Consider the following 71,907-nt stretch of genomic DNA (forward strand, 5'->3'; position numbering starts at 1 on the left):
TCCAGGAACCAGCATTTCAGTTATTTTTAAAACTGCCACTTTTCACTTCATACCTTTTTCAGGATTATTTACATTGAATTTGACTCTTATACTCACAAGCGTTTACTAGGGAATTCCTAATAAATCAGTGTGTTTCACAGAAGTTAGGCCTGTCTGTGTAGCCATCAGAATCACAGTGTGTCTGTCTGTATTTCCCTCCCCTTCTCTCTCTCCCAAAAGCAGCAAATCTGACACTGTCTTTTTTTCACAGGGAATTCTTCAGCTACATCATGCGAGAATAGTTCCACCCCCGAATTACAACTCTAATTACCAAGAATCTACAGAGGAACCTATTGGTTTCTCTGTAGATTCTTGTAGAGATTAAGATTTTTTTTTAAGAACCCAAACATTTACTTATGCGATCAATTCATAAAATTCGCTGTGATGTGACTGATTTATGTATTCGTACAATAACCTGCTCACTTGCAAGCTCACTGTAGATGTGCAGTAACCATGCTGTTGCTGTGACAACATTCCTCTAGCTCTGACTTTTTTCTCTCCTTCAGGGGAAATGGAACTCGTTTTAAGAGCTTCATTCAAAAGTTTCAATGTGAACGTGAAGAAATTCAAAAGAGATTAACCCAAATCCCATGCTGAAAAAGATCTCAAAATTCACCCAAATCACTGCAGAGCACAGCATATATTCTTTGAGAAATCCCCATCTTTCAAATTCAGTGAAAATCTCTTCAAAACACTCCCACAACACTTATTTACTTAAGAAAAGAACAATGTTTTAATCTCAAAATAAGGACTCAATTGTCTCCTTAAGCACCTCCTCAGATGTGCACAACTACAATCTGGCTTGTTTTTAAAAAGTATCCAGCTATTCTGAGCCTCTGAAACCCACTCTCCCAAACGGGATAAATAACTTCTTTCTAAGTGAATTTTAAGTTCAAACTCTCACTGTAGTCAGGTTACCAAATGCCCCTTTCATGACCACAACCTTCAAATCACAGAGATTTTATTTTTTAAAAGAGATACTTTCGGGATCGATTTTGCCAAAGTTCACCTAGAGCTCCCAAAATTTGTAGCATGCTTCTTTGACCTCCCTCCACCTAAACTGTCAAGATTTAGGATTTTTAAAGGGTTTACTTTACATTTTATTACACGTTTAAGTTTGGTCATGTGATCTGGCTGATCCGGGGACTTGCTGATGTCACCAATGACCTCAGCAGCCCAGCCTGCACCTCTTCACAACACAGCGGAGTGGGAGGGGAGGGGGGCTCTCTTCTAGCCTACTGATGCCTTCCAGAGGAGAGGGAGATTGGGAGCATCAGCCTCAGCTGAATCAGCTGATTGCTCAGGTCTCTCTCAAAAAATACAAACCCCCCCCCGAAAAAAACCTGTGGCCATGCTTCCAGGCTCTCCAGGACAACAGAGAAAAGAAAAAAAACTTGAGCCAGACACTGCAGACCTCCGGAGATCAATTCATATTCCCCTGCTTTCCAGTATCAGGGCACAGGAACTCCTCTCAAGCAGGTAAACAAACCACTTTCTTTTATTATAACAAAACTCGAGCTAATTCTCTCAAGATTTCAATCTCCAGCACAGCAGCATAGCTTTAAAATAGCACCAAGGTCAGGCAAACCACATATTTTCTACCCTATTTACTCTAGTATCACATTTTGGTTTCCTTTTTTTTAAGTGTGTGAGACACTTAAAATTGAGAGTAACAGAGATTTTGGCACACGTATAAGTGAATCGATGTCTAAGGCATTCATCATTCAGTAAGTCCTAAACATGCTTTTCTTCCATTGTCTCTAGCCTGCTAGGAGTGGGTGGTGGAACCCAATTTATTAGCTGTGTCACTTGGAAATTAATGACCTGAAATCAGGTGTTATCCCTTATAGAGATACTTGCATTTTGCTTCATGTTTGTCAGATGGGTGCTGACACCTCCACTTGTACTACATTTTGGGATTCAAATAATTAAAATCATTTTTGCTGTAGATCAGCAATGCGCTATCATTTAGAAAAATTAGGCGCATCAAGTTTTCACATGGTGTGGCTTCTATATCATAAGCCATTTGACATGAGACTCAAGGATCTAAAAGTTTATACCCTGGGGGAGGGGCATATAATACAGACTTTTACATACCTGAAAGGCAGGCCTTTGTCAATGGAATGTAAGTTTTAGAACAGGCAAAGCAGGACCAAAGTCAGAAAACATCTTTTCATGTAAAGGATGGAGGGTATACGGAATACAGTATCAGTGGAGGTAATAAAAAAAAAAAATGCCACCGGAATTCAAAAAAGCATAAGATAAAACACAAAGAATCCCTGGGATGATAATGAAACTCTGAATTAACAGGCACGGAGTGGCAGTTACAATGCTGAAAAATCTTGCTGGACTGGGTGGGCCATTTTGGGCTGTCTCTGCTGTTATTAACTGTGTTAAGCAGTTATCCCAAAATGGTCATCATTCTTTATACTGTATGTGAAATAAACACAGAAATAGAACAGTATTAATGTAGTCTGGGTTGTTAATTCATACAGAGGTTGAATAGGGCTCTTCAAAATAGTTTATTTTCAATCAAAATCTCTTTATTTAAAAGAACAAACCAAAAGGAGTAATGCATGGCCATATGGGTTATAGGGAAGCTGCAAAGTAAAATCCTTCTACCGTGGGAGTTTTTTAAAAAAATAGTGGGGTAGATTTTTTTAAAAAGCGCGATCGCGTACTTTTGTTTGCGCAGCAGGCGCAAACAAAAGTACGCTGGATTTTATAAGATACGCGCATAGCTGCGCATATCCTCTAAAATCCTGGATCGGCGCGCGCAAGGCTGCCGAGCCGCGCAGCCTGCCTCTGTTCCCTCCGAGGCCGCTCCGAAATCGGAGCGGCCTCGGAGGGAACTTCCTTTCGCCTTCCCCTCCCTTCCTCTACCTAACTCACCCCCCCGGCCCTATCTAAACCCCCCCTTACCTTTGTCCCTAGATTTACGCCTGCGAGAAGCAGACTTAAATCTACGCGCGCCAGCGGACTGCTGGTGTGCCGTCTTCCGACCCAGGGGCTGGTCCGGAGGCCTGGACCACGCCCCCGGGCCGCCGCCACGCCCCCGGTCCCGCCCCGAAACGTAGCGTCATCCGGTCCCGCCCACGACACGCCCCCTTCGAAAAACCCTGGGACCTACGCGCGTCCCGGGGCTCTGCGCGTGCCGGCGGCCTATAGAAAATAGGCGCGCCGGCGCGCAAGGCCCTGCTTGCGTAAATCCAGGCGGATTTACGAGAGCGGGGCTTTTAAAATCCGCCCGAGTATTTGTTATGTAGTCTGCATTTTACTGGTGTGGTTTCCTTGTTTTTTGCCTGCTTAAACATACACGTGTCACCAAACAGTTTATATTCTTTGCTGTACAGCATCAGATTAAAATTATTTCAGCACATGAAAATATTTAATACATAGAACTCTTCCCCTATAATCCTTCATTTTATATCTCCTCTGCTGCTTTTTGTGGTTTACATTTTGACATGTAGAATACTTCCCTGCAAGCAGAGCAAATGTTTGTCTGTGCTCTGAACATAAGAACATGGCATGCTGGGTCAAACCAAGGGTCCATCAAGCCCAGCATTCTGTTTCCAACAGTGGCCAATCCAGGCCATATAAACCTGGCCAGTACCCAAAAACTAAGTCTATTCCATGTTACTGTTGCTAGTAACAGCAGTGGCTATTTTCTAAGTCAACTTAATTAATAGTAGGTAATGGACTTCTCCTCCAAGAACTTATCCAATCCTTTTTTAAACACAGCTATACTAACTGCACTAATCACATCCTCTGGCAACAAATTCCAGAGTTTAATTGTGTGTTGAGTAAAAAGGAACTTTCTCTGATTAGTTTTAAATGTGCCACATGCTAACTTCATGGAGTGCCCCCTAGCTTTTCTATTATCCGAAAGAGTAAATAATCGATTCACATCTACCCATTCTAGACCTCTCATTATTTACAGTGTTAAATTAAAGCAATATTTTACTGAGGCAAAAAGTATCTTCTAATAACTTAAATAAGCCAAACTGAGGTTTTTGTATAAGGTTCTCATAGGGGATTGAATGTTTAGCACATCTGGCCCAGTGAATCTTTTCAAGGTTTCACAGTTTAATTTTACATTTGAAAAACCCATAACAGATGAAACCAGGACTTCAAGTCACTCTCAGCCACCCTTTTTCAAATCACTTTCGCAAATAAACACAATACACCTTGATATGGGAATCAACAGGCCGCAGCTTTATTTAAACAATTATTAAAAACCAGCCTGAGCCCCGATTACACCACAAGATGGTTATCCACCACAATCCAGCAAGACAACATATCCACAGGCCACCTGGCCTACATCTTTCCAGGCAGCACTATGCCACCTAACCAGACGGGTATTGTCCCTACCAGTTCAATGGTCAAACTGGCTACCCGGTCCGGCCCACAACACATTAATGAGGCTCGGGCAACCGGGATAGGAAAACCTATCCCATACCCCCCCAAAGATGTGGCTGAAGAACCCTGCAAGAACACACATTCCAAGGCCTCCTGAATGGCACTGAGAAACAAGTCCCTGCCAATAAATGACAAGTGAACATCAGGTTGAAAAAGACCCGCCTCAGCATCCCAGGATCGATCGTGTTTACTATGACAACCCCCCATTACTCTCAGCCAAGAGCCAATCTGTTAATTAGCTCTGGCTCGACAACGCCCCCAAATGCGCTGTTCCATTTCTGCAGGCTTACATTTGGAATAATGTCTGACCAAAAGATAATCATGCCTGGCAACCATATCATCAAATGGCAAGGTCCTTCCGTACCCTACTAACGAACTGGCAGCCGGACATTTTCCCCTATTTATTTCCCCCTAAGTGCACCATGACAATGTCAGGATGTCTTCTGCAGCTCAGCCAAAACTGAACATGTGGCAACAATTCACTCCAGCGCATTCCTAGTCATCCCAACCAATGCATTGTAACGCCATAAACTGCCAAACCAAGATGTGGACCATAAGGCCACTGACAAGCATGTCTGAAGGCCCATACCACAAAAGAGTGCCCTATGATCCATACCTGATGATCACTGGTAGTCTGATTTAAGGAGAAAAGAAAATATAATTAGTGCTTCTCCCCCACATCAGGTAGGATGTACATCTGGAAAGCTGCATGCTTCCATCTCCCGTTCCATTGAATCACATCACCTGCTAGACTTGACCCTGCAGCTGACATAGCAGCCCCGATCCAAAAGGAATGTGTCCCAAAATAGGAGCGCTCCAAACCCACTTGAGTGAGAACCGCTTTGAGCATCATTTCAAACTGATACTTAGTTAAAGGCCGAAGGTCATTATGCACCAGAAATGGACGTCCCCCAGCAGGACATTTGGAAAGATAAATGTTCCACATTGGCTACTGGACAAGCGCGCAGACCCCTAACAGCTCTCAAAATGAGCTCCACTCCTTTGCCTGCCTGATCCATCTTGGATCTGGATATAATCACTCTAACGGCATCCCTCAAAATCTGCACCTGATTAAACTGTAAGCCAGTATGTTCAGTCCCTTTTTCAGCCCTAGTGACCAATTCATCTATCCGAAAGGCCCCAATGAATGCTAAAACAAATGCCACCCGAAATGGCTTACCTCAAAAGAAGAGGAACAAACAGCAGCAGCAGTTGTGTCCCACAATTCTAGCAATATAGCATGGGTAATAGAGTGCCTGCTGTCTTGCAGGGATTCCCATGGAGCTAGACCAACCTGCCAATAACCTCCATTCCAAAAAGCGCCCCATAGGATATCCCCAGTCATGAGCTCTCATGAAAAAAGAGAACCCAGCTAACTGGCACATCCCTGCAACTTTAGATCCCCCCGCTTTACGAGCCTCCTCAATGTATTGTAATAGCAATACGTCCAATACAGTTCCCCAAGACCAGCCCCAGAAAAAGGAAGTCCACCCCTTCACCGCTCCACTCAAATACCCTGCCCAAGTCGAAGGAGCTAAGGATGCTCGCAACAATTGCCATGCTTCAGGGAACCAAACCTCCAAAGGGAACTTGGAATGGGGGCCCCACATGAATCCACCGTCGAGGCAAGCTTCCGGAATATTGCCCACTTGAAACGAGAAAGAGAATCAGCAATATTGTTACATACACCTGGAACATGTTTTGCCCAAGCAGTGACATTCAACAACATACAGCGTAGAACAAATTCTCACATCAGTTCCGACACTAGTATGCACTTAGCTGACCTTTTGTTAATAACCTCTACCACCCCCATATTATCACACCAAAATACCACCCTACGGTTCCTCAGCCAGGTTCCCCATAGGTGCAATGCAACCACAATCGGAAAAAATTCCAGAAAAGCAATATTCCTAGTAACCCCTGTATGTATCCATTCCTCCTGCCATGTGGACACACACCAAGCCTCCTGGAAATAAACCCCAAATCCTTTGCCTCCCGAAGCATCTGAAAACAATTCTACGAGGGAAGTCAGTAAGTAAGTCACAAACATACATGGGATTAATATTCATGAAATTTATTTAAATGCAAACGATGAATTATTCACTGTGAAATATACAGAATATAGTCGCAAACAGTTTTTCTGGAAAAACCAACTACTTTTCAACGTAATCGCCGCAAACATTTATACATTTGTCCCAGCGTTTGAAAAGTCCGTCAAAACCTTCTGCGTAAAAGTCTTTTGGCTGGCATCGTAACCAGCGCTTCACCTCTTGTTCCACTTCTTCATCGCTGGTGAAATGTTTACCACCGAGATGGTTTTTCAGTTTGCCAAACAAGTGAAAATCGCTGGGTGCCAAATCCAGACTGTATGGTGGATGTTCAAGAACTTCCCAGTGCAGGTTCGCAATTGTCTGACGAGTTTCATTCGAAGTGTGTGGTCTGGCATTATCGTGAAAAATCAGCACTCCTCTTTTTTCGAGATCTGGGCATTTTCTACGAATAGCTCCTTTAAGCTTTAATAGAGTAGCACAGTAGGAAGCCGAATTAACAGATTCACCACGCTTCTGAAAACTGGTTAAGAGTATCCCATCTCGGTCCCAAAACACAGTCAACATCACCTTTCCTGCAGAAGGCACAAGCTTGAACTTTCTCGTTGCTGGTGATAGTGGATGCTTTCACTGCATGGAATCGCGTTTCGCTTCTGGTTGATAGTGGTGCACCCATGACTCGTCACCAGTAACAATACGTGCCATCATTGATTTCACCTTCGTTTACATAACGGCAGAGGTTTTCCAAACAGACACCCATCCGGTTGTTCTTATTGTCTTCGGTCAGCTGTTTGGGAAGCCATCTTGCACAGTCTTTGCGAAAGTTCAATGCATCGTGCACTAAGGAATATGCTAATCCGTGAGAACACCCAATTTCTTTGGCAACTTCGTCAATTGTTACCCTCCGGTTAGCGCGAACCATCTCTTCAACCTGCTTCACAGTTCCCTCTGTCGCAATCTCTACAGGTCGACCAGGTCTGGTTTCATCATTCACGTTGGCACGTCCTTGTGCAAATTTATCGGTCCAGTTATAAATTGCTTTATGCGAGAGACATTTCTCTCCATATACTGGATACATTTCTTTATGAATGTCTTTTTCCACTAAGCTCTTAGCCCATAAAAATCGGACAACAGCACGTTGTTCTTCGACCATACAATCTGTCAACATGGCAGCCATTTTCCTTGTGTATACAGCCTCTGTGCATGCACAGTTTAAATAACTATTTATGTACATAAGCACTTCTAAGGTGCTGCCATCCATGGAATATGACAACATTACAGATATATGTTTTATTACCTTAGTAGAGAGATTTGTGACTTACTTACTGACTTACCCTCGTATATCCTGATGACACCAATTCCTTCTGCCACACATAAACACCATTAAACTGTTCCAAAATACCTGCCATATATCCAAGTCTTCTCGCAATCGTTTAGTCATTCTAATATGGTGATTAGCCTTTTGCACACCCGCCATAGCGATGGACAGTCTCCTCCAAACACTTTTCCCATTGGTATAACCTTGTATGCAAAGTTTAGACTGCCCACCAAGGACTGCATTTGTTGCAGGGTCAACTTTTTGCTAAAGCGAGCACCCACCACCAATTCTCTCAATTTGTCCACTTTATTTTAGGGCAAACGAGACACCATGCCTATTGAGTCCAATTCAATCCCCAAGAAAATCAAGCAACTACATGGCCCCTCAGACTTTCCCTCCGTGATGGGTATCCCAAAATCTTCAGCCACTCTCAGAAAACATCTCATAATATCTAGACACGTACTGGAATCCTTAGTCCCAACAAATAAAAAAATCATCCAAATAATGAATAATGTTAGGTTCCCCTGACATTTGCTCAGACACCCAATGCACAAAGGAACTAAACATTTCAAAATAGGCACAAGAAATGGAACAACCCATGGGCAAATATTTATTTATCAAAATAGAACTTACCTTGAAAACGAAATCCCAGTAAAGGAAACTGTCTGCTTTCAGACTCGATATCATGTGGAGAGGCCCCCTCTCCACATTTAACCACTAGCCGAACAGCTGAATCAAAAGAGGTATAGGACACTGCACACAATTCGTTAACTCCCAACCAGAAAAGACAAATCATGAATAAGCCTAAACTTACCCGGCTCTTTCTTGGGAACCACTGCTTTCGGTGACAAAAACATTTTTTCAAAAAGAGGCTCTTCAAAGGATCCCACAACTCTCCTCTTTTTCAGTTCAGTGTCCAATTTATTTTTCATGATACCCCGCAACCAGACAACCAACCTACTGTTTTTGAAAAAAGACTGCTCCACAGTGCCTGCAAACAGAATTCTAAAACCAAACAAAAACCCCTCCCACAAAAACCTGGCCTCCTCCATTTTAGGATAAACCTGCAACCATGGCTCCATTGCACCCAGAATTATGTGAGAATTCCGCATTGCATCATTTCCCTGAATTTCTGGTCGCTACCCTACCCCCACTCCCAGCTATGTTCCGCTTTCTACATTTACTGGCCGGATGACCAGCTCCACAATTGGAGCATAAATGCTTGAATTTACAATCCAGGAAGTTGCATGTGGATCGGTTGAAATGCCAACACACATCGGCAACCCCGGATCCGGATTTGGCCGCAATGCTAGGTGCAGCTGCTGCCCGAAATGGCTGACTACTAGCTCCACCACTTGCAATCATGGCCTGCTCCACCACTCAGCACTGTTGGAGAGGCTTTGTTAGTCATTTGAGTGAGCCATAGGCCCATGTCCTGAGTTCCCCAGGACATAAATTTGTTGTCCTCCATTTTGTCCCAGAAATGCTCATCATAGTTGAGCCAGACCCAACCTTCATAATCCTTAAGGCTGCCAAAATAGCATCCACATAAGCTAACATTGGCCCATACTGTGAAGAATCATGATGTCCGAACTTGTTGCGATACCATCATTTGACTGCTCCACTGAACCTCCAGGCAGTGGCCCCAGCTGCCTCCTTCGCGCAGCGCCAACCTGTGAAGAAGAAACAGCCGACACAGACGCAGGAACAAAAGCAGCAGTACCGCTAAAAGGCATCCCCCAGGCCTGAAATCCTGTAGCACCCGGAAAACCCCTGGATGACATGCCCAGTCCCCCAAACCAATCACCACACCCCATAATTGGCATATGACCCACCAAAACTCCATATCTGTGAAGAACACCCAGGAAAACCCCAATTCACCTCCCCACGAGAGACTTGACCAGGTCCCACCCAAGGGGGAACTCCCCAGACCCAGGTGTTATGCCTGCACCAGGCATAATCCCCCCTCCGGACCAACCCATGCCTTGCCTGCTAACTGCGGATCCTCCCATGTCCCAGTCCAACCACTGTGAAACAACAATGCTTCAGAACCATGCAAGCCGTCAAACCCCACACTTGGCCACACACCTGACCCATCATCCCTCCATCACACTCCACTTGTGCTCTCCAACCCCCTGGCCCTGCTCTGATGCACAGTGCACCCCGTAGCCAACTACATCCAGCCAGCCTCAGTGTGCTGAGGCTCATCACAGCTGGGAGCAATTTCCCCACCAACAAACCTACTCCCAGCGACAGGGTCAATTATAGCCCTGCCCTCTCCCTGGCTAGACGCAGAGTGCGATAGCACACCTCCTCTGCAGCCTGTCCCGGGCCCAACGACTGATGCCATGGGGGGCTTCTATATTCAAAGCCGCACTCCCCCGAAACCACAAGGTTCCGAAACCACAAGGTTCCTCTGCCCCCTCGAAAATTAGCCAAACTCAGGGCTGGAGGAGCATTTGTGCTGCCCACACTCACCACAGCCAACAGCCCCGGACACGCACTGACATCGGGCACAACACGAGGGGGAGGCCCCGTCAGCAGCGCACTGCCACCGGCCGCCCCCCCAACCAAACATCCCTGGCACCAATCCACTGGGCCCACTTCCTCCCTCCTCTTTAAAGTCATGGTCGATAACTGCGACCTCTATTCCCGACACCATGCCCGTTTTAATAATACCGACCTGCCGCCTCCACAACAAAGATGCTGCTCGCCGCCAAGCCCCGAAGCAGGTGGATTCCACCTAGCTCCACTGGGCGATGCTATCTTGGCACTCATCTCGGTCTCTGCCCAGTGGGGTGCCAGCATTCTTCAAATTGCCACCACACCGAAACTCCCCCACAAACCCCCTCCCTGTCTTAAAGAACTTGTTTCCAGTTCAAACCCAACTCCTTCTACAACCAATCTGCTGTGATCTTCGGCTGATTCATTTCAACAACAATACTCCACTGTTGACTCAATCACAAATTGACTCAGCCTCTAGCTTGCTAATCACCCATATGTGAGGACTAGCATCCTGCTTGTCCTGGGATAAAGCAAAATTGCTTACCTTGTAACAGGTGTTATCCCAGGACAGCAGGATGTAGTCCTCACGAAACCCACCCGCCACCCCGCGGAGTTGGGTCCGATACGTTTTATTATTTTATTTTTGATAAAGCTTATTGCTACATACGAGACTGGAGTGAGACCCCTGTGGCAGAGAATATCATGGCATGCCGGGCATGCTCAGTAGCCTCAGGCAGCCAGTCAAAAGTTTATAGAAACTTTGACAGAAGTTTTTTCCGCGTTCGGGCTCCGTCAGTGACATCACCCATATGTGAGGACTAGCATCCTGCTTGTCCTGGGATAATACAGTCTCGGAAAAAGAAGCCCAAGGGGCCAGACATAGATAGACTAAAGGCAAAATGGGACAGACACCTTCAAAAAATGTAGCACTATATTTATGGTGCAAGAAGGAAACAATGTCTAAAAAGAAAATAAAACTTTCTAGATGAGGAGCAAGGAATCTAATTATTCTGCACGCTGCATCGGTTTAGTAAAAATAGAATTGCAGTATTTGAGCTGTTTCACTACTATATGTCATGAACCTTGCTGCTGGTGTAAGTGGCAACTGCAACATCAGCAAGAGGCTTACTACATGGCTGCTTTTATGGTCTCTTCTTCTTTCTTTAATGTGCTTTCATTATGGAGTTCAGTACATCATTTAAAATAGAAACCATGTTTGAGTCTGATAGTGCTGACTTTTATTTAAAATGTCTAGATACACTTGTTCTCATCCAAGTGCAAAAATGATATTTTTGACAGCCTATTATACATGTTTTTTTTTAAAGGGCTGTGGCATTTAGTCAAGTGAATTATAGCACAGCAAATTCTCTCAAAGAGACTCCATCTAGGAGCGCAAACTTTCTAGTTGCTCCATTTTGCTAAAAATATGAATGTATTTTCTTGCTAGTTTCTGACTCTGTCTCAACAGAAATAGTTTTGTCTCATGGCAGTGAAAAACCGTGCAACGTGCTGATTGCAGTTTGTACCTCTTGTGAAACTGGTTCCTATTAAAGAAAAAAAAAAAAAACCTACCAAAGGATCATTAAAACAAGAGAGACTTAGCTAATGAAGACTGCATTTTATAACCTGCGTTTACAAAAGGGTTCTTAAACAATGCGACAAATGATTGTGATTCACCTTGTCTTCTTGTTCCTTGCAGCTGCAGCCCACACACTCATCCTCCTCCGGCTGGGAGTCAAACCTTCATTTGGACTGAGGTTTTCTTGCTGAGAAAAATACTGTTCAAACTACTGGTACAGTCCTTATACTTTCTATGAGTCTTTGCAGCTTGTGTTCTAATCTGTGATTCACAGATGTTTGTACATCTGTGAATCACATTTTAAATAAATTCATTCTATACTAATTTATCGTATGCAGGGTTGTGTTGGGTTTTGTGGAAGAAGGAAAAACTTTTTTTTAAAGATTTTTTTTTTTGAGGCACAGTTCGCTACAGTGAGCATATCCATTGTCGAGGCTTTGTACAGATGGTTTTTTAAGGTACACAGGGGCGGCTGTGGCCACTGAGAGAGCTGAATGTCAGGCAGTCGGAGAGAGCAGGTTACCAATGCCTGCGCTCACCATCTTGTGACAGCTTTAAGGGGGGGAGTGGGAGGAGCAGCAGGCATTTGTACCCCCACCTTTTTTACGACCCCCCCCTCCCCCATAGGCTCTCTAAGGAGGGGTGGAAGAAGTGAGTTAAGGGGTATGTGCCGGTTAGCAGTGCATCTAGAGTGCACTTTCCCACTTGTGGTTATTTTTTGCTGATGATCTTTGGTGTCAGGTCAACATTACAATAATTCCATTCTTATGTAGGGGGGTAGCACAGCTTATAAAGAATCTATTTTTTTTCCCCCTTGGGACAGTACAGCTGCTCAAACCTTTCATTACTGTCACCAGGATCCTAGGAGCAGCAGTTATGATCAGTAAGGATGTGGCATTGTTTCTCTGCTTCTTTTCAGTTAAGATTGATTGTAAGGTCTGAGCCATGAGCTGAAGATGCACCTTTCTTATTTATTTAGTTTTTTTTCTGTATCACCTTGTCGGCCCAGTCAGGTTGTCCAAAGCGGTGTACAATAAAAAAAAAAAATTGCGGCATTAAAATCTACTACCATATCACCCCTCCCCCACCTGCACCCAAATAAAATTATTACAATAACTCATATCACAACTCTATTAGCCTTTTGCCTTTGGACAGCTTGCATAGTATGGGGGATAAATACCCTGCCATCCAGATCGCTTGCACATATGAAAACACAACCACGGACAAAGCAAGAAGATTAAAGCTCCAAGAAAAGTCAAAGATGGGGTTGTGCATCTCATTGTTGTGAATCCATGCACATTTCTTTTAATCTCTGGAGAAAAATCTCCTCTCCTGCTGTTGGACCTCCAGGATCTCCTCTTCTTCCTCCACCTCACACTCCTCAAATCCCACTTCCACTTACCTCCATCCTGGCTGGACCTTTAATGTGGTCCTCGAGTTCAAAAGTATGCCCATCCCTGGCTTAGTGGGTAGAATGAATACGCATAAGAAGCTTTTCAGCCACCTGAAAGTGCATGCGTATATTTACACCATCTCTACTTTTAGCCACATTATAAAAGGCATTCTTTGGGGCATTTCAGAAGCCCAGCAGGTAACCGCACATACATTTTTAAAAAATATTCACACATAGGTAGACTGTTAGCATATGCATGTAGAGCCGTTATTTAACACCAGGTAAATGTACACAGGAACTTTTAGCCAAGACAATCTCCAAACCCAAGCTATGTGGCTACCCTGTTCTTGAAAACCGGCTGGGTTTACGTGAGCTGAAAAGCAGCCATAGAAAATGTGCCCCTTAAGGCTGGCTTGCTCCTCATTTAGGCGAGGAGCCCACCCTGCTCTTTTCTGTTGCAGACTTTGGCATGTATATTAGCAGGAAGCACTTTCAACTTTGCAGTGTCCATATTTGCACAACACTCCTGCTCATGCTTGGGCACAGGAGTACAGCCCATGCCACCAGCTCGTAGTGATAGAGGGGAGAGGCAGGGTAACTGATGGGATTGGCCACAAGCATTCTGCTAAGGTGAACTGCAGGTCCAGTATTCCCCCAGCCCCCTCCATCCCACCCCAAACTCTAGTGGGCAACTCTAGTTCCCTGAACATACCCAGATCAGTCCAGACTCCTGGGGTTTTGCCTCCCTTCCAGCAGATGGAGACAGAGGGAGTTTTGCTGACGCTGGCATATAACCTGGTGTGCCACCTGCAGTCACTCAGTATTTCTCTGTCTCCAGCAGATGGTGGCAGTGTAAAATCTGCAGTCTGAGACTAAGAAAGAAAGAAGAAGAAGAGAAAATGGTTGAAGGAATACCTCCCAGAAGATTAGTAGGTCCTGGTGGGGCCATCCCTTCTTGTTGTGAGGTGGGTGAGTAGGGGGTTGGAAATCCTTTTTGACTCTGTCCCTTTTACCGTTGGGGAGTGGACATCTGGTGGGGCCAGTTCCCAAACCCCCCCCAGGACGACAACCGGAGCCTGCTGTTGAGTTTCAGCCAGCTGTTCAGCTTCTTCAGGGAAAGTGTTCTTTACAGTTTTAAATGTAAAAAGAAAACCCGAAAAGTTAGAGAGTTGTTTTATTTTCCTTCCCGTTGTGGTGTTCGGTTCACGCAGTGGGGTAAACTGCAGGCAGCTTGGTGAGGGAGTTGATTTTATCGTCCTCTCAGCAGTGATGCAGGTGCATGGCGGGAGCCATGCCATGAAGCAGCCGCTATTCAGCGTGCAGGAAGGTGTGCACACAGCTCTTTGTGACCAGTCTCAGCAGCAGTGCAGGCATATGACAGGAGCCATGCCACGTGGCAGCCACTGTTCAGCATGCAGGGAGGCGCGCACACGGCTGTCTGTGACAGGCCTTTGTTCCCACTGCCTCTCTGGGGGAGAGGGCAGCTCAGGAATGCCGGGCAGAGCGTTGGGGAAGCATTGGGCCACCGCAGGGTCCACGGGTAAGGCAGATGCAGCAGCCGGCCCCCTTCCTTTTGCACCTAGCAAGAGTGGCCATTTTGTCCTTTTTTGCAGCAGTAACTTAGGCTGCGATGGGAGTGGAAGCCCTTCCCCCACCACTTTTCCTTAGCTGTTAGAAGACCCACGGAGGTACGGGGGGCTTGGGAACCTCTGTCTGGGGAGGATGAGGACCTCCTGGAGGAGGATCCTGATGATCCAGCCAAATTTTCTCCTGATTTTGTGCTCCTGCTATGTAGGGCATATCTTGCCGGGAAGGCAGTGGGATGCCTCCGGTCCGTGCACGAGGGACCATAGGATCAGCATCGGCTCAAACGCCCCAGGTCAACACGGGCTAGTGGGGCTACCAGGGTTTGGTGAATCCTGAATCAGCCCAAACCTTTGGAGAATGCAAGCGAGCCTTTGGGAGAGTCGGAGGTAGGGGAGCCTCTGGGGGAGGATCTTCCAGGGCTAGATTCGTCACAGACTGTCAAGGCTTTGTTGTGACAGGAAGCTGGAGGTCCATCTCAAGCAGATACTTGGTGTCCTCTCTAGGCATTCGGGCTGCGATGTGCAGCAGTTTTATGCTTCAGGCTGGTCTATGCTGGGTTCAGCAGTTACAGTCTGATAAGACGCTATCAGCGTCAGACGCCAATGAGACCAAGTGGCTGGGAGCCATGGTGCCTACTGGGAGGATGCTTTGTATGACCTTATCAGAACCTCCTCCAGGCCTATGATGTTTGTGGTCTCAGCCCAACAGCTTCTTTGATTGAGGAACTGGCCAGCTTGACGTTGATCCAAATTGCAGTTTGGAGCATTACCTTTTTAAAGGGAAAACGTTTTTGGGCAAAGGACTTGGAGGAGCTTGTGAAGCTTTTGGCCGAGAACAAAGGATGCAGGTTGCCGGAGGAACAAGCCAAAGAGTAGCAAAGAGACCTTTTCCGTGTGTCCTTGCTTTAGGGATCATCGATGTATTCGGCAGAACTGGACTTCAGGAAGGGCCCAGAGCCAGAGTGTTTGGAGGGCAGCAATCCTGATACCAGTCCTTTCGAGGTTGAAAGCCAGCCAGGGATGGTTCTGGTCTTGGACCATCCGGATCAAAATCCACTAAATGAAGCGAGGCAGACCCAGTCCTCGGTGCCGGTTATAGGGGGGGGTCAGTTGATTATTTTCTTCGGGGAGTGGGCCAAGATCGCATTGGATCAGTGGGTCCTCCATGTGATGAAACAAGGCTACGCTTTAGAGTCGGCTCACCCGCTGAAAGATTTGTTCATGGTCTTTTCTTGCACGTACGAAAGGCAGATGGTTCGGGAGTCCATTGACCCATCTACGGATGCTGGCAGCCATCGTTCCCATCCCCATTGGGATAGAGACCCTACGTTCGGTGATTGCGGCAGTGCGTAAAGGGGAGTTTTTTGGCTTCTTTGGACTTAGCCGAAGCTTACTTGCACATAGCAGTTCAACCGGACCATCCAAAGGTTTTTGAGGTTCATGATTCTTTCGGTTTGACGATGGCCCTGCGAATCTTTACCAAGGAGATGGATCTGGTGGCAGCTGCTCTTAGGAAGAAGGGCATCTTAGTGCACCCATATCTGAATGAATGGCTTCTCCAGGCGAACTCAGAGGAGCTGTGTAGGCAGTAGCGGTGGTGTTACCACACTTATGGTCCCTGGGCTGGATTATGAATCTGGCAAAGACTCACCTAGCCGCTTCTCAGATATTGGAGTTTCTGCAGGTGCGTTTCTATACCTGGGTCTTGGGACTACTTGCTCCATGGCTTCCACGTTGAAATTGGTTCCATGTGCATCTGCTCATATGAGACCCCTACAGAGCACACTGTTTTTCCAGTGGGATCCTTTATCAGAACAGTGTCATTTGCCGTTGCCGCTTACGGAAGTAGCCAGGACTAGTCTCAAGATGTTCCCATGGAAGTTCCGAACTGGATGGTGGTCACAACCAATGCCAGCCTGTCTGGATGGGGTGGCGGTGTGTCAGACTCAATTGGCGCAGGGCTGGTGGACACTGGAGGAGGTGTCAAAGTCTATCAATTGGTTGAAGACGAGGGAGGTGCGCCTTGCGTTGAATGCCTTTATTCCTCCTTTGCATAGACAGCCGGTGAGGAATTTGTCAAACAGAGCATCCACAGTGGGTTACATCAACTGGCAGGAGGAGCCAATAGCCTGGCAATGGCTCGGGAGACCCAAGAATTGATTCACTGGGTGGAGCTGAATTTGGAGGCGTTGGCTACTTCTCACATAGCTAGGATCAACAATATTCAAGCAGATTTTCTTAGTCGTCGTCAACTAGATCCCGGGGAGTGGGAGTTGTCGGAAGAAGCAATGTGGCTTATCTGTCGCAAGTGAGGCGACCCCAGTATGGACCTGATGGCAGTTCAAGCAAAGGCCAAAGCTCCGTGGCTCTTCAGTCACAGAAGAGATCATGGAACAGAGGAGGTCGATGCATTAGTATTCCCATGGCAGACAGGATTTTTCCTGTATGTCTTTCCGCTGTGGCCCACTAGTGGGCAAGGTTCTCCGGAGAATAGAAATTCAGCCGGGGGAAGTGATTCGAGTGGCCACAACGTCCCTGGTTTGCAGATTTTGATCAATCTCGCGGTATATGGGCCACTGCGGCTCATTCATCTGCCCAACCTATTGTGCCAGGGACCCATATTTTCAGACCCTACTCGAGCGTCAATCGTGAAGGGGTTGACTTTTAATTACTTCAGAGGTCAAGTGGTGGCATTGGGATGCCCTAGGGGCAAGGTCCAGGGAGTGGCCTTAGCTGCTCATCCTGATGTGGTACATTTTTTTCCGAGGAGCAAAGCATTTGCAACATCAGGTGTGGAAGTTGTGCTTTCCCTGGAGTCAGAGGGTTGTGCTCAGCTTTGTTTGAGCCGATTTGAAGGGCAACTGTGAAGGATCTTACCTTGAAGGTCTTTTTCTTGGTGGCATTTTGTTCCGCTTGGAGAATTTTTGAACTGCAATATATCATGCTGAAATCCTACAGTCCCTTCTTTTCTTCCAAAAGTGGTATCGTCTTTTCATCAGTCAGTGGATCTCCCAGCTTTTCCGACATTGGATGCAAAGGCACCTCTTGCGAGAGAGTTGCAGCTTGTGGATGTGAAACCAATGTTGCTGCGTTTATCTGAGTGCCACAAATAGTTTTTGTCTGTCTGATCATCTCCTTGTTTTATGCAGTGGCACGAATGAAAGGACATAAGACTTTAAAGTTAGGTTCGGCATATTTATGTCAGGGTCCCTGAGGGATTGAGAGCTCACTCTAATTGGTTACAGGTGGCAACCTGGGCCGAATGTCAGCAAGTGTCACCGCAAGAGATTTGCAGGGCGACTACTTGAATGTCTTTGCACACTTTCTCCAGACATTATAAGAACATAAGAAATTGCCATGCTGGGTCAGACCAAGGGTCCATCAAGCCCAGCATCCTGTTTCCAACAGAGGCCAAACCAGGCCACAAGAACCTGGCAAGTACCCAAACACTAAGAAGATCCCATGCTACTGATGCAATTAATAGCAGTGGCTATTCCCTAAGTAAACTTGATTAATAGCAGTTAATGGACTTCTCCTCCAAGAACTTCTCCAAACCTTTTTGAACCCAGCTACACTAACTGCACTAACCACATCCTCTGGCAACAAATTCCAGAGCTTAATTGTGCGTTGAGTGAAAAAGAATTTTCTCCAATTAGTCTTAAATGTGCTACTTGCTAACTTCATGGAATGCCCCCTAGTCCATTATCCATTTGGGGTAAAAAAATTGGAAAGCCCGCTTGATCTGTTACTGTAAATAGTCTGAAGAATGGCACAGGTTTAGTTTGTTTTCTCCTATTTTAATGGTTGAAGGGGATCGTCCCTGTTATGTGGTTCCACATTCTACTGCTCTTCAGGGAGACATGTTATAGGGGATGTGTTGGTTTATATTTGGTGGCATCTTGGCTTGGGTACAGGTCAATACTGAGGGACTGCAGGTGGCACAGCAGGTTATATACCAGTGTCAGCAAAACTTTCTCTGTCTCCATCTGCTAGAAGAGAGGCAAAACCCCAGGCATCTGGACTGATCTGTGGTACTACAGGAACGAAAATTAGCAGGTAAGAACCAATTTTCCTATCCTGGTGGAAGTGGTGGCTAGCAGTGTGTGTAGGTTGCTCTACCCCTCCATCGGGGAAGGTACGACAGGATCCAAGGGGATCAGCTGCAGGAGATTGTATTGGTTTTATTTTTAATTTAATTTCAATGTAGCATCCTGAGGACGTGAGAGATTTCCCTGCTTCAGGAAGACAAGGGTTCTAGGTGGGTTTCCAAATTGTTACGCATTTTCTCCCACTATTGAGAGAGAATGTACAATTTGGGGGGGTGGGGGTGGAGAAGTGGAGCTCTTCTGTTAAGTCAATACCACCCAGCAATTTTTGAGTCTTTAGATTCCTTTTTATACTACAACAACAGCCTTGAGTCGATGTGGTCTCCCATTTCCTCTGGAGTTGTTCTGAGGTGATGCTGCTCTTCAGTAGTAATGCACCAAATAGATTAGGGCTCTTTTAACTTGGAGAAGAGACAATAGAGGGGATATGGAACAGGTAAACAGGGAATGGTTATTTACCTTTTCAAGCAACACTAGGACTAGGGGACACACTGCCATATAACTGGTAGGTGGCAGATTTAAACATCATAGTAAGTAGGGGTTTTTTTCACTCTGCATTATAAAGCTCTGAAATCTGTTGCCAGAGGATATGGAGTTCAAGATAGGGTTTGGGCAAGTTCCTGAAGGAAAAGTCCATAAACATTTATCAGCCAGGCAGATTTGGGAAGTCCATCACTTATCCCAGGGAATGAAATAGATCATTTATTTGGGATGAGCTGAGTACTTGTGACCTGGACTGGCCACTGTCGGAGGCAGGATGCTGGGCTTGATGAATCCAGCATGGCAATTACTTTCTTATGTTATATACCCCCACCCCCCCCCCCCTTGTTCTATGTGGCACTCAAGATGACATCTACTGGCGTCTCCATGCGAGCTCTGGGGACTTCAGAGCCTTTGCAGTGGGAGTAGTTTGAAAGCACCCCATGCCTCACTCCAATCCCGCCGGGCTCTTCCCCCACCTGCAGTGCGCTGCTGCTGTGAATTGCCCTCAGGACTACCACTGATTCTTCTTTTACTGTGGCAGGCTTTGACTGCAGTCATAGAAGACTGCCAGTGACAATAGTCTCTCCTCAAAGGGACGGCTGCTGCCCACCAGCGCCTGGGACGAGAACCCCAAACTTCCTCCTTCTCATTATAGCTTATTTAGGGGAAGATGCTAGGACTGGGAAGAGGGGATAGAACTGCCCTGTCATAAAAGGTGACCTTAGGGGGTCCCTGAAAGGGATGGCTGATTTACAGGAAAAAGCCAGGACAGGTGTACACCCCCCACTCACCACCTCTGCTCTTATCTCCTCAGGGAAGACCTGAGCAGGGAGAAAACAATGGCAGCAGCAGGTTTTTTCTATTGCTGAGACTTTTTGGACGAAACACAGAAAGACACGCTGGCAGGGCTGCTTTTTTTTTTTTTTCTCTTCCGCCTCCGCCCCCTTCGTACTGATCCTCGCAGGCTGGCTTCTGTCAGCACGGGGTCTCAGATGACTCTGTCAGAGCACTCGGGGAGACTGATTCCTCCTTAAGGCTGACACTTTGGGCTGTGGCTCAGGGAAAGCTAACCTGACACTCCCAGCTTAAAGTCTTTCCCCTACTCCCTTCTCCACCTCCTCAGATTTCAGAGTTTTGCGCCCATGGGCATGATTGAAGAGTGAGAGGGTGCACTTGGGAGCTCAGAACACAGTGGGAAGTCTTTTTTACCCTCCACCACTCCCGGAGTGCCCTAGCAGCACCCCTGTGACCTCTGTTGCTGGAGCAGGCTCCTCCTGGCTACAGTGGCACTCTCTTTTGGGGCTGGGTATTTGGCACTTTCAAAATTCGGCGCCTTAGATAATTGCCCATGCCTAAAAACGGGCCTGCCTCTCTCCTAGGTCCTCTGGGGATCCCCTCCCTCAGCAAGGAGGGCGCTGAGTCTTCACTGAGGCTGCCCCACTTCGTCTGAACTGAGAGCGGCAGCGTGACTCGCTCTCGGCAATTTCTCCACAGAAAAAGCATGGGCTGCTAGTACAGCCCTGACGTCATTTCCGGCCCCCTCCTCCCTCCTAAGTTGAGAGGAAGCCGGAAGCGGTTTCACAATGGTCTGACAGACCTGCCTACAAAGCAGCTCTTTCTTCTTCCCAGGGCCTGGCTCAGCGCAACAACTTTTTTTTTTTTTTTTTTTTTTCCCCCTAATGATGAATGGCCGGTAACAGGTAGCTTCCCCCTACCTCATCCTGTTTGTGCTCCTCATTCTGCCTATTCCTTCTTTTGGGTCCTCTTGCAGGCCACATCGGGATGCTGGCACCGGAGCACCCACCGCAAAAATGCAGCCAGGATCCGAGTGTGCTCTGAGGCGCTCTAGGCAGACTTCGAATCACGTAACCTGCTGCTGCTCTGGTTCTTCTTTCTGCTCCTACTTTTCCTGCTTGATTGAGCATCTGCAAGTCTCCCACAGCCCCTGCTTTCCCAATAAGGCAAGAGTTCATATCAATTCTCACTTAAATTGTGTTTTGTTTTTTTTTTTTTTTTTTTCAATGAATCATTGGGTACCTTGAACAAATTCCGTTACTCGTTTTTAATCACCCTGTCTCCAGGCATGGTCTGCTGTAAACCTTCCCAGAATGATGTTTGTCTGAGCTGCTGTTATTAATCTCTGGTGGGGGATATCCCACTGCTTCCCCAGGTACTCAGCCACTCCCTCTGCAATGGGGCTAAGTAAAATGGGCTCTGCTTTTATGGTGCTCATGTAAAAAAAGCTCTGGTATTATGTCAGTGTATCCCAAGTATCAAGCGCATTCCCAGAGGAGACCAGGGGTCTGAGTCAGCAGCAGGGTAAGGATGGAGGCTGCATCAAGCAGTGCAGCCCCCACCATGCCAGCTGCCCCAGGCAGGGTTTTCGCCCAACACAATGTTCACTCCCTGTGTGCTGAACCCGAGGGTGCAGGTTGTGGCCGGGATTTGGTATATTTCCAGAGGATATCGAGGGTGTCGGCGTGCTGATGTGTCTGGGGGAAACAGGAATGAGGGCTGTTTGGACCAGCAAAAGTGTATCAGGCAAGGGCTCTTTGTATCCAGCCTTAAATCTAAGGACACACCCAAGGCTGGTCAGTCCAACTGGAGCTACCAGGAGTGTGGACCACCTCTGCCCAGCAGACTGGTTGCTACTGAAGTGGTCTGAGATGAGGTAGTCTTGTGGCTAATCCTGAAATCCTGTGTTCTGGGGTTGCAGGTTTTTAAAGCCTTTGGTTCCTGACATCAGGTTTGAATAAACTATGACTTCAAGAGAGCAGTTTTGTATATTTGAGATGTGATTTTTAAAAACAAGATGAAGCAAAAACACTCTTTTTGGCCTTGACGTTGTTCTCATTTTTCTGCCCAGTTGCCCATAATTGTTTTTATACCTAATTTGTACCTTCCCCTGCTTATCTGAGTATGTGGCCCTTGTTCTAAGTCCTGCATAATGCTGGCCAGTTGGGCTACTAAACCATCTTTTGCTGTTGGGAATCAAAATTTGGTGAGCCCCCTGAATAAGCCAGGTGAGGAAAAAGCTTAATATGCTAGCAGAGTAAAAATCCATATAAACTGCTGTTAATTAATAAGCAATAGTAGCTTAATGTTTGGGTACTTGCCAGGTACATGTGATTTGGATTGGCCACTGTTGGAGACAGGATGCTGGGCTTGATGGACCCTTGGTCTGACCCAGTAAGGCATGTTCTTATGTTCTGCCTTCATGATCACTTCTCAGCCTTTTAGCTAAGATCCAAGAGTAGGGTTTGAGCCATGAGCTGCATGCAGTCCCTTCTTGGCTTTTTTGGCTGTAAGATGGGCGTTAACGTACTCCCCCTGACTTCCACTGGCGCTATGGTTACATTCTAACCATTGCCAAAGCAGAAGAACTAAACCTGCTTAAAAAAAAAAAAAAAATCCTAGCCTTTTGTTTTAGATTGTAAACTTCCATGGTGTAAAAAGAACCATGAGCTAAGAACTGAAGTGGTTGAATAGTAATTATCTGTGCTACAGTGATTAAATGTTACATAAACGCCTGTAAATGTATTTTATGTGTACAGAACAAAGATCAGCGAAGTCCAGTTTCCTGGGAATGCGTTCTTCCATCTTGAGGAGCCATGACGTTGGTCTTTATCCTGGCAACGGGCAGCCTGCAAGCTGGCATGGCTAAGAATGCATTGAACGGATAATGTGCTCCCGCTTCTGCCCATACCCATTTTGCTTTTTGATCCTGGTGGTGCTGGCTGTCTTGGTGCTAGTGCATAACATTCATCAAATTGAGGTGAGTTCCTGGCTTCTGAGTTTTAAGCATGCATTGGTCTCTGAAGGAAGTCTTACCAACTCACAGGCTCTCCCTCTTCTGCAACTCCCCACAGTACTATACTGAAGACTTTTGCCTAAAAGCCCCACTAGAATGATAAGCGTGTCGTGTGTGGCTGAGTGTATGGTACAATCTGTTGGTTATGGGAAGATTTTCTTTTTTCCACCTTTACTTCTAGTGCTTCATTTGATATATTTAATAAGTAAAATGTTTTTATTGTTATCATAGGCTTCTCATCAGGTGATGATGGTTGCTTTGTCTTTCTTTTAATTTCCTATTTTATTGACTATTTTATGTTTCATTTATGGATATGCAGAGCTTGAGACCCACTTAGAATTGAAGATAAGGCAGAATATATATATTTTAAATAAATAAATAAATTGCTTTCCCTGTGCGTACCCGGATCAGTCCAGATTACTGGGTTTTGCCTCCCTTCCAGCAGATGGAGACAGAGAAAAACTTGTAAGGCACCCCCTCTTAACCTGGTGTGCCACCTGCAGCTCTTCAGTATTTTTCAGGCTCCAGCAGATGGAGGTGGTGCAAAACCTGCGGTCTGCACTTTTAGTTAAGGTGTAGGCTTACCTTAAAAAAAAAAAAGCAAGTGAGGATAGTTTAACAGTGCTTTAGTGTCAGCATAAAGTTCTTTAAAAAAAAATAAGAAAGAAAAGGAATCTGCAGATCAAGAGATAGCAAACGCTCAGCTTCCCAGGGGGTTGGCAGGTCTCAGGGAGACTATCCCCCCTGGTAGCAGGCAGTTTTGGAGCTGGGGTTGGTGATCCCATGTGGCTCCCATACGGTAAGGCTTCAGGGATGATACTGGTGGTCCGATCCCTCCTCCTTCAGTCCCGGTCATCTATGAAGAAAAAGACGCATTAAAAAAATAGCCTTCTTTTGTGGACTCAGCTTTTCACCAGGGCTAAGTGCAGCGTTGCCCATGGGAGTGCTCGGCTGGCGAGGCACACGCTATCGGCGGCAGCTGCGAGGCTCGTGCTATTTTTTCTTCTTCTTGGCGTGTCAAACCCCCCCCCCCCCCCCGTGATGCCTCGTCCTTCATGTTGTATGGCCTGCGGGGAGTCCGATGCTCGGCTCTCCCGCACACGCCTATGTCTCAGGTGCCTTCCCAGCGAGGAAGGCACGTCAGTCTTGCTGCCAGTGTCTAGGAAGAGGCAGGCTGATCGGGGCAGTCAGGCTGATCCATTCCTGCTGAGCATGGGAACTGCGGCCATCTTGGAAACTTTTGCCGCGGCAGAAGTTAGAGCCTTAGGGGGAGGGGAGCTCCCTCCTGCGCTTTCTCCAACCCCCGGAAGTCCAGGGGTACCCGCAGGACCGGCCGAAGGAGGAATTGGGAGGTGACCACGATAATCTCCCGCGGGGGGGGGGGGGGGGCACGGTTGCAAAGGACTTTTCGCTAGATTTTGTCCTACTTATGCACAAGGCGTTTATGGCCACGCAAGCTCAACAAAGAAGGACGGCGGTGCAGGAACGGCCTGAGTGTCTCCCCAGTAAGGTGCCGAGGTCTCAAGACCCCCAGGGGGCTTTGCGAGTAACGAAGATTAGGAACTCCTCTCTGCATGGGACTTTTGCGTTCAGGCCTGCTCTTCGCCCTTGCTCCACCCTCTCTACCTCTATGTCGACTCTCTTCGGGCCTGATGGACGGCTTGCTGCCGCGGCGTCTCCATGCCGCTTCTCCCCTGCGTCCCCGGACTGGCTTGACGCTGCGGATCCGCCATGTTCCAAAGTATGTACCAGCAAGGGCGCAAACCACAGGGGCATGTATTTGACGTCATCCGCTTCCATCATAAAAGGTCTTCACTTGTGCTTACTATTCGAGTTAGCAAGGATTCGTCTACGCTACTCTGCCTCCTTGGACTTACTAGGGGTACTCGCTCCTCGAGGGCCTATGTTCCTGAAGACTCTGAAGATTCTTTACTGCCTGGAAGCTATTACAGATACAGACAATCGTGAGTTGCCATCGCTCTCTCAGAGCTGTCCCTGGAACCAGGTACTCGCTTCTCGAGGGCCTAACTCTTTCCAGCTACTGAGCCTCTTTAAGATTCTATGTGAGATTGTCATCTACTATTGGATATGTATACAGCATACCCTGTCTACTCACTATCTATAGTCTTCCTACAGCTCAGCAACCCTGGGATCGCAGTTCCAGTATCTGAGGGACTTCAGCCCTGCCGGGCATACCAGCTCACTACTGCCACCTCTGGTGGTTCTACTAACCTGTCTAATAAAAGAACTATCTGTGTCTGTTGCCATACTCAAGCCTAGCCCGTGGTCCCTCTCAGGATATCCTCCTGGGGGCGCTGTCATCTGCCATTGGCCCAAGGATTCACCTATTTACTACAGTGTGCTCACTCTTCCCACTTCAGGAGATGAGCATAACAGAGTGCTAGCTCTCATCTATGTCTCCGTCCATAAGACATCAGAACCATAACATATTGCAACTCAGCACGGAGATTATAACAGAGTGCTACTGCTCCCTCTGGAGGAGCAGACCTTTAACAGATTGCTAACTCCTCCTTCCTGGGAAGTTCACTCATACAGATTGCTAGTTTCGCAATCTAAACCCTACAGATTGCTAACTCCTCCCCTCTGGGGGAGCAAACCCTAACAGATTGCTAGCTCCTCCCCTGTGGAGGAGCAGAACCATAACATATTGTTAACTCCCTAGCAGGTTTATAACAGGGATTGCAGCCTCCACGTCCAACCCCGTTGGAGAGGGCTCGGTGGATGTGTCTTTGACTCCTCCACCCCCTCCCGGAGGGGTACCTTGATGAAGACCTTGGGAAGACGGCTCCTCTGGAAGGCGATGATCCTAAGGTGGTCCACCTGTTTCACAAAGAGGAATTGGATCCACTCATTCCATGGGTCTTGGCGGAGCTCGGAGTGGACCTCCCTCAAGAGGCACTTCCTCCAGGTTTGGTGGACCTGGTTTTGGCTGGATTACGAGGTCCCTCCCGGACCTTTCCTCTTCATCCCATGCTCCAACAATTGATGGCTCGGGAGTGGGATGTTCCGATGCCGGCCTCAGAGTGGGGTGGGCAATGGAGAAGTTATATCCGTTACTTGGGGAGGTTTTGGAGCTCCTCAGGTCTCCCAAGATGGACGCTTTGGTGTCGGTCACAAAGAGGACTATGATCCCAGTTGCGGGGGCTGCGGCTTTGAAGGATCTCCAGGATAGAAATCTGGAGGTTCTCCTAAAGAGAAATTTTGAGGTTTCCAACCTAGGCATTTGGGCGGTGGTCTGCAGTAGCTTCATGCTCTGGGCTGGTTTACATTGGGTACAACAGCTGTTAACTTCCTAGGACCTCCCACCTCAGGAAGTGGCTCAGGCTGAGCGCCTGGAAGCGGTGGTGGCATATGGGGCAGATGCCCTATATACTGACATTCGTCAGAACATCATGCCGGTTTACATTGCAACTGATTAACAAAAGAGAGAAAATACAATAAACAGGGTGGGGGAGGGGGAGCAGCGAGAGAAAGAGGAGCGAAGACAGCAGTAGGAAAGAGAGTGAAAGAGAAGAGATGAATAGGAACACTCGAACATTCAAAGCATATGAATTAACTAGAGGGATATATATACAAATTAGATGAAAAATAGATCATTGATGGCAGGGACTGGGAGGGGTGGGGGAGGAAGGGAAAGGGTGAGGAGGAGGGTAAGGGGGGGAAATTATATGTCTTTATTTAAAGACTTTGCTAGGGGCAAGGAGTGGAAAGAGAGAGGAAGCAGGGGGGAGGGAGAGGGAGGGTGGGTAAGGTGAAAATTTTATACGTTAAGTTTGGTCAACTTCTGGATATGCCAATGTAAAGAGCCATGTTTTGAGCCTTTTTTAAATTTACAAAGACTCAGTTCTAGGTGGAGAGCAGTGGGCATGGGTTCCAAAGGGAAGGGCCAGCAATAGAGAAAGCTCTTTCTCTGGTGGAAGTGTGGTGTGCAGTTTTTAGGGTGGGGGTGTGTAGAGTTCCAGCAAGGTTGGATCTGGAGGGGCGGGTGGATGATCAGAAGTGTGGTGCATTATCGAGCCAGGTATGATTGTGAATGTACAATAGCTTGTGGAGAATGGTGAGTGTTTTGTATTTTATGCGGGAGGCAATGGGTAACCAGTAGAGGTCTTTTAGGTTAGGGGTAATGTGATCGGATTTACGTGTGTTAGTGAGAATTCTGGCATTTTGTAATAGTTGGAGGGGTTTTAATTGTGGAGAGAGGGAGGCCTAGAAGTAAGGAGTTGCAATAGTCGAGTTTAGATAAGATAGTTGCCTGTAGGACTGTGCAGAAATCTTGGGTATATAAGAGGGGTCTAATTTTCTTTAGGATGTGCAATTTGAAAAAACCTGTTTTTATGGTATTGTGGATGTGAGATTTGAAATTTAGATGTCGATCAAGAGAGACACCCAGATCTCTCACATTGTTGGTGACTGTGTCGGGGGGAGGGGAGGAATTACATAAGTCTGGGAGTGTGCTAGCTGAAGGTTTGGAGATTGAAAGGAGCTCCGTTTTAGTTACATTTAAGGCAAGATGTAGGTTAGAAAGCAGGGTGTTGATTGAGGTAAGGCAAGAGTCCCAGAATTGTGTTTTGGGGAGGGATCCTTGAAAAGGGATGAGGATTTGAACGTCGTCAGCATACATGAAAAGGGAGGAGGTAGCAGAGGGGAAGGAGGTAAATGTTGAAGAGTGTGGATGAGAGGGAAGAGCCCTGAGGGACGCCCTGGGTGAGTGGGATGATTCATAGTTGTCTATTTTAACATGTGTAGTTTCTATTGTTGAGATAAGAGGAGAACCATTGTAGTGCTGTACCTGTGACACCAATCTCAGAAAGACCGGTGAGGAGTATGGTGTGATTGACGGTGTCAAAGGCTGCGGAAATGTCAAGGAGGGCAAGTATGTATGAGTGACGGTGGTCTAATCCCTTGAGTATAATGTCATTGAGAGTAAGAAGGAGACATTCAGTATTTCGGGCTTTACGAAAACCGAATTGAGCCGGGTGGAGGGTGTTGTGTTCTTCATGGAATTCGGTAAGTTGGGTATTGATTATTTTCTCCATTATTTTTGCTATGAATGGCAGATTAGAAATGGGGCGATAGCTGGAATACTAGGGCCAGAACCATGGCATCGACATCTCCGCCAGAAGGCTTCTTTGGCTGCGCAACTGGTCTGCTGATGTCTCTTCTAAGGCCCAGTTGAGTTCCTTGCCCTTCAAGGGTAAGTTCCTCTTTGGAGATGATCTGGAGCAGTTGATTAAGTTGCTGGGCGAGAATAAGGTTCACTGGCTGCTGGAAGACAGACTGAGGTCCTCCAGAGGTTTTCTTTGACCAGAGCTCAGTTTTGTGGCCAGAGATGATTCCGGCAAAACAGGACCCCGGGCGACTCAGCAACAGCCCGCTGGCATGCCCCAGCCCTGGGTTCATTCCTTTCGGGGATGTCGACCCGGGAGGGACGGGGCCAGTCCCTCTTGGAGCTAAATCCACACAATGAGATGTGTTCAGCCCATTCCTCGGTTCCCAGAGTGGGAGGATGGCTGTCCGGATTTTATGAGAAATGGGTCAAGATAATGACAGACCAGTGGGTTCTCGAGGTTATAAGGCAAGGTTATGCATTGGAATTTGCTCGTCCCATCCGCAACCTCTTTCTAGTGTCCCCATGCGGTTCTCGAAAGGCATCATTCGTGCACCAGACCCTCGACCATCTCCTAAGTTTGGGGGCCATTGTTCCCGTACCTCAGGAGGAGTGGGCGACGGGGCGTTATGCCATATACTTCATTGTCCCCAAGAAGGAGGGATAATTCCGCACGATTCTCGACCTCAAAAAGGTAAACAGAGCCCTCAAGCTCCCACATTTCCGGATGGAGACTCTACGGTCCGACATTGCGGCGGTCCGCACCAGAGAGTTTCTGGCGTCACTAAACTTGACCGAGGCGTATTTGCATATAGCCATTTGCCAGGATCATCAGAGGTTTCTTCTTTGATTCAAGATTCTAGGCGATTATTTACAGTTTTGTGAGCTGCCGTTCAGCCTCACGACAGCCCCTCGTACTTTCACCAGGATGATGGTGGTAGTCACTGCAGCCCTTCGGAGGGAGGGCATGCTAGTTCACCCGTATCTGGACGACTGGCTCATCAGGGCAAAATCGATAGAGCAGTGCGAGGCAGTGGTTTGGAGAGTCGTGGGGCTCCTGGAGTCGCTGGGATGGGTAGTCAATCAGGCAAAGAGCAACCTTTGCCTATCCCAGGTGCTGGACTTCTTGGGAGCTCGATTCAATACCCGATTGGGGAAGATTTTTCTTCAAGAGGACAGGAGCACCAAGTTGAGGCAACAACTCGAACGCCTGTTATCGCTGCCGATACCCACGGTTTGGGATTACTTGCAGGTCCTTGGTTCCATGGCATTCACTCTGGAGTTAGTCCCCTGGGCGTTTGCTCATATGAGACCATTACAGAGAGCATTGCTTTCTCGATGGGATCCGAAGTTGGAACAGTTTCAGATCCCATTGCTGCTCACAGAATGAGCGAGATCCAGTCTTGGCTGGTGGCTGATCCCAGGGCACTTGTCTCGCAGAGTGGATCTCGAGGTTCCTCAGTGGATAGTGGTCACCACGGATGCCAGCCTGTCAGGTTGGGGAGCGGTCTGCCTAACATGCAGGCGGCCCAAGGAACCTGGTCGACAAAGGAGTCGCAATGGTCCATCAATCATCTGGAGATGAAGGCAGTCCGGCTAGCGCTCCAACTGTTTCTGCCACTGGTACACAATCGAGCAGTACGGGTTTTGTCCGACAATGCAACAACAGTGGCCTACATCAACCGTCAGGGCGGCACCAGAAGTCGATGGTAGCCGCGGAGGTGGCACAGCTCATGGTCTGGGCAGAGAAGCATATCACCATCCTGGCAGCATCGCACATCGCAGGCATGGACAATGTGCAGGCGGATTACTTGAGTTGACAACGGATCAATCCCGGAGAGTGGGAGCTATCCGAGGAGGCGATGGCCCTAATCATTCGCAGGTAGGGGATCCCCCATCTGGATCTGATGGCAACGCAAAGGAACTCCAAGGCCATCCGCTTCTTCAGTCGCAGATGGCAACACGGAGCCGAAGGGGTCGACACCGTGGTTCTTCCGTGGCCGTCCAGGATTCTACTCTGTCTTGCCTCCGTGGTCTCTGGTCGGCAAGGTTTTACGCCGCATAGAGATTCACCCAGGGAAGGTGATACTAGTGGCTCCAGAATGGCCCCGGTGCCCGTGGTTCACGGATCTGGTCAATCTGGCAGTCAAAGGTCCTCTCCAACTGGGTCCTCTTACCCACTTGCTACGTCAAGGCCCTATATTTTTCGATCAGGTGGATCGCTTTTGTCTAGCGGCATGGCTTTTGAGCATAGGCGATTGAGGAAGAAAGTTTCCCAGGAGGATGTTATCTCTACCCTCCTGCAGGCACGTAAGACATGTACCTCATTGTCGTATGTCAGGGTATGGAAGGTATTTGAGTTATGGTGCCGTTCGTCTGTGCCGCAGATTTTGGCTTTTTTGCAGAAAGACCTAGCTAAAGGATTGTCTTTTAATTCCCTTCGTGTCCAGGTGGCTGCGTTGGGATGACGCCTAGGCAAGTTCGACGGCAGTTCCCTTGCGTCCCATCCTGATGTGGTACATTTCCTTAGGTGGGCAAAACACTTTGAATCCTCCAATCCGTTCCATCTGTCCTTCTTGGAGCCTGAATCTGGTACTTAGAGCCTTGTGTGATGCTCCCTTTGAGCCCCTTAAAGAGCTATGTTAAAGGATCTCACCCTCAAGACGGTGTTTTTGGTGGCTATTTGCTCGGCTCATAAGGTGTCAGAACTACAAGCTCTTTCTTGTCGGGAGCTATTCTTGCACTTTACGAACTCGGAAGTATCGCTTAGGACCGTTTTTCGTCCTTTTTGCCAAAGGTGATTTCTGCGTTCCATCTTAATCAGTCTGTGGAACTTCCGACTTTCTCGCACTTGGATATGGATGCTCCACATTCGAGGGAATTGAAGCGTCTAGACGTACAGAGGGTTCTTCTGCGGTATTTGGAGGTCACAAATTCTTTCTGTGTTTCAGTTCATTTGTTTGTATTATGGAATGGCCCTAAGAAAGGTAAACAAGTATCCAGGGCGACTATAGCTCAATGGCTGAAAGAGGCTATTTCGTTGGCTTACATTTGTCGGGGCCGACCGGTTCCGGAAGGTTTGAAAGCGCACTCACTTCGCGCTCAAGCCTCCTCTTGGGCTGAATGTCAGTCTGTGTCGCCGCAGGAGATTTGCAGGGCGGCAATGTGGAAGACACTGCACACTTTTGCGCGTCACTACCATCTGGACGTCCAAGCTCCAGACAAGGGCAGTTTTGGCAGAGGTGTTCTTCAAGTGGGACTCTCAACGTCCCACCCTGTGTAGGGAAGCTTTGGTACATCCCAGCAGTCTGGGCTGATCTGGGTACGTACATGGAAAGGAAAATTAGTTCTTACCTGATAATTTTCGTTCCTGTAGCACCACAGATCAGTCCAGACACCCTCCCTTTTTAACGGAGTTTATCGTGAGAGTCCGCTCTATGATGTTATTTCTACTGCAGAAACCAAAAGAAGGCTACATGTTTATCCAACGTTTTGGATTAATTAGTTCTAGAATGTTCTAGTTAATTTGAACTTTGCAGATCAAGTGAAAAAAATAATTTGGCAGCACTGTTATTCTCCGACTTATTTCTGCTTTGATACTGTTTATACTGAAGAGCTGCAGGTGGCACACCAGGTTAAGAGGGGGTGCCTTACAAGTTTTTCTCTGTCTCCATCTGCTGGAAGGGAGGCAAAACCCAGCAGTCTGGACTGATCCTTGGTACTACAGGAATGAAAATTATCAGGTAAGAACTAATTTTCCTTTATTAATGCTTGCAACGATTTGGACTTACAGCATCTTTCATCTAAAGCCATGCACTAATAATTGTGGCCTGCACAGAAGCTTACTTTGAGCCAACTCTGGGGGTAGATGTCCTTGATGTTTCACACAGCATACTGCAGTGAAATGTGGTCAAAATTCAAAAGAATACATAAATGGATGCTTTGTAGATTGGGATAACTTTAGTTGAACCAAAATAGATATGTTAGGCTTTTATTACATGGTAAGAGCAAGTAAAGCACCATTGGCTCATTTAGTCTGCCCAATTATTCTGTCTATGCTGATAAGGAGATATTCCAGCTGCCAGCCATAGAGACTTGACTGCTTTTGGGATATTGCTTCTTATCCATGGTGGCTTTTGTTTTGTTCCTCTTTGGTTCTGTACTATCCTGGATCAGTGGCCATACAAGTTTCCAGTTTAATGAATCCAACACTCTGCCATTTCCCCTTCCCCTCACTAGGTTTTACCTCCAAGCTTTGTAGTAATCTAAACAGTTGCCAAAACTAGTGAGGCTGTTGTCAGAACCTAGGTCCCCATGACCTTGCTGGTTAGTACCTGGCCAACAAGCTTTTGAGACTATATCTGAAGACAGGACCCTTGTGATCTCTAAAGCTCACATACAACATTCTTTTTCGATATTTCTTTTGTTCAGGTAAAAGGTATCACAGTCTGCAGAAAAGCCAGTTTTGTCCAGGACCAATCTGGTTATGAGAGTGCTGAACTAACTAAGTCAGAGGTTCTGCTTCCTGGAGAGTAAATAAGAGTGCAATTTCAGGGAATGTTCCTTGCATTAGGAAATTTTCTTAGCTAGAGGTCAATTGACTGTCCTGCATCAGCGTTCTGTCATATGGTTCATTTAGCTCTAAAGTTGTTCTTTCCTCTTACCAGTTAAATCACATCGTGTCGTCCGGATCCAGCAGGACAGAAGAGCAACAGTTCCTAAACCAGGTGACCAAAGCCAGCAAAAGTTCCTATTGTGGCTACCAACACCAGCACCTTTCCCCAGAAGAGCGAGCCGAAGAAGAATGGTTGCTTGCCGCATCAGAGTGGCCATTACCTCCAGCTGGAACGACCCTGTTTTTACACAGCACCGATCCTGCCCACAGCCATTTCGTGATCCTGAACTCTCACTTACACTTCCTGGTGGGGGACCCCTTGGAGGTCCTGATTCGCATGTACGATTTTCAAGGCAGACCAAAGCAGTACGGTGGGGATTATGTGCAGGCGAAGATCCACTCGCCTTCCCAGAAAGCTGGAGCGACTGGAAGGGTCGTGGACCACCGGAATGGGTTTTACACGGCCTACTTTACCTTGATGTGGCCTGGGAAGGTCACTGTATCTGTGACCTTGGTCCATCCCAGCGAGGGAGTTGGTGTCCTTCAGAGGTTACGGGAGCGCAAGCCTGACAGGGTCTTCTTCAAAAGCTTGTTCCAGTCCGGCAGCACTTCCGAAACCACTGTGTGCAACCTGTGCTTGCAGGGAGAAAGTCCTGTGTGCAACTATACCGACCTGTACACTGGAGAACCGTGGTTCTGCTACAGGCCCAAAACACTTTCCTGCAGAAACCGTGTCAACCATGCCAAAGGGGGATACCAGAAAGGACTTCTCAAGAGAGGGGAGAGCCTTTTTTTCCAAAGGTACAGCACTAAGGATCCTTTGCTTGTCCCATGCTTTCTTCAGTTTTAAGATATGTTCAGTTTTAGGAGTGTTCGAGACTGGGTATTCTATTGTTTCTTATATGAAATAACCCGTAAGGTTCTTTCATATAAATAGAATACCCAGCCTCGAACACTCCTAAATGTCAGTAGACACAACAATAATACAAAGTGTATATATGACCTTCATATAAAAGACGATATAATCCACTTGTTTATGGAATCAATGTTCAGGACTATCCTAGCCCACGTCTTCATTTATAATCATTGGTCAGGTGTATATTATTATTTTTTCAGAAGTGTTTTTTAAAATTGCAAATAAAACTTAACTTGAAATGACAGTCATAGTCTTGAGATGACAGGCATGATAATCCAAAATTTCTCTCTCAAAGCACGCTCTCTCAAGTTAAGTTTTATTTGCAATTAAAAAAAAAGAAATCTGAAAAAGTAATATACACATGAACAATGATTATAAACTAAGACGTGGGCAAGGATAGACCTGAACATGTAATCCACTTGTTTTTGGAATCAAATGTCTTTTATATGATGGTCATATGTATACTTTGTGTTATTTTTCAGTTTTAATACTGTTTGTGCCCTCACTGCCTCTGTTGTGAGACTTCTCACTTTCCTTGAAGAAATATTTCTTTACTACTCCTGAATGTTTTCTCCTCCAGCATCATATCATTCTTGCCCTACTTGTTTTGAAAGCTGCTTACATCTTGTGCAGTGCTGATACTTTTGAGGTATCTTTCATATTCCCTACCCCCCATGCTGCCTCCTGTAGCACTCATTGGCATATGGTTTGTGTGTATATGTGTGTTTTTCTTATCCAGCTTAAAAGCTCACTGTCATGTCCATTTGGTAGTAAAAAATTAACTATATTTTTAGACCTAACTTGATTGTTTTTCCAGTACATACTCAGATCATTCCAGATCAATGGGTTATGCATCCTTACCAGCAAATGGAGTCAGAGACAAAACTTTGGACATTGCTACATAAGAGAGAGTACCACCTGCAGGCCCTCAGTATCTCTCTGACTACAGCAGATGGTAGAGATGCTAACCTGCAGTCTAGGATTTAGGTTAAAAAAAAAAAAGATTAGTTGAGCTAGTGTAGTGTGTTGCTCCTTGAGGAGTTAGGCACTGTCGCAGGCCATCCCTCAAGTGGAACTGGGTGTCCAGGGGTTGGTTGCCCCTGACTGCGTTTCGCCCATGTGCCTGCCAGTGGGCCTGATATCCAGAGGCTTCTGGTTCTCTCGGCCTCCAAAGCAGTACCTCCATTCCTCTGGCCCTGCTCTTCAGCGAGGTTTGGTAAAGTTGAGTTTTAAAAAAAACAAAACAGCCTTGGTTTCTTATCGCCTCAGGTAAGCCTACGGAATCAGCCGAGATGGCCAGGGCAGTGGGGACTGTGTCCTGAAACCTGGTGCAGGACCCAGGCTGTGAGGAGGTCAGCAACTCAGGGCTCCAGGTGTGCCTGACAGTTTCTCGCTTGTCAGCTGAGTGGGGGAGGTTTCCTTGGCCCCCCCTGTGGGTTCACCCTTTCAGGCTTTCCCACCGTGTGGGAGGCACAGTTGGGGCCAGAAGCAGCGTGTTGTGGAAGCTTTGGTTCGCCGGCTGGGGACCATTGAGACTTCTTGTGCAGCAGGCACCGGGTATTTTTTTTTTTTTGCTGCGTGGCTGCGCGGTGGCTCATATGGCGCCAAAATCCAAGATGGCCGCATGCCACGCATGTGGCGTGGCAGGGGACTGGCTGGATTTGCGTTCGCTCTGTCCTGCTTGCGTTTTTGGCCAGGAAGGCCCCTAGGGAAGGGGACGCTCCGGCCGGCAGGGGCTGCATTCGGCTGGACCTTCGATTCCCTCTGCGGACGCGGAGTTTTCAGATCTGCAGGGGAGGGATTTCCCCCCACCCCTGCTGTCGCCGACAGAGCTAGGGTGTGCAGCTGGAGAAGATCAGCAGCACGGGTCCCTGTAGGGGGCAGGGGAGGTGCAGCTGGACTTCTCCCTTGAATTTATGCTTCTCCTGCATTAGGCTTTTCTGGCCAATCAGAGGACTGGATTCAAGAGGACTGCAGAGCGACCCGGAGATCCTGTGGGCGGGGGTCCCAAGCGGGCTTCTCAGCGTCAGCCTGAGCTCCTTCGGAGGCTGGGGCTTCCTCACTCTGGATGCGCAGACACAGCGGCGGTTGACCAGCATGGGGACTCCTCTCACCCTCTGGGGACAGATATGGGTCCCAGTCTTCCCCCGACCTGGGAGACCCCGTCATGGATGACCCAGCCCTAGATGAGTTCCCAATTCCGGATGGGGATGACTCTCAAGTGATACCGTTGTTCAAGCTCGAGGAATTACACCCCTTGATTCCCCAAGTGCTGGAGGAAATAAGGGTTAAGGTCTCCCTGTAGGACTCTGATAGTGAGGGGGTCAACCCAGTACTCGATGGTCTTTGAGGACTGACGATGGCTTTTCCACTGCCCAAGAAGATCAGGAAGTTAGTGACCCAGGAGTGGGATTCTCCGGATTCTGGTTTGAAGGTGGGCAGAGCAATGGCGAAGCTTTAGCCCATGAATCTGGAAATGTTGTACCTCCTGAAGATACCGTGAGTGGACGCTGCTGTTTCAAAAGAAGACGACAGTTCCAGAAGCTGGGGCAGCAGCGCTGAAGGCATGCAGGTCTGCAAACTGGAGATTCAGTTGAAGTAGTTGTTTGAGGTTTCGGCGCTCAGCCTACGTGCGGTGGTATGTGCCAGCATGATGCAACGGGCCTGTCTGTGTTGGGTCCAAATGGCCTCGGAGGTGACATCTGGAGACTCTTTGCCCTTGCAAGCGGCCCACCTGGAGGCAGGGGTAGCGTATGTGGCCGATGCTCTGTATGACTTGGTGCGGACTTTGGCACATGCTGTGGTTTCCTGCGTCACTGCCCGCAGGCTTTTGTGGTTGCAGAACTGGTTGGCAGACTTGTCCTCCAAGGCGCAGCTTTGTATTCTCCCCTTTAAGGGAAAGCTCCTCTTTGGGGAGAATTTGGACCAGTTGGTGAAGCTGTTGGGGGAGACTAAAAGAAATCGGTTGCCGGAGGATAGGAAACCTAGTAGCAAGATGTTCCCTTCCCGAGCTTGTTTTTGGGATTCTCGGAGGTTTCGGTCCGGTAAACCGGTTCTGCCACCCGGTTCCAATCAGGGCTCCGGTTGACAGCAGTCCTTCCTTGGAGGCCAGCAGACTTCCAGAGACGGCACCGGCCAGGGCTCAGGCGGTAGTAAACCTGTGCAATGAGGCCAGGGGCCCCCACTCCCCCAAGAAGCGGTAGGCAGCAGATTATCCAACTTCTACGAGGAGTGGGAGAGGATTACCTCGGACTGTTGGGTCTTGGAGGTGGTTAAGTATGGTAACGCTCTAGATTTCTTGTATCCGGTGCGAGATGACTTTGTGGAGTCACAGATCCAATCAATCATGAAGAAAATGAAGCCATGCTCACATCCTGCAGACCACATCCCTTCCAAACTACTCTTGACAATCCCAGACACCATATCGCAAACGCTGGCGGACATCATCAACTGCTCTCTTTCTCAAGGCTTTTACCCAGACGATCTCAAACTGGCTTCTCTCAAACCTCTCCTAAAGAAGCCAAACTTAGACCCCGCTGACCCGAACAACTTCCGCCCAATCACCAACCTACGACTCATAGCCAAGATCATAGAAAAACTAGTTAATATTCAAATCTCTGAATACATTGAAGACAACAAACTCCGCTTCCCATCCCAATATGGGTTCCGCAAAGCCCTCCAGCACAGAATCCCTCCTTGTTTCACTGACAGACTACCTAATTCTAGACCTCGACAAAGGACAATCATTCCTATTGATTCTGTTAGACCTTTCTGCAGCTTTCGACACCGTCAACCACGCCATCCTCATAAACCAACTCTCATCCATTGGAATAACAGGTTCAGCGCTAGCCTGGTTCAAAACGTTCCTCAATAATAGAGGCTACAAAGTGAAAATCCAGAACAAAGAATCTTCCCGCCATGACGCACCAGTAGGAGTCCCACAGGGATCCTCCCTTTCACCCACCCTGTTCAATATTTACCTACTCCAGCTGTGCCAGCTTCTAACCAACCTAAAACTCAAACACTTTGTCTACGCTGGTGACATCCAGATAGCGATCCCACTTAAAGAATCTCTCATCAAAACTCTCGAATACTGGGAATCATGCTGCTCAAAAATCAATGACCTGCTCGCCAGCATAAACCTCATTTTAAACTCCACCAAAACAGAATTCATGCTAATTTCTCCAGAAAACAACAATAACTCCAGCACCCCTCCAAACATTCCTCTCTCCCCTCAAGTCAGAGACTTAGGAGCTATAATTGATAACAAGATGAATTTGAAAGCATTTGTTAGCCGCATTACAAAGGACTGTTTCCACAAACTCCAAGTATTGAAAAGGATAAAACCGCTTTTCCATTTTCATGACTTTAGAACAATACTACAAGCAATAATCTTCGCAAAGTTAGATTACTGCAACGCTATCCTTCTAGGACTCCCATCTTCATACACTAAACCTCTGCAGATGGTACAAAACGCAGCGGCAAGAATACTCACGAATACTAGAAGAAGAGACCACATCTCACCCATCTTAAAAGATCTCCATTGGCTCCCTATTCACTTCAGAATCATCTATAAATCCGTTACCATCATATATAAGTCCATCCACCACCGTATATCACTTGACCTTCAACACCCGCTCAGCCCACACAACTCCCTAAGACCGACCAGAGAAGCCTACAGAGGATCCCTCCAGATACCCAATACTAAATTCACGCGGCATATAACCTCAAGAGAACGGGCTTTCTCGACAGCCGGACCTTCACTCTGGAACTCCATCCCCACGAACCTCCGCCAGGAGCCTTGCCTGCCAACCTTCCGAAAAGATTGAAAACTTGGCTATTCAAACAAGCTTTCCCTGACCACACCTGAATCACAACTATATATTCAAAGAATGTAGCCACCCCAGTGCTGTAAATAATTATTAATTTATGATGTTAACCTTCTTCTGCTTCTTTCTCTCTTGTCCCAGTTCCATTCCCCCTGTTCATTGTAACTGCAACTCCTCTGCACTAGATTCAGTTATTGTATTTTTTGCACACCTTGTTCGAATGTAAACCGGCATGATGTGATTTTATCATGAATGCCAGTATATAAAAAACCTAAATAAAAAAAAATAAATGTGGTTTCATATGGTAGGCGAGAGGTCGTGTGGGCGACCCTTCAGAAGCTTCTCGATTTAAATGCCATTTGCCCGGTACCTCCTGCGGAACAGGGTCAGGGTCAGTACTCAGTGTACTTTTTGGTCCCCAAAAAGGAAGTCTCCTTTTGACCTATCCTCAACCTGCAGAAGGTGAACTGGTGCTTGTGGGTACCCAGGTTTCATATGGAAACGCTCTGCATGGTAGTTGCAGCGGTGTGCAAGGGGGAGGTTCTAGCATCGCTGGATTTGACAGAGGCATATCTGCACATCCCAATCCGGCAGGACCATCAAAGATTCCTAAGGTTCAAGGTGCTGGGACAACATTTTCAATTTCGTGCTCTCCCTTTTGGGTTGGCTACGGCATCTCGCACATTTCCAAGGTGATGGTAGTAGTGACAGTGGCTCTGCGCAAAGAAGGGATCTTGGTACATCTGTATTTGGACAACTGGCTCATCCGAGCCAAGTCTTGCAAGGACTGTGAGAGGTCCCACCAGAGGGTAATGGGCATGTTGAGGTCTCTCAGTTGGGTCATCAACCTGCAGAAGAATCAGCTGGTGCCCACGCAATGCCTGATGTACCTAGGAGCACAGTTCAACATGCAGGAGGGCAAGGTCTTCCTGGCTTCGGACTGACTTTGGAAATTGCAGGCCCAGGTACAAGGGCTACTCCGAGAAAGTGTAGCAAATGTAACCCCAATATTTAAAAAGGGCTCCAGGGCCGATCCGGGAAACTACAGACCGGTTAGCCTGACTTCAGTGCCAGGAAAAATAGTGGAAAGTGTTCTAAACATTAAAATCACAGAACATATAGAAAGACATGGTTCAATGGAACAAAGTCAGCATGGCTTTACCCAGGGCAAGTCTTGCCTCACAAATCTGCTTCACTTTTTTGAAGGAGTTAATAAACATGTGGATAAAGGTGAACCGGTAGATGTAGTATACTTGGATTTTCAGAAGGCGTTTGACAAAGTTCCTCATGAGAGGCTTCTAGGAAAAGTAAAAAGTCATGGGATAGGTGGCAATGTCCTTTCGTGGATTGCAAACTGGCTAAAAGACAGGAAACAGAGAGTAGGATTAAATGGGCAATTTTCTCAGTGGAAGGGAGTGGATAGTGGAGTGCCTCAGGGATCTGTATTGGGACCCTTACTTTTCAATCTAACTAGATAAACGACGCTTGACCGACGTGCCGCAAATGCGCAGTAGAGAGCAGCTCTACTGCGCATGTGCGGGCGAGCACGTCAGTCTTAGGCAGCGTCAAAAACCAAAAAACATGGCGGCAGCGGTGGTAGCAGCGGCAGCGGGCAGCGGTAGCGGCGGCGGTAGCGGGCGGCAGCGGCGGCGGTAGCGGCAGCTGGTGGGGGGGCGGTGGCGGTAGCGGGCGGCGGCGGTAGCGGCAGCGGGGGCGGGCGGCAGTGGCGGCGGTAGCGGGCGGCGGCGGTAGCGGCAGCGGGCAGCGGCAGCGGGCGGCGGCAGCGGTAGCGGCGGTAGCGGCAGCGGCCAGTAGCGAGGGAGGGAGGAGAGAGAGGGAGGGAGGGACGGACTAAGTGGGAGGGACGAAGAGAGAGAGTGGGAGGGAGTGATTGAGGGAGGGGGAGGGATTGAGTGAGGGAAGGGAGGGAGTGAGGGGGGAGGGACTGAGTGAGGGGGAGTGAGCGGGACTGAGGGAGAGGGAGGGAGGGAGTGGGGACTGAGGGGGAGTGAGTGGGACTGAGGGAGAGGGAGGGAGGGAGTGGGGACTGAGTGTGAGTGAGAGGGAGAGGGGAGGGAGTGAGTGAGACTGAGTGGGAGGGAGGGACTGAGTGAGAGGAGAGGGAGGCTGGGGAGGAGTGGGTGAGTGGGTGGGAGGGAGGTAGGGGAGAGAGAATGAGGGAGGTAGGGGAGAGAGAATGAGGGGGAGGTGAGAGACAGAGGGATGTAGCCCGTTTTAACGGGCTTAACGGCTTGTATATTTATAAATGATCTGGAAAGAAATACGACAAGTGAGATAATCAAATTTGCAGATGACACAAAATTGTTCAGAGTAGTTTAATCACAAGCAGATTGTGATAAATTGCAGGAAGACCTTGTGAGACTGGAAAATTGAGCATCCAAATGGCAGATGAAATTTAATGTGGATAAGTACAAGGTGATGCATATAGGGAAAAATAACCCATGCTATAATTACACAATGTTGGGTTCCATATTAGGTGCTACAACCCAAGAAAGAGATCTAGGTGTCATAGTGGACTGGATAACACATTGAAATCATCGGTTCAGTGTGCTGCGGCAGTCAAAAAAGCAAACAGAATGTTGGGAATTATTAGAAAGGGAATGGTGAATAAAACAGAAAATGTCATAATGCCTCTGTATCGCTCCATGGTGAGACCGCACCTTGAATACTGTGTACAATTCTGGTCGCCGCATCTCAAAAAATATATAGTTGCGATGGAGAAGGTACAGAGAAGGGCTATGAGGAAAGACTAAAGAGGTTAGGACTTTTCAGCTTGGAGAAGAGACGGCTGAGGGGGGATATGATAGAGATGTTTAAAATCATGAGAGGTCTAGAACGGGTAGATGTGAATCGGTTATTTACTCTTTTTTGGATAGTAGAAAGACTAGGGGGCACTCCATGAAGTTAGCATGGAGCACATTTAAAACTAATCGGAGAAAGTTCTTTTTTACTCAACGCACAATTAAACTCTGGAATTTGTTGCCAGAGGTTGTGGTTAGTGCAGTTAGTATAGCTGTGTTTAAAAAAGGATTGGATAAGTTCTTGGAGGAGAAGTCCATTACCTGCTATTAAGTTCATTTAGAGAATAGCCACTGCCATTAGCAATGGTAACATGGAATATACTTAGTTTTTGGGTACTTGCCAGATTCTTAAGGCCTGGATTGGCCACTGTTGGAAACAGGATGCTGGGCTTGATGGACCCGTGGGCTGACCCAGTATGGCATTTTCTTATGTTCTTATGGGGTTATCTCCAAGTCCTGGGCTCCATGGCATCCACTTTGGAGCTGGTTCCCTGGGCATTCACGCACATTGAGATCATTCTAGTGTGCGCTGTTGTTCAGGTGGAGTCCTGTTTTGGAGCAGTTCCACATTCCCTTGCCTCTACTTCGACAGCCCGGATGAAGTCTCTCTTGGTGGCTGTCACGTTGCAACTTACTGAAGGGTGTGGATTAGGATCCCCCGGATTGGGTGGTGGTCTCGACGAATGTAGGACGGCTGAGGGTTAATGACTAGTGGCAGAGAAAGCCTAATCCATCAACAGGCTCGAAACCAGGGCGGTTCGCCGGGCCCTTCAGGTATTCCTACCCTTAGTCAGAGGTTGGATGGTGCGTGTGCTGTCCAACAATGCGACCACAGTGGCATACATCAACAGGCAGGGGGGAACGAGGATCTCTGCGGTGGCGCTGGAAGTGAGACCTTGTTTACTTGGGCCAAGCTTCATCTCGGGGGGCTCGCCATGTCTCATATTGTGGGCATAGACATTGTGGAGGTGGACTTTCTCAGCAGGCAGCGGTTGGACCCAGGAGAATGGGAATTGTCTGCCGAAGCATGGAACCACATTTGCGCCAGGTGGGGGCTCCCCAGCTGGATCTGATGGCGACTCGCACAAATTCAAAGATGGAAAGGTTCTTCAGTCGATAGAAGGAAAGTGGATTAGTGGGGCTTGATGCCCTGGTGTGTCCATGGCCCAAAGGAATTCTTCTTTACGTCTTTCCTCTGTGCCCTCTGATCAGACACATCCTAAGGCGGATGGAGGTGCATCGTGGTATTGTAGTGCTGGTGGTGCCAGAGTGGCTCAGACACCCCTGATTTGTGGACCTGGGGCAGCTGGCGTTGGATGGTCCTCTTTGATTGGCCCATCTGCCTCGTTGTCTTCGGCAGAAGTCCATATTCTCAGATCAGGAGGATCACTTCTGTCTCACAGCTTGGCTTTTGAGGGGCAGAGGTTACGTCTAAAAGGATACTCTGAACCCGTCATTTCCACTCTTCTTCAGGCTAGGAGACCCATTATGTTGATGGTGTATGTCAAGGTTTGGAACTGTTTGAAGGGTGGTGTCTGCAGAGGAAACTGAACGCCCTGACGGTAGAAGTGTCGCAGATCTTGGACTTCCTGCAGCAAGGATTAGTTAAGGGCTTGGCTTTTAATTCGCTTCAAGTGCATGTGGCGGCCTTAGACGCTCTTATAGACTCTTCTCAGTCCCGGAAGCTGGCAGCCCATCTAGATATCATCCGATTTCTTAAAGGCGTAAAACAATTGCGGCCGCCAGTGCGTAAGGTGTGCCTGGATTGGAGCTCTGCAGGGCTCCGTTTGAGCCGTTGAGGAGGGTGTCCTTGAAGGATTTGATGCTGAAGACAGTGTTCCTAGTGGCCATTTGTTCAGCACGAAGGATTTTGGAGCTACAGGCTCTTTCTTGTTTTTATTGATGTAATATTGTCAGCTCACTTCTTATGGTTTTTTTTTTTTAAAAGGGGAAAATGGTGCCAAAACCAATGTTACTGAAAATAAAGGGCGTGTTTAAGCATGTATTATTTTTCGTGAAAAAACACTCAAATCTAAAATGTTAGTGAAAAATCACGGTGTTATGAATGAAAAATCTATGACTCAGTAGTGGTGAAAATTTTTTTTTTTATACAAACAAGCACGTGTCCCTTAATATCATAGGGGCGGTTTTTTAAAGGGTTATGCACGTAATATACGCGCGTAACCCTTTTAAAACCCTCCTGTGTTCGCCGAGCTATTTTACATAGGCTCGGCGACGCACGCAAGCCCCGGGATGAGCGTATGTCCCAGGGCTTGAAAAAATGGGCGGGGCGGGGGGGCAGGACAGAGGCCTCCAACACAGCGGTTGTGCTGGGGGCTCGTGCGCCGGCACTTGGCCGGTGCACGCAACCTACACCTGCCCAAAGGCAGGCATAAATAAACAAAGGTAGGGAGGAGATTTAGATAGGGCTGGGGGGCGGGTTAGATAGGGGAATGTGGAGGAGGGAATGGGGAAAACCATCGGGGCTCCCCTAGGGCTCGGCGTGCACAAGTGCGCGCGCCGACCCTGGATTTTGTAACATGTTATAAAATCGGGTGTAGATTACAAATTCTGGCCCATACTGTATGCTTCAAAGACATTGTCACTCATAGTTCTGAGCGTGTCAAAAGTGTATAAAATAAAAAAACAAACAACAATTGACTAAATGTGAAGTGTAAGGAACAGACTAAACTGGTTTGAAAAAAGCTGTGTGTTGTGTTGACTGTGTGGATCACTGTATATGTTAGTGCTAAATCGAAATCTAAACGTGTAGAACATAGTGTACCTTTCAAAATAACAACAGGGTCTAGGATTCCTTAAATACCACAAAAATATGATTCATTAAAAATATATATAATTAAAAAAATTCAATCCCAATGTGTGCAATAAAAATTATAAAGCATGTATAGACATCATACATCGTATATAGCCATCTGTGGTGACTAAAAACCTCCTAGTGGCAGTCATAAAGAAACAGAATAATCGATATCAGCATTTAAACCATGTGGGATGATGATATTAAAATCATAAATATATTTTTATTCTAACTGTAACAGTAATCTATCCAGATTACCCCCTCTCCAACTTAAAAAAGGCTGTTGAATAATACAAAATCTGTAATCATTGAATTTATAATTATTCATAACAATGCTTTACCAATGGTTTTGATGTAACGGACATATTGATATTACTTTTATGCTCAATGATCCTTTTCTTGAATTCTCTAATTATCTTGCCGATATAAATCTTATTGCATGGGCAAATTGCTGCATATATTACCCCTTTGGTATTACAATTCGTAAAAGTTTTAAATTTAAAAATTCTCTGCTGTCCGGATATTTTAAGATGGTCTGCATTAATGTTCACATTACACACAGAACATCTGCCACAGGGGTAATGGCCCGGAGGTCTTATATCTTGAATCAGATTCCGTGGCAATGCGGATGGTGAAATTGAATCTTTCAAATTGTGTTCACGTTTGTTTGCTACCAATAATTCTTTATCTTTAAAAACAGATAAGACGTGTAAAATTGGCCAATATTTTCTTAAAATGGACACAATATTGTGTGACATCTGATTGTAGATGATAGGACATACAATCCGGTTCATAGACCTTTTTTCTTTTTTCTTCAGAAGATCTGATCTATTGTATTTGGAAGCTCTTATATATCCATTGGCTCGATTTTTGTTAGCTGAGCGCATCAAGAGGCCCCCTTCTTAACAAAGCACTGGTTCATAATAAGTTGCAGTAGAAGAACGGCTTCTAAATTATGCCCTTCTTATCTATAAATTGTTTTGTGTCACAAGATATTGCATACTTTTCTTTGCGACAATATTGATTTACAAAAGAAATTGTTTTCCAAACTAAAGATTAGGGATCTAATTTAATAAATGATGTTTTCTAAATGCGAACAGTTACAACTATTTATTACAGATACACAGCGATTATTGATGCTACAAAATAGACTGATGCACAAACATCTTATGTTCGAATTTTGTATAAGCAAGGTAATTCTTAATTTTTTATTCAGTTACAAACATTAAATGAAACTTTTTTTCATGGGTCTCACTTCAACTTTTTATATGATTTTTATATATATTTTTGTGTATGTAATTAAGATATATAGCTATTTTACACTACCCCCCGCTTTGTTCTTTTATACGTTGTTTTTAGGAATCTCATGATTTTTATACGTTCTTGATAAAAAAAAATGCTCTTTGAATCTCATTTGCTCTTGATTAGTTTTCATTATTTTATTATTCTATTTTTTAGTTACAATAATTTTTATGTCTGTGTTTTATTTGTTATGTATGAATATTTATTTATTTATATGTGGTTTTGTGTGCATAAATATATATGTATTAATATCTATGTTATTTTATCATAGCCCCTGAGGCAGCCACTTGTTGAGTGGCGAAACTCGGCCTGAGTCGGGCAATTTTATACGCCTCCACTGTATTAAACACTTTTAAAAGGACATCTGGCATCTATCTTTTTTGTTGACACTGAGAATTTATGGGGACAGGGTGTCTTTGAGGACAGTGCCTTCCTTTGTGCCCAAGGTGGTTTCTTCCTTTCATGTCAATCAGACTGTGGAGCTTCCAGGGTTTCCGGATTGGTCACGGGAGTCTCCCCAGGACAGGGAGCTGCACTTGTTGGATGACGGCGTGTCCTTTTGCCCTATTTGGAAGTTTCCAATGACTTTCGGTGATCAGACCACCTCTTTGTCCTATTTTCCGGGGCCAAGAAGGAAGACAAAGCGTCGAAAGCTTCCATTTCCAGATGGATTAGAGAGGCCATCTGTGCCGCGTACATTTCTCAAGGGAGACGGGCTCCTGTGGGGTTAAGGGCTCACTCCACAAGGGCGCAGGCGGCCTCTTGGGCGGAGTGTCAGCTTCTCTCTCCTCAGGAGATTTGTTAGGCGGCTGTCTGGTCTTCTCTGTATGCTTTCACCAGATTTTACCCTTTGGATGTGAGGGCGCAGGATGAGGCGTCCTTGGTGAGAGTGTTCTGCGTGCGGGTCTTTCAGAGGCCTGCCCAGTGTAGGGTGGCTTGGGTACAGCCCACTGGTCTGGAATGATCTGAGTATGTACAGGAAAGGAAAATTGGTTCTTGCCTGCTAATTTTCGTTCCTGTAATACAGCAGATCATTCCAGAGGCCCACCCCGTTCTGACTTCGAAAGACTGGCTGTTGGCTGGTGAGCTGTTAGAGTCTGCAGAATCATTTGGTTTTATACTATTGTTCAAAGCAGGGCTGGTGGTTTCCGGAACATGTTTCGTTGGTTAAGGGTGACCTGGGCTTCTGGTTTGTTGGGAGGGGTCAGGTTGCCCCTTAGTTGAAGTTTAGTTTCTGGGGCTTGGGTACAGGCCGATACTGAGGGACTGCAGGTGGCACTCTCTCTTATGCAGCAGTGTCCAAACTTTTGTCTCTGGCTCCATCCGCTGGTAGGGATGCATAACCCACTGGTCTGGAATGATCTGCTGTATTACAGGAGCGTAGATTAGCAGGTAAGAACCAATTTTCCTATATGGCAGAATCGCTGTTAGAAATTTTTTACTAGTTTATCCCTGCAAATTCCTGACCATGCCCTCCGTAATTGCCAGGTGGAGCTGGTACACAAGCTTTGTTGACAATATATTTATCAGCTGGAAATGGCTCTCTAGGATGTTAGGGCTTACCGGCTCCAGGCTGGATCACACACAGCAGCTAATGCACTTCCCATCTGGAGCACCCTCACCGTACCACCAAAGCAGTTACCGGCTAGAGCTGCCCCCACGGTGCCACAAAGCAGTAAACAGGTGTGTCATTCTACAGTAAAAGCCTGGTTTCATCATTTTATTGGGGAAAGCCTAGGAAAACTAGCAGAGCCATCCATAGTGTTCCAGCAGCTGCAAACAACAGAAATAGAGAATATGAGGGCAGATAACAGTTCATGAGGCCTGTCTGGTTTTCCCAGTTTCATTTCTGGTGCAAAACTATAAATACCAGTTGCCAAAATGACATTCTGAGTCCAACTAGAGAAATAATTTGAATGCTGCTGTTGACCTATCATAAGTGTATCCATGGAATGCATATGCGTAGTGTATGATATTTCTATTTACTTATTAATGACATTACTATTCCGCTGCTTTACATGATTGGCATGGAATACCAAAAACACAAACCAGAAATAAAATAAAACTGATTAAATTCATTTCAAATAAGCCTGCCAAAATAATTCAGCCATAAGTTGCTTACTTAAAAAAACCCAAAAACAATTCTCTTCCCCTTCCAAAACTGAAAGTTCTTTAAATTAGGTTACACGTAATAGGTTCTTCCCTCTGGAGTGCAATGCCCAGGCATTAAGAGTCCAGCTGTTTCAAAACAGCTATTGGGTATCCTTCACTATAATAAGATTTCTGAAGCAACATAAGGACTTGAAAAGAAATCGAGATAGGTAACCAGCACAGCATTTCAAGGGCAGAGGTAATACAGCCATGACAAGGTAGCCCCCGTGACAACACGCGCTGCTCCATTCTAAACTAATTTCAGAATGCGGAGTAGCATCGTGGGCAAATTCCTGTACAACGCGTTAAAAGTAGAACACTTTCCTTAATTTCCAAAGTCTGGACCACTGTACGCAAATCAGAGTCTGAGACGTTTCAGCTGTCTTACCCTTTTCAAATTAAAAAAAAAAAAAAAGTTGACTTTGCCACTGATGCCATTTGAGGCTTCAATGACCATATTTTATCTAAAAGTACACCCTGCTTCTGTGACGATGGGGAGAACATAATCTTTAAACTTTTAATTTTCCCCCATGTCCGCAACCGGTCCTTGCCTGCTCAAATAGAATGCCTCTGTTTTTACATTGAAGATAAACTTTGATTGACCTAACCGTATCTGCATTGCCTTCATGCAAGCTTGAACCTGCTGCACATCTGTGACATAACTACGTGTCTTTTCAAGATTTTATATTAGATTTTATTATCCGGCTCGACAGCTAAGATTAAAGGCTCATTGTGTTTCAGATCAGCTTCTAGGGGACCGAGTGGCAGGTTCCAGGTAGAAAGCTACACATCATCCAAAATGCAGAGTCAGCAAAGCAAACATCAATTTCTGGAGGAAATGCATTCGTTTACTTTAAAAATACATCTTTTGGTTTCTGTATGGTTATTACTTAGTCATACTGCTTGGACACATAAATGCCGTCCTTGAGCATCTCAGTTCATTGTACATGCAAATTAATTAGCTAACCGTGCCCAAGCCAAGAAGAATCCAGTATTTGCTGCTGATGTTTAAGTGTGGGAACCGCAACATTCCCTATAGCATGCTGGAATTGTACGGCTGCGTAAAGGACCGTGCACTCTTTTTGTCTTGCAGCGATGTAAACATCAAGGTTCCAGTATCGCCCAGTGGCCCTGAGTTTGTGACTGTGAAGAGCCCCGGCGTGATTGGTAAGGAGGAGGCATTCTCAGGTTGAACGTTTTTTGTCATTAAAAAGATAATCAAATACACGCGACTGGCATTTGGTAATTAGATGAGGGAGACCAGCAGAGAAGCTCTGCTGGTTAGGGGTGTGCTTTTGATTTGAAACAATGCAAACAATGATACGTTTCATGGCCTTTACAAAATGAAAAGACAGAAAAAACAAAGTTTTGGGTTTTTTTTGTTTGTTTTAGCATCCAGTAGAACCATTCAGTGCCCATTAAATTATTTTAGCATGCGCTAATATGAGTGGAAACAAAAAAAAACCAAAACAAACAGCTGGATGAATAATAGGGATGTGAATCGTGTCCTCGATCGTCTTAACGATCGATTTCGGCTGGGAGGGGGAGGGAATCGTATTGTTGCCGTTTGGGGGGGTAAAATATCGTGAAAAATCGTGAAAAATCGAAAAATCGCAAAACCGGCACATTAAAACCCCCTAAAACCCACCCCCGACCCTTTAAATTAAATCCCCCACCCTCCCGAACCCCCCCCAAATGACTTAAATAACCTGCGGGTCCAGCAGCGGTCCGGAACGGCAGCGGTCCGGAACGGGCTCCTGCTCCTGAATCTTGTTGTCTTCAGCCGGCGCCATTTTCCAAAATGGCGCCAAAAAATGGCGGCGGCCATAGACGAACACGATTGGACGGCAGGAGGTCCTTCCGGACCCCCGCTGGACTTTTGGCAAGTCTCGTGGGGGTCAGGAGGCCCCCCACAAGCTGGCCAAAAGTTCCTGGAGGTCCAGCGGGGGTCAGGGAGCGATTTCCCGCCGCGAATCGTTTTCGTACGGAAAATGGCGCCGGCAGGAGATCGACTGCAGGAGGTCGTTCAGCGAGGGTTCCGGCGCCTCGCTGAACAACCTCCTGCAGTCGATCTCCTGCTGGCGCCATTTTCCGTACGAAAACGATTCGCGGCGGGAAATCGCTCCCTGACCCCCGCTGGACCTCCAGGAACTTTTGGCCAGCTTGTGGGGGGCCTCCTGACCCCCACGAGACTTGCCAAAAGTCCAGCGGGGGTCCGGAAGGACCTCCTGCCGTCCAATCGTGTTCGTCTATGGCCGCCGCCATTTTTCGGCGCCATTTTGGAAAATGGCGCCGGCTGAAGACAACAAGATTCAGGAGCAGGAGCCCGTTCCGGACCGCTGCCGTTCCGGACCGCCGCTGGACCCGCAGGTTATTTAAGTCATTTGGGAGGGGTTCGGGAGGGTGGGGGATTTAATTTAAAGGGTCGGGGGTGGGTTTTAGGGGGTTTTAGTGTGCCGGCTCACGATTCTAACGATTTATAACGATAAATCGTTAGAATCTCTATTGTATTGTGTTCCATAACGGTTTAAGACGATATTAAAATTATCGGACGATAATTTTAATCGTCCTAAAACGATTCACATCCCTAATGAATAATGAAACAAAATAATTTTCACTGCACAATCCTAGTGCTGGTCGGTTTCTCAAATTTCCTTTGGTTGCAATTGAATAAAAAGGTCTGATATTTGGGGGTTGCTCTGCTTATTCATTTCCTGCAGTTCCTTTTCTGTAAATTGGGCTTTCTCTCTTGGCCCACTGCTTAATTGGATGAAGAAAAGATGAGACAGGAACAGTAATATAAATGCTGATGAGGACATCTGCAGAGGGGGTCCTGTGTGGTTTCAGAAGCTCATCTACAACTCCTCGTCGGTCCATTTAAAGGTATCGCAACCTACGGAGATTCCAGTTTTCTCCTGGGCCATTACAGCTTCTAGAACTCCAAGCAGGAGATAGTGGCCAAAATTATTTGACGAGAGATTGTTTTAATTTTCAAGGCAAGTTGGTAATACACCACCGTGCCTCCTACTTAAGCCATTGACTCTGCTAATAAGTGTCACCCCTAAACACTCTGCACAATTCAAGATCCTTACCTGTGCTGGAATATTTCTTGTCCTGTGCTGACTTTACATATACCGTATTTTGCAGTGTATAAGACGAGTTTTTAACCCCTGAAAATCTTCTCAAAAGTCGGGGGTCGTCTTATACGCCGGGTGTCGTCTTATAGGGCGTATATTTGCTGGTGTATAGGATGCACTTTATTCCCCTGAAAATAAGGAGTGCGTCCTATGCGCTGGTAATCCAAATTTACAGTGTGTGGTGGATTCCCTGCGTCCTCGCTCCCCGAGTCACTCACCCTCACCTCCGGACGCCGTAGAAATTGATTCTCCGCGCCCTCGCTCCTCGAGTCACTCCCCCCGGATCTTGTAAAATGTTCATTCTCTGCTCCCCGATTGGCCGGTGCTTCGGCAAGCCCCTTTTGCCCAGCACCGGCCAATCGGGCAGCTTGCCTTCGCTCGAGTCACTCCCTCCCCCCCATGCTGTTGGTGATATTCCTGGTGTCCGATTCAAGGTTGTAAAAGTAGCCAGTGTTTCCCTGTTAGCCTTGTATAAAGGCAAGAAGGAGAGACCAAGATCATAAACGCTGAACAGAATGTTAATAAAATTCTTCCTTTGATTTAAAAAAAAAAAAAAAAGTTCATTCTCCGCTCCCTCGCTCCCCGATTGGCCGGTGCTGGGCAAAAGGGGCTTGCCGAAGCAAGCCCCTTTTGCCCAGCACCGGCCAATCGGGCAGCGCACCCTCACTCCTCGAGTCACTCCCTCCTGCTGTAAATGTTGGACTGCGCTGGAAGAGGGGTAGTCTTATACGGCGAGTATATCCCAAACTCTATATTTTAACTGGAAAAGTTGGGGGTCGTCTTATACGCCCAGTCGTCTTATACGCCGGAAAATACGGTAATTTTACTATGTAATTTTTTGTTGTTGAGGCCAGTTCCCTTACACAATATCTTTACATTTTCATGATGCAACATTTTTTACATCCTGAACTGACACAATGCTGAGAGCAGGAAAGTGTGTTTGACCTGCACATCATTGAACTCTGCATAGGCGGTGATACCTTTCATTCCATCAGTGGCAGAGGAGCTGTCGAGACCACACAGGTCCCATCTTCGGAAAATGCAAAGAATTGTGAGTGTCTGTTAAAATTGCGCAACCAGCCAGCGCTACCAAAATGTTTCTGCGCAAAAATCCAGAGTGTTTGTCTTCGCCTGTCTTTCAGACATGGATAATCGGACAAAACGTCGGAGTGCAGCTCCTATCCCCTCTGGTTATTACTACGAAGATCAGTGGCGCCTGCGAGCACACAGCATCCGTCAGTTCAACAACTCCTCGGATGTCACTGACTGCTTGCAGGGCAAAGTGATCCATCTATTCGGGGATTCCACCATACGACAGTGGTTTGAGTACCTGACGACTTTTGTTCCAGGTTGTTATGTTATTGCTTGTACTTTGGTTCCAACAATGGTTCTCAACCCAGTTCTCGAGTACCCACTAGCCAGGTAGGTTTTTAGGATATCTAAGTTGAATATGTATGAGAAAGTTGCATGTGCTGCTTCCATTCTATGCAACTCTCTTATATGCATATTCATTGTAGATTTCCTGAAAATCCAACTGCCCAGTGGGTACTCGAGAACTGAGCTGAGAATCACTTGGTTAGAGAACTCTTAGAAACATAGAAACATGACAACAGTAATGGAAATTGTACCATACACTATTGTATTAGCCTAAGGGCTGTTATTGTAATGTGTGTTTGGGTTTTTTTTGTTGGTTTTTTTTTTTTTTTTTTGCTGCTATGATCAATAAATTTTAAATTGCAAAAAAAATAAAAATAAAAAATAAACATGACAAAAGGGAAAAAACAAATGGCCTGCCCAGCCACACCAACTGCTCAACTCTACAATCCCTCCCACTCCCTATGCTTGTCCCATGTTTCCTTGAATTCAGATACTACTCTTGCTCTACCACTTCCATGGGGGGCTGTTCTATGCAGTCACCATCCTCTCTCTAAAGAAATATTTCCTTAGATTGCTCCTGAGTCTACCCTCTTTTTATCCTCATCATATGACCCCTTGTTCCAGAGCCCTGCTTCATTGAAAGCAGCCCACCTCCAATGCATTGATACCTTGGAAGTACAGTATTTAAATGTCTCTATCGCATCTTCCCTATCACGCCTTTCCTGTATTGTATAGATGATTTTTTTTGTAAGGGTTTGGTGTGCTGTCAAGGAGTAGGGTTGATGTTTGAGTGAATTGGAGGGACAGATTTTAAACTGAAGCACAGTCATACTTTAATGGCGCCATTCAAATTTTGCTTACTGTTTCTGCCTTGGGCAGTCACAGTGTGACCAACTGTCCGCAGCAGCTCTCTGAACTGTGACAGATGGGGAAAAACTGGGTTCTCCCATGTAACCAGGGGATCTGAGCCAGATCTAAACTAATGCGTCCAGCTGTGTCTTCAAGCCCTTGTCTCTCTCCCCATCTAGGGCACTTCTAGGTAAGCAGAGAGAGAGAGAGAGAGCCGCGCACACTCTGGGTCCAAAATGCATCTTGTCTGGAATTTCTTATTCTGCAGAACAGTGAGCCTCAGTTGAGTTCTTCTGTGTCCAAAAAAGGCATCCCTGATCACTTTTATTTTAAGTCTGTCCCTTTCTCATGAAGGGACCTGGCAGCGTGTATGAGGAAGTCAAGTTCTTTCTCGTGGACTTGTCTCAGAGATTTCTGTTCTTTTAGATGTCACCTACCTCCACTGCTCAGGTTTTTAGTTGTGATATCATTTAAGTGCAAAACTTTCATTAAATGATTGCCTTGCTGCACAGTCAGCTCTATTGTAGATTCATTTAATGATTTTTCAAGTATGCTCAATTTTCTAATTTAAATCAAAGCAAATCGTAGAATAATAAGCCCCCTATTACTTTTTCCACACTTTTATTGTTTATTTTGTGTTTTTTCCCAAGCCAAGGTAAAATATGAGATCTGATCAATTGTTTTTGCTTCACAACCAAAGGATAACCATTTTCCTTTAACAAAATAGCTTAAGAAATATATAATTTTAGCCAAAGTAAGATAAGAAGGTCATGTGTGTACCTAAAGAGATGATATTCTTTTCTTAAGAGCAAATAGCTGTATGCAGTTAATGTGATATTTGATTGCAATAATAGTACATGTTGTTTGTGCAATGTCATCGGAGTATACTGCTCTGTACAAAATAATACACACTGCATGGCCATTTATATCTCTGCATCAAAGTTTTTACAAATGTATTTGGTGCATCTGGAGATTATATGACTTCCTCAAAGTATTGGAGGAGGGAGTCAAACTGAAGACCCCAGGCTTGCTGCCCGGTACGCTAGCCGCATTGTGACAAGTCCAACTCTTGCATGAGCAGAAGAATGACTTTGTGTTCTATGTTCTGTCTCTTGTGTTTCAGATCTGAATGAGTTTAACCTCGGTAGCCCTAAGAATGTGGGCCCTTTCATGTCAGTGGATTCTGAGCACAACATCATGGTGAGGTTCCGCTGTCATGGCCCCCCGATCCGCTTCTCCACGGTGTCCAGCAGCCAGCTGCGCTACATCGCCAATGAGCTGGACAGCATCACTGGAGGGAGAAACACCGTGGTGGCCCTGACCATTTGGTCTCACTTTAGCACCTTCCCCTTGGAGGTGTACATCCGGAGACTGAGGAATATTCGTAGTGCCATCTTGCGCCTATTGGAGCGTAGCCCCAAGACCCTGGTCGTCATCCGAACGGCCAACGTTCAGGAGCTGGGGCCAGAGATCAGCCTGTACAACAGTGACTGGTTTTCGCTGCAGCTCGATGCAATCATGAGGAAGATGTTCAAGGATGTTGGCGTTTTCTTTGTCGATGCCTGGGAGATGTCCCTTGCTCATTACTTGCCGCACTCATTACACCCAGAACCAATCATTATCAAGAACCAGATAGATGTGTTCCTGTCTTTTGTATGCCCAAATGAGACTTAAGAAAATCACGGGATAGGAAATCTTTGGTGGATAAGTTTGGCATCCAATTATGTAGTGCAGGGGGTCTAGCACTCATTGGTCCTAGAGGAAACTGGATTCCTTGCAGGTTGTGATATCTTTTATGAAACAGTATGAAAATGATTCAGAGATGCTGGATGAAGTGTGAGCTTTCTAGATCACATAAAGAAGTGATCTCTGTCATTTTTGTCACAACCTTCAGGGCACTAGTTTAATTTATTGTTGTCATACTAAAATACTTTGAGAAAGTATGTGCTATTAATCATTTGTGAATATTGGTGTTATTCGGCCATGGAGGGTTGCAGTAGCAAACATTGTACAGCAATTACTGTTGTAATATATAGAATAATATACCTGCTCAAACCTCTTCACAGAGCTCACAATTAAGATCTGGCTACATGGGAGGTGACTTTAGAGCATGTGACATTGCTTGCTGGGCTAAAGAGAGGAAGCAAGGAGCAGAGGGATCTTGGCAATAATTCAGAGTGAATTTTTATTTTGCTGCTGGGCCCTGTGCCTGTTGAATGTATTAGTTGAAGAAACACCCTATCAACTACTGTGACATCAGACTATTCAGTTTTTTTCTCAGGGTAACAAATAATCCCATTAGGGATTCGGATCTAAAAACCCCTGCCCTCAGTCACAGCAACCAGAGGTACTAATGGATCAGAAGAAGGCCTGGAATAGTCATCCTCTGTGTCCTCGTTTCTGTGGGGAGGGTGATGGAAGTGATGGGGTAAAGCACGATGGGGTAAAACTGTCTTAGCTATGCATAGATAACCATTTTTCCCTTCAAGCAAATTCTCTTATTTGTCTATGGGCAAAACCAAAATCTATCCTCCCCTAAAAAGAAGTTGCCCCTCTGGTCCCCCATTGGTCCACCTGTGCACATACTGAAGCTGATCTTAAGTTCTTTGTGATTGACGTGGTACATCCCCCTCCCCGGGTAATTTTTCTGAAATACTGATTCGTAGGGAACAGAAATGGATCCATAGACTGGATTGTTTAGCTCCTAGAGATCTGAACAATGAGATAGAATGGCATTATTTCATCTAAGTGTTTCTGCAGTCATGAGTTCTCTTTTTGTGATTGGTTCATTTGTTCTGCGTTGGTATGTTCCTATTGGCCTGTTTTTTCGCACCAAAATCTAGATCTTTAAATCGCTGTATCTGTCATTACTGCCCACTCTCCTTTTGACTCAGAAATGGATTTTAAGTTAAGGTATGTGTTTCGGCGAAATACTTACGCTATGCCCTGTTCTGTTTCAGTCCATTTTTCAAATTGATATGTTTATTTCTTGTGTTTTACTTTTAGTTGAAAAATTCACATTGCAATAGTCCCTCCCGATGCAGCCTTTTGGCGAAACACGGGGTCCGTGTCGGGGGACCCAGTTGACAACCTCTGTATTAACATGATGAGCATTGGAGTTGCCGTGGTTAACTTATAGGAAATAAATGCTTTAAGAAGATTTTCTCTCAACTTGTGTTGACATTTGGATTGCATTTTATTTATTTGCATCTCCTTTTTTGTATTGATTTTATATAACTGTACAAAACAAAATAGCAATCACTAGACATTGCCATCTCATCAAAATTCAGGTGAGTTATTCAACATGAAAGCGTCCATATATATCTAATTGAAGATATGTATCAACAATTAAAGACTTGCAACATAAATCCGTTAGAAGTGCAGCAGGTATTACTTATAGTCAGTACTTCCATAAAGGCTGAAGCCGTCCGTCTTAAACTCTAATAGGAATTAAACCATACAAAGTGTAACATGCTAATTGTAGAAATAGGCTGGATCACACTAATAGAGCTGATATAATAACTTTGTTGGGGACATTTGTGGTTTATTAAGTCACTTTACCTATCTTCCACATAACACTTATTAATGTCTCCGATTCTTCAATTCCCTCCCTCCCTTCCCCTTCCCCCTCTTCCCCCTTTCCCCCTTGTATGCTTTAGACAATATGTAGGATGCCGGAGGTAGAATGTAAACAGTGATACAGAAAAGTAACATAGAAAGGTGGTGTATAATATATGATGTATTATGCACAGGAACTAGATTGGGTGGGTGGCAGCAGGTAGAAATGATGATAAGGATGAAAATGTTGCTGGTGCTGGTAATTATAATAATATAAAGGTGGTAATGGAGATGAAATTAATAACATCTCTGGTGTGTAGCAGCTGAAATCAAATATAGGATATGTCGTAATCACCAACGTCCAAGAAATGGGAAGAACCAATTATGTAACTCGCAGTGCTTACTTGTATCCTATTCCAGAGTATCTATCTATACCGCTGATTAATTTTCTCCAACGTATTGGGGGAGTGTAGGCCGTCATGCTGGGAGCTAGGGTGTGTGTCTATTATATATCAGCCCCAATCCTTACTCACACAGTGGTAACATCATAGTATTTAGCCATACTTTAGTGATGCTCGATCGTTGAAATCGTCGTGGGGGATAGATAGGTTAAGAAAGCAGACCAGATTTTTTGATTAGCTGCAAAACTGTTTAAGGAAGCACTCTGAGCTATCACCTACTCAAAGGAGCATAATTGCATCATATATTGGAACCAATGCTCATATTCGGGTCCTTTCTCGTCCAGCCATTTTGATAAAATTAATCTCCACCCAATTAGTCCTGCTTTCCCAATAAATGTCTTAATAGCAGAGTCGAGGGTGATACCCATCAAAGTTGTAGTGCCAAATAGCCATAAGTTAGGATGTAGGGGTAGCGAGTCCTGGAGAAAACGTTTGCATTGTGACTTAATTTTTCTCTAGAATTGCGAAATTATTGGACCCTCCCAAAAACAGTGGGAGTAGGTACCATCAGATAGTCTGCATTTCTGACATATCTTGGATGCAGTAATCCTCATCTGATCAGAAATATCCGCCAAGGTGGCATAATTATTTTTAAAATCAGTAAATGAGATGGTAAAGAGGGGCCATCCTTGCCATTTCGCATAAATTCCTTGTAATACCTGTGATTCTATTCTCTTCGGCAAAGCCCTTATCAATGCTGATATGGTGGGACATCGTGACTGCCCCCCCCCCTGCAGAATTTCTCGGATCTGTCATGTATGGGAAGTGTCAGACAGTTGTTGTGTTTTACTTTTTATAAAGTGCTGCATTTGTATGAAAGCAAATAAATCTGTGCCTTCAACTTTAAACTGTTGTTGAAGCTCTGTAAACGTTAGGGGGGTTCCGGATACTGGATTGAATTGCTGGTAGACATAGGTTAATCCACCTTGCTGCCATCTCTGGAAAGTGTTCGTCTCTAAACCTGGAGCAAATATCGAGTTATGTGCAATTGTGATCATCGGGGAAAGTCTGTATAGAAGGTGGCACAAGGTACATAGCTGCATCCATGCCCCCCTGAAAGTCCCCAACAACAAGTGGGGTTTAAGATGCGATGGTAATAATTGACTTTCAAGTTGAAGCAGAGGGTTGAGTGAGTGTACACCATACCATTCTAGAAGACTATGATAGGGGATGTAGTTAGTTAGCGAGAATAACCAGTCCCTTACATATCGCAAATAGCACGCTAGATTGTACATTTGTAAATTGGGAAGTCCCAACCCCCCCTCTTCTGCGGGTCAGATTAGTATGTCCATTGGTAGTCTGGCCCGTTTACCTTGCCAAAGATATTGTCGTAAGGCCCGGAGAAAAAGTTTATGGTCACGTTTAACAATCCATATGGGTAGCATCTGTAATATATATATATATATAACCATTCGGGTAGGAGAATCATTTTAAAGAGTTGGATGCGACCTATTAATGTAAGGGGCAAGGAGCACCATCTAGCTAAGGTGGATGTGGTATGTTGTAGCAAGGGTTGTATGTTGGCTTTATAGATACCTTGTATATGTAATGGGATTTTGATCCCTAGGTATTTAAGTTCACCCAACACCCATCTCAAAGGGAAAGGCTCTGTCCAATTCTGATGCACATTTCCTGAGACATCTACGGCCTCAGATTTATTTAGAGGCCAGCAAAGCATCCAAAAAGATACTGTAGCTGTAGCACTGCTGGCAACAACCGATAAGGCTTAATTCACATCCCAACCTCCACTTGGCTCTGCTTCTTATTATGGATTTATAAACCTGCTCGACATTTACGATCACTTACTCAAAATCTCCTAGATATCCCATCCCCCAAACAAGCAAGGCTAGACGTCACCAGAAAACGAGCTTTTTCGGTAGCCAGACCTATTCTGTGGAACTCACTCCCCAACCCTCTTCGCTCAATTTCAAACTCCTCTCATTTCAAAAAATCACTCAAAACTCATTTGTTTCAATTAGCATTTAAAACACTTACTCAAAACCCAACATAAAGCTTTTCCACTGTTTCATTTACAACCCCTACCAGTTCCACTCACATCACTCCACTCTTCCCCTCCGGCCAGTTATGTCATCAATCTTTTTTCACCCTTTTGCCCCATCCCCTTCTCCTTCCTCCCCTCCCACAGTAATAGCAAGTCCTATGGCAACAATTTTTGTTTTATTTATTTTTAGTAAATATTTGATTTATTTTAAGCTAGAATTTGTTCCAGATATTAATTAATTTTATGTATATTTTAATTTAATTTGATTTTGTTTGATTATGATTGTTTCTTTATAATTTTATTTTATTTAATGTAAACCACTTTGACAAAATCGATTTTATAAAGTGGTATATAAATACTTTTAAATAAATAAATAAATAAATAAATAAATAGATAAATAAGGGTCTGTAAGAAAAACTAACACATCATCGGCAAATGCCGTCACCTTGAAGATATGATTGGGACCCCCAAATCCTTTTATATCTGGAGAAGCTTCAAGCCTACGGAGTAAGGGGTCAATAGAAAGAATATAAAGTAGGGGTGATAAAGGGAAGCCCTGCCTCACCCCCCCCCCCCCCTGTTGAATGTGGACATCCCCTGATAAGAACCCATTAGTCATAATATGGGAGATCGATTTGTCATAGAGAATCAGAATATATTGTAGGAATTCATTCCGAAACCCAAACCGGTGCAGGATTGAGAACATGTAGGCCCAAGACGCCCGGTCAAAGGCTTTTTCAGAGTCAAAGCCAATGGCTAAGGCCGGAATTTTTTGGGTTTGACATACGGTAAATTACGTAAGTAATTTAATGATATTCGTGCTAGCTTTCCGGCCCTTAACAAAGCCGACTTGAGTAGGAGATATCAGGGAAGGTAATATTAAGTTCAGTCATTCTGCTAGCACTTTAGCTAATAATTTTAAGTCACAATTAAGCAATGAGATTGGTCTATAAGAAGCCGGTAATAATGGGTCTTTGCCCAGCTAAGGAAGTACTGTGATATGAGCCAAATTGAAGTTGGGAGAGAATGCCTTTTGAGTGAGCCTGTCCACAAAAACTTTAGTCAAAGGCTCAGGTACATGAGCGCTGAGAATTTTATAGAAGTCATACGAGAAGCCATCTGGGCCTGGAGATTTCCCCGATTATACCAAGTTTATCGTTTGGAACACTTCAACAGTCTGAATTGGGGCGGTGGAGAAATTCGGATTGTGCATTTGTAATATTAGGCAGCTGGAGATTCTGAAAAAAGGAAGCTTCCGCTTCTGGGATATAGAGTCTCATAAAAACATCTGAAAACGTCACTAATATCCTTCTTATTCGTAGTGGAGTCTCCAGTGCACGTTTTCATGCACATGATACCAGTTGTACTAGTTGTTCTAGTTGTACCAGCTGTACCAGTTGTACCTGTTGTACCAGTTGTCCCAGTTGCACCACACCAGTTGTCCCTGTTGCACCGGTTGTACCAGTTGCACCAGTTGTACCAGTTGCACCAACCATACCCACTGTTTTCTCTTATAATCAGTTGTACCAATTCTGGGCATCCTTCTTGTATTCACTTGTTCTATGTATCGCCTTCTTATATTCACTTGTTCTACGTATTGCCTTTGAGCTAAGTTGAAGTTCACTGTAAACCGGGATGATCTGTATCTCATACAGGAATCTCGGTATATAAAAATTAAAAATAAATAACATGATAAACATTTTCTGTTTAGCAGATCGTACCAAATTCGCAATGAATTTCCCGGGTTTGTTTCCAAACCGAAAGAGCTGTTGCTCCCCTCTACTGAGTGCAGATTGTGCCCGGAAGTTAAGAAGTGTGTTTAGTCATCCTAGAAGACTATAATATGAAGTTCTTTTGGTATCAGAGGGGTTTTGATTTAAATCACTTTTAGCGTGTTGTAATAAAGTTTCTAGTTGAAGGATAACTTTGTTCAGTGTTTTGTTTTGGTGGTGGACATATGCAATTATATCACCTCTTAGGACCACTTTCCTTGTCTCCCAAAAAAGCCGGGGTTCAGAAATGTGTTGTTGGTTATTGATTAGAAAATTTTTCCACTTATCTTTTAAAAACGCCAGAAATTTGATATCAGCTTTTAGGTGTACTGGGAATCGCCAGAGGCAAGGCCCCGTGTTATTAAGTCTCGTATTGACAGTAATTGAAACCGGTGAGTGGTCGGAGATTACTTGAGTTTCTATGGTCGTTTTGTCGACTTGAAAGAAGAAACTCATAGATACTAGAATGTAGTCAATCGGGAAAGTGAAAAATGGGATCTGGAAATATGGATGTAGTCCCTCTCTCCCGGATGTAAGGTTCGCCATATATCCATTTGTTATGGTTTCGAAGTGTTTGAGTGGATTCTTGGTGACTGTGGGAGATGACCACGCCCACGGGGATGAGCCCCGTGGGGAGCCACAGTACTGGGCTAGACTCAGGATGCACAAACACTGAGTTTTGACTTTTATTGTACTGCTGATGTATACCACCAGAGGTGGCAGTAGTGCGTTGATCCAGAGGTAGCTGTCCAGGGACCCTCTGCAGAGGGAACCCGTCTCACCAAGATGATATAGGGATATCCAGGTGTAGGTTTCCCAGCACGGCAGAGCTGTAGATGAGACAGACTGAGAATTAGATTACTCACTAGATTGTAGCTGTAAGGTTGATGATTCCACCAGGCAGAAGTAGATGGTAACAGGCAGGGAGAGCAGGCCCTCGAGGAGCGAGTACCTGATTCCAGTAAGGCACCTGAAAGAAAGCAGAGGGCCCCTGAGGAGCGGATACCCAGGTTAGAATATACCCCGAAGGGCAGAGAGGGCTTCCAGCGGCAGCAAGGAAGCGGCAGAGTAGCTTAGACAGGACGAGTCCAATCCTTGCTAACTCAATGAGCTAGCAAACAAGCGTAGGCTAAATACCTGGATGGCATGATGTCACTCGAAGGGGACGCCCCTGAGATTCCCGCCATGACGTGGATAAAGACGTGGTGGCGTGCGTGCGCGCGCGCGCGCGCACCCTAGGAAGCCCTTAGGAAAAACATGGCTTGAGGCTTTGCCATAGCCGTTCCGGGGATGCGACTTGCAGACCCGGCAGCAGCCATCTTCCCAAGGCTAGCAGGGAGAGCAGAGAAAAAGGTGAGGCACAAGGATCAAAGCCGTCTGAGACCGATGGATGCAATACCGTTAGTTGGAGTTGTTGGCATAAGAATGCTATTCCAGTTTTCTTTTTGGTATTTAGTGTGCGATAATTTGTTGGTAAAACCGGTTGTTTATCCATAGTGGAGTGCAATTAAAGTCACCCGTTAACAAAAGAGTGCCTTGCATATGAGTAGAAGAGTGTTAACAATATGTACAAAAAAATGGTGTGAGTAGGTGTTGGAGGCATAAACGTTACATATAGTGATTAGTGTGCCGAGGCATTCCCCAATCAATATTATGTATCTGCCTTCCGGGTTAGCCAGGCATTTATGGACTTGAAAGTTCATGATTTTACTGACCAATATAGCCATTCCTGCTTTTCTCTGGAAGGCTGCAGCAAAATGACAGGAGCCCACCCATTCCCTTTGGAGCTTCTGACTTTCAATGGCAGAAAGATGAGTTTCTTGAAGGTAAGCTATATCCGTATGCAGATGTTTGAGGTGAGAAAGCACTTTCTTCCTTTTTATAGGTGATCCTAAAACATTTACGTTCCAAGAGACTAATTTATTCATTTCTGCGGTATCGAAGGACTAATATTGGGAGTGTACTACAATGTAAGAGTAGGGAAGACTCCAGCCTAGCTCCCCACCTCATCAAACCCAGAGCTGTTAAGAAAACTAGATGCCCTGCCATTAATATAAGTGACTCTTTGAATCTGGCACACATACATATATCCATATCCTGATGTGGAAACATACAAATAGGAGCATCCAACGGGTTCCCTCCCTTCCTTTCCCCCCCCCCCCCACTATGCACTCCCCTAGTCCACACACACACCCCAGTCCAATAAACAGTCCTCATTGCTGAAGAGCTCTCGCCCTACTCTCGTGGAATTAGGACGCTGGCTCTTCGTGGAATCGAGTGTCCACCATGACTATCACAAAAGGCGCTTTGTGATTGAGAAGGTTTGTAGTGACACCAGCAGTCATGCAACCACCATGTCACTGATGCTATCACCTTCCAGGTCATCCCTCAAGAATGTTGTCAATGTATTCCCTGCGTGTTTTTGTACAACAAGTGTACTGTTGTATGCGTTGTCCCCATCTTATTAAAACTTTAGGTTCCGGGGATTGCCTGAACTGTGAACTCCAAAACCATCATGTTTTGTAAGAATGAGATTTTATATGCAAACAGGCGTTCTCCATCTAATTCGTCCTTTGAACCCACAAACAGAACACAAACATTGTGTATCTGGGACAGTTGTACAAAAAGTTTAGTCAGTTGTGGAAAGCCCAAAGTTGCCAAACTGTCTTTTATAGTGATGATAACCATAGTAAATATCTGCATATCATTCGCTGATTCCCAGAACAGCCCTCTGTGCTGTGACGCCGAATGCAAGCAGTCTCAGAGCTGCGCGCAAAGGTTCTGGTTTATCCAGTCCAATGTCCCATCCGCAATGGAGGCCCAAGTTTCGAGGTTTCCAGACAATGTCCGGCTAAAATACCGCCAATGTGTCACAACTCACTGGTGGCTAGTATGCTGTTACAATGGGCCTCTACCATGGTAATCGCAGGAAGGCGCAATGCATCTGAGAATGTCCATAGCGGCGCCAGCAGTCCCCCAATCACCGCTGCTCTGGTACCCACATTTCCCAGGTCATCCCACGGTAGTGATGCCGGAGTGTTCTCCGTATATTTCTGCCCATTTAAATCATTGTTTCATGATGTTCTCCCCATATCATCAGAACCTTAAAGTCAGTGGATTACCTGAGCCACTAGCTTCCAAAATTAAGAATAGGGTCGTATGCGTGAGCAGGCATTCCCCGTCCCATCCGTCTTGTGGATCTATAAAATATAATGTAGGCGTTGTGTATCCAATTCAGGTTAAAGTAAAATTTAATCAATTGTGCAAGGTCCCAAATTTGCCAAACCATGAACAAAGTCAAATCTATGCCAGCCAGAAAATGTATATATAGTGGGGTAGAGTTTAAAAGAAGCGCGCGCGACGTATATATGCGCACTCTACCCGGCACACACATATACGCCCGATTTTATAACATGTGCGCGCATGTTATAAAATTCAGGGTCGGTGCATGCAATGGGGTGCACCTTGCATACGCCGAGCCGCGCTGGCTTCCTCCATTGCCTCTCAGGCCGCTCCGAAATCAGAGCGGCCTGAGAGGGAACTTCCCTTCCCCCTAGCCTAACCTTCCCACCCCTTCCCCTAACCTTTCCCCCCCTAGACCTACTCTAACCCCCCACCATATCTTTATCTTACCTTTTGCGCCTATCGGCCAATTGCCAACACATGATCCCTGACACAGCGGCAAATGGACGCTGTGCCAGGAGCCGCTGACCCCGCCCTAGACTGCCTATGCCTCGCCTCTTTTTTCAAGTCCCGGGACTTACACGCGTCCTGGGGCTTTATGCGTGCCGCTGGGCCTTTTGAAAATATGCCCGGCACGCGTAACCTCCCTACATGCGTAAATCTTTGAAAATCTGCCCCAGTAAATCCAGCCCAGTCATTTATTCAATGTTTCTAAGAAGGCTCTTGCTTTGTCTGATGACTCATGAATTTGTACCTTCTTCCCATGCCAAATTCTCAACTTGGCTGGATATTGCAGTGAGAATTTTATTTGCAGTTTATGCAGAGTAGTGCAGATTGGCGCAAAACCCTTACGGAGCTCAGAGACAGCTGTTGAATAATCCTGAAAGATGCGAATGCTCTGGGAATTATTCATTACTTCCGATTTTTTTCGGTAAGCTTGCCATATTTCATTTTTATGAGTATGGTTTAATATTTTCATGATGACTAACCTCGGCCGAGTCATCTTGTCCCGCTTTATGCCCAGTCGGTGAGCGCATTCTACCACCAATTTGCCTTGCAATTCGGGAAGGTCTAGCGCTAATGGGAGCCAGGTCTCCAGTACTGATCCCAGATTTCTCTCGTCCACTGATTCAGGGAGACCTAAAAATCAAAGTTTGGATTGGCACGCCCAATTCTTTAGCGCATCCAATTTTGTTTGTAATTCAGACAGCTTTTTATCCTGGGCGGCCATTTTGACTGCACTGGCGGTCGCATCATCCTCTAGAAGAGAGATTCGCCCTTCTGCGTTGTCTAATCGGGGATTTATCTTGTTAATCAATGCGCCGACTTCCGTAAGTTGAGCGGCTATCCCTGCTAACTTTTCATCAAGCGCTTCCCTCACTACGTCTTTAATTTCAGCAATAGTGGCTGTTGTAATATGGTTAACCCCTGCACTGCCACTCCCGGTCTCCATCTTGGCTTCAACTCCACGGGGCTTCTCTTTATCTTTCTTACCTCATTTTGTTGCCATTACTGGAGGAGATCTCTGCATAAAAGGGATTATAGACATAAGCACTAGCTAATGCTGGCTCAGCTGGAATCCGATGCACTATTTTCGCAAGGATTAAATGGGATAGAAGGAGCAGGCCCTGGGAGCCAAGGAAAACCCGCCTTCCCGGCTCACCACATCACGTGATCTCCCTTTAGGGCCTTCTTAAAGAACTTTGGGCTGCTTTAGATTTCTAATTTCTTTCAGGAGTGTGTTCCAAAGTGTTAGGCCTGCAATTGAAAAAACACGTTCTCAAGTTTCATCTAGGTGAGCTACCTTTGGCGAGATAATGTCTAAGAGATTTTGGCCGGATGAGCACAGAGTTCTAGAGGGAGTATACATTTTCATTATAGCAGTTATCCAAGGGGAGTGTATATTATTAATAAGAGTGAATAATGGTAACTAGTTTGTATTGTATCCGATAGATTATTGGAAGCCAGTGAGGGCTGTAAAATAGGAGTAATCTCTTCGCGAATTAGAGTACCAGTTAATAGGCATGCAGCAGAATTTTGGATGATTTGAAGAGGATAAGTAGCATATTGAAAGACCTGAAAATAGCAAATTGTAGTAATCAATATTGGAGAAAAGAAGTGCTTGCAGGATGGTGCGGAAATCATTGGTTTCAAGGAATGGTTTAAGGTGTCGTAGTAATCTAAATTTATGATAGGACATTTGTATTAGAGCTTTGATATGGTCATTCATTGCTAATGCTGGGTCAATTAATAAATCCAGATTCAGGACATATTCAGAAATTGTAATACATTGGGGCAAATCTTTAAACTTACGTGAGGGCACAGATTTGCTAGGCGCGAGCAGATTTGATCGGCACGAGCAGGGGGGGTGCACAGTTGTGCAACCTGCTAGCAGCCTGCCTCCGTTCCCTCCGAGGCCACTCTGAAATCGGAGCGGCCTCGGAGGGAACTTTTTTTTTGTCCCCCTCACCTTTCCCTCCCTTCCCCTATCTAACCCACCCCCCAGCCCTAACTAAATCCCCCCCACCTTATTTCGTGGAGTTATGCCTGCCTCCGGCACAGGCCGTTGTGCCAGAGCACTCGGCCCCGCCCTGGACTGCAGTCACGCCTCCGGCACTGCCCACGGACCGTCGCCACGCCCACGGCCAGCGCCTTATTCGAAGCCCCGGGACTTACGCACGTCCCGGGGCTTGCGCACGCCGCCAAGCCTATGCAAGATAGGCTTGGCACGCGCAGGGCGAGGCAGGGGTAGGTTTTCGGGGGTTGCACGTGTATCTTACGCACGCAACCCTTTGAAAATTTACCCCATTGATTTCTGAAGTAAATGTTTTTTGGGGCATTGGGAGCTATAAATCTTGAAAGGAGCATGATTTCTGTTTTATTTATATTCAGTGCAAGTTTATTTTGATTTATCTAGTTTTGAATAGTGGACAGACATTGTATAAGAAATTGTTCAGTTTGAACCCAAGTTGTTTTGATGGGGAAGAAAAATTGGATATCAGCATAAATTTTGTAGTGTACACCAAGGTCTGCTAGTATGCAATAAAGGGGAGTCATATAGATGTTAAACAATGCTGCAGATAACGTGTATCCCTGGGGTACACCAGAACTAACTAGATGCCAGGTTGATGTAGATGGGTCAACTCTGATTTGAAAATATCTATGAGAGAGATAGAAAGTGAACCAACATAATACATAGCCAGATAACCCTTATGCTTCTAGGCGAGTCAAGAGTATTTTATGATCAATCGTATCAAATGCTGCAGATACAATGAGAAGAACAAGAATGTAAGTACTTCCATGATCAAAACCCCATCTAATGGTGTCAAAGCTGGATAACAGAAGTTCAGTGCTTTGGTATTTTTCAGAAGCTGAATTGATACTGATCTAAGACATTATTAGAATCAATGAATGTATGAATTTGATCTAATATTGTGTGTTCTAGAATTTTTGAAAGGTAGGACAAAGAGGAAATCGGACGATAATTTATTAATACAATTGGGTCAGCTGTAGTTTTTTCAAGATACAGCGAACAAGTGCTATTTTTAGAGATTCAGGAATAAAACTTTTTTTAAGTGATACATTAATAAACTGTGATAAAACTAGCAGTTTCCATTATTATCAATATTTTAGTAATATAGTAGAACGTGAATTCAGTGGTCATGATGATGAGTTCATGCTGCTGATCATATTCTGATTCTGTTATGTTGAATTCATCCCAGGTCACATTGTCTGGGGAGAATTTATCATTTATGTGGATTTTTTAAAATTTATTTTTTATTTATTTCGATATTTTATATACCATTGTTCCATTTATAGATCACAACGGTTTACAGAGTGACATTTATAATTATAACACACTTATCAGACATATATATTGGTTATGGGTGTGGTATGCAAAGACAGGCATTTAACTATCAAAACTATCAAATCCAATTTTCGAGTACATATTAACAGGTGTCTAAATTGAGTTTCTAACATTGTTAGGTTTGGGTTTTTTTTGCAATGTCCATTCCATTGAAATTGGATGGAATAAAAAAAAGATAGCACAAAGCTTCTCCCAGAGAAAAAATAACTAAAATAAGATGCAGCATGGAGCCCGATAATGGCAAATATAGGTAGGCTTCGCCTCCTGTACACTCCAAATGTCTTTTTTTTTAGTCTATCCAAGCAACTTTTTGATTCCCTCAGAAAAGCACAAATTTCAACTAACTTTCCCTCTTAGGACAGTGGATATGACCCAATCCCTGTTGGAAAGGGAAGGGAATACATTTAGCCCTGCTATTCCTGGCATTAGTAGCATGGGTTATATTTAATGTTTGGGTGCTTGCCAGGTACTTACAACCTGGATTGGCCACTTTTGGTAACGAGATGCTGGGTTTGAAGGACCCTCAGTCTGACCCAATATGGCAACTTTTTATGTTCTTATTATATTCTCGTTTAATGCTACTTTTCAGGGAGGAGGAGGGGGAATATGGGAAGACATTTTAAGATGTCTGACTGAAGAACTAATCTGATTTAATTGCTTTTTTGAATTATTTCTTACAGCAAGACTACTGTAGTAAGGGTTTCTGATTTCAGGAGTTTGTAAATGTAGGTGTTTATTTTCCAGCTAATTGTGGGTACCCAAAAATTGGTGTCTATTGGTGTTTTTATCACACAGGTACTATATTGTTGGGTACCTTTTCCAGATGAATCCAATCCATATATGTAGCTGGGGAGTCAGTGTAGAAAAGGCAAAAGAGAGATGAAAGAGTTCTAGGGGAAGTGGTGTTTTTCTGGTGCTTATCTAAGATAAGAGGATTTACATTGACAAACACTAACAAGGACTGAATTGCCTAGTCTGGGTAAACAAATAGGAGTGGGAGTAGCTTGCTTGCTGCAGCGGTTACTACCCTGAATCAATTAAGCCTGATATTTCACTTGGAATACATATCCAGTGCAGCTCACTGCTTCTACGGCAGGGGGAATAAAGAAAAGAGGATTTATATTCAGACAACAGCCAACAAGGACTGAATTGCCCAGGCTGGGTAAACAAATAGGCGTGGGAGTAGCTTGCTTATTGTGGCCAGGGCCGGCGGAAGCACTAGGCGAACTAGGCGATCGCCTAGGGCGCTGAGCATTAGGGGGCGCCGAGCCGCTGACGGCCAATGGCCGCCGGTGGACGTCATCCCAATGGCAGATACACACAGCAAGAAGATCGCAGGGCCGTGGTACAGTCGCGTCTAAACATGCTGGTGCTCCTCCTCCTTCCTGCCTGCGCGGCCCCGGAAGAAAAATGTTGCCGGAGCCGCGCGGGCAGGAAGGAGGAGGAGGAGCATCAGCCAATGCAGGAACTTCTCCTCCTTCCTGCCCGCGCGGCCCCGGAAGAAAAATGTTGCCGGAGCCGCGCGGGCAGGAAGGAGGAGGAGGAGCATCAGCCAATGCAGGAACTTCTCCTCCTTCCTGCCCGCGCGGCCCCGGAAGAAAAATGTTGCCGGAGCCGCGCGGGCAGGAAAGAGGAGGAGCATCAGCCGTGTGCCGGAAGGAGGAGGAGCATCTGCCACGTTCAGAAGAGGATCAGCGCGGCTCGAGAAGACCGGGGCCGCTGCAGAGCCCATCCTGCAGTGGCCCGTGAAGAGGAGGCCCAGAGGTGAGAGAGAGAGACTGAGGGTTTGTACAGTGTGTATGTGTGCGTGTATGAGATGAGTTGAGAGACTGTGTGTGTGTGTGGGAGTGAAGACCTGAATGTTTGCAGAGACAGCATGGGAGAGCCTTTGTGTGTGTGAGAGACAGCATGTGGTAGTGAGAGCCTGTGCTTGAGCAAGACAGCATGTGGGAGTGAGAGAGAGCCTGTGTGTGTGTGTGTGTGTGTGTGAGTCAGCATGTGACAGTGAGAGCCCGTGTGTAGGAATGATTGTATGAGAGAGAGCATGTGACAGTGAGAGCCTGTGCTTGAGCAGGACAGCATGTGGGAGTGAGAGAGAGCCTGTGTGTGTGAGTCAGCATGTGACAGTGAGAGCCTGTGTGTAGGAATGATTGTATGAGAGAGAGCATGTGACAGTGAGAACCTGTGCTTGAGCAAGACAGCATGTGGGAGTGAGAGTTAGACAGCATGTGCAAGAGAGAGACTGTGTATAAATGATTGTATGAGGGACAGCATGTGAGAATGAGTGCCTGTGTATGTGAGAGAGAGAAAGCATGTGAGAATGAGAACCTGACCGTGTGTTTGAGGGAAGCAGACAGATGGAGAGAAAATAAATATGTTATAAAAGGAATTGGCAAAAAAATAAGAAAGGGAAGGTGGAAAAAAAAAAGCCTGTGACCAACCGATTAGAAAACTAAGATCAGACAGCAAATGTAAAAAGAAATAAATTACTTTTTACTGATTGGAACATGTAATCTTTGGGAATGTGCAAGAGTAGCACTTTCTCTATGCGGATCTCACAATGTACGAGATCAGCATAGAGGAACTGGAAGCCCATGGGGCCTGCACAGAGGAGGCAGCAGAATGGGCTTCAGTGCCAATAGCAGCAATCAGCACCTCCGCAATAGCCATACAGCGGCAGTGACAGTGGCAGCAGAAGAATGAGAGAGGCTCTGAGGTTGCTGGCAAAAGAAAGAGAGGGGGTCTCTGCCTTTAGTGTGTGCATGTGTATGAATGGGAGTCTGCCTGGGGGTGTATGTGTGTGAATGCATGGGTGCCTGCCTGAGGGTGTGTCTGTGAATGAGAATGTATGGATGTCTTCCTGGGGTTTGTATGTGTGAGAATAGGTGCCTGCCTGTTTGTGGTGTATGGGTGTGTGTGAGAATAAATTGGTGCCTGCCTGGGGGTCTGTGTGTGTGAGAATGAATGTGTGCATGCCTGGGGGATGGGGAGGGAGTGGTGTGAAAATGAATGGGAGCCTGCCTGGGGTTCAGTGTGAGAATGACTAGGAGCTTGCCTGTGTGTGTGTGTGTGTGTGAGAACGAGTGGGAGCTTGCCTGGGAGTGTGTGTTTGTGTGTATGTGAGGGAGCCAGTGAGAGTGAGAGCATGAGTGGGTATGAGAAAATCCAGGGGAGTAAGAGTTTGTGTGTGGGGGGGTGGTGTGGAGGGGGAGAGAGTGTCTTAGAGCCTGAGAGTGTGTCAGTGTCTGTGAGAGCGAGAGGTTATGGTGGGTATAAGAGCATGAATGTGAATGTATGTGACAGTGTATGTGTCAGGGAGAATGGACATGTGAGTATGTGTGAGAGAGAGAGAGGATAACCTCCTAATCCTCGACAATATCAGGGTGACTGGAAATCAAGAGCTCCCATGTATGGACAGCAGGGGCTTTTTAAAATCCTTATTAATTTTAATTATTGTGTGTTATTTGATATATGTACTGTTTTGAAATATTTTATTGGTGTTTGGGAAATTGTAAAAAATGTATATGATTTTAATTAATAGAAATTCTATTTATCAGTAGTTTTAAAATATTTTATTAGTATGGTTTTACTATTATAACTGATGCTTTGTTTCTTGATTTTATTTGTTTTATGAGGAATGGTGGTTCTGTTTTTCCATTATTAATACACAGAGTCTGGCTTCTTGGGGTTTCCATTCCAGTTTTTGTCTAATTTGTGCTCCTTTATTTTGTATTCTGTATTTGGTGAGGGTCTGTCTCTGCTCTGTGTGTGTGACCACGATGAGAGATTCTGCTAGCATGTAGTGTCTGCAGAGGGATCTATAGCAATCGGGTTT

The 71,907-nt window shown here is 45.8% G+C and overlaps 1 protein-coding gene across 3 annotated transcripts; it reads left to right on the forward strand.

Moving 5' to 3' along the window:
- The first annotated feature begins 1,231 nt into the window (after positions 1–1,231).
- On the forward strand, positions 1,232–56,399 carry LOC115084011 (NXPE family member 3-like). 3 transcript variants are annotated; one of them, XM_029588260.1, is made up of 7 exons: positions 1,232–1,518; positions 12,029–12,122; positions 23,031–23,251; positions 33,083–33,831; positions 48,959–49,032; positions 52,145–52,351; positions 54,352–56,399. In XM_029588260.1, exons 3-7 carry the CDS (start codon positions 23,159–23,161, stop codon positions 54,900–54,902), a joined length of 1,674 nt encoding a protein of 557 aa, XP_029444120.1. In that variant the 5' UTR covers positions 1,232–1,518; positions 12,029–12,122; positions 23,031–23,158; the 3' UTR covers positions 54,903–56,399. The 3 variants fall into 3 exon arrangements, with proteins under 3 accessions (XP_029444120.1, XP_029444122.1, XP_029444121.1); XM_029588262.1 differs by lacking the exon at positions 52,145–52,351; XM_029588261.1 differs by lacking the exons at positions 1,232–1,518; positions 12,029–12,122 and adding an exon at positions 14,204–14,266.
- Positions 56,400–71,907: the final 15,508 nt, after the last annotated feature.

Source organism: Rhinatrema bivittatum, chromosome 2, assembly GCF_901001135.1.
Source record: "Rhinatrema bivittatum chromosome 2, aRhiBiv1.1, whole genome shotgun sequence".
Taxonomy (NCBI): Eukaryota; Metazoa; Chordata; class Amphibia; order Gymnophiona; family Rhinatrematidae; genus Rhinatrema; species Rhinatrema bivittatum.

Bases quoted from the DNA above. Each gene is read 5' to 3' on its own strand.
- LOC115084011 (XM_029588260.1), top strand. From the start codon at position 23,159: ATGTGCTCCCGCTTCTGCCCATACCCATTTTGCTTTTTGATCCTGGTG. The intron at 33,832-48,958 runs GTACAGCACTAA...TTTGTCTTGCAG, and splicing joins GAGAGCCTTTTTTTCCAAAG to CGATGTAAACATCAAGGTTC. The intron at 49,033-52,144 runs GTAAGGAGGAGG...CCTGTCTTTCAG, and splicing joins GAAGAGCCCCGGCGTGATTG to ACATGGATAATCGGACAAAA.